This window comes from Watersipora subatra, chromosome 6, assembly GCF_963576615.1.
Source record: "Watersipora subatra chromosome 6, tzWatSuba1.1, whole genome shotgun sequence".
Classification (NCBI taxonomy): Eukaryota; Metazoa; Bryozoa; class Gymnolaemata; order Cheilostomatida; family Watersiporidae; genus Watersipora; species Watersipora subatra.
This window is the reverse complement of record NC_088713.1, coordinates 28,310,022-28,382,110: the sequence shown is the minus strand read 5'-3', so window position 1 is coordinate 28,382,110 and position 72,089 is coordinate 28,310,022. Positions and strand designations below refer to the sequence as shown.

Genomic DNA, 72,089 nt, shown 5'->3' with positions numbered 1-72,089 from the left:
GTTCTGTGTTGACTACAGCTGGCCGAACGCGATTACAGAGCAGAGCGCCTACCGCTTTTTCTGGATTGATGATAGCCTCAATGAGGCTATGGCCCATTCAAAAAAGGTGTCCCTTTCCAGCAGTAGGTGTTTCAGTATGCTATATCTGATCAGTGGTTACTGGCAAGTAAGTGTCTTTGGATTCCAATGCCCAGGAAACGTTATTTTTTCAATCCACTCTGATTTGTCGAGCTATAAAATCCTGATATTTGGACTTACTTTCATGCTAGCCACCTTCCAGAGGCTAATAGAGCTAGTGCTGCACGACCTGCAATGGCGAACACTGTTGTTCTAACATTGTGTCATCATACGTCAATCCACCAGATTTTGACAGCCAAAAGTCACAGACTAGATAATATTTTCCAGCAACTAAAGAGAGCTGAACTCAAGCTCAAGCCAGCCAAGTGCAAAATTTCACAGTCATATGTGTGCTACCTAAACCATGTGGTAAGCAAAAAAGAGTGGCTACTGACTTTGAGAAAACTGAGGCAGTCCAAAAGTGGCAGACCCCTAGACTGTTCAGGAAGTTGCTGGGCTTTCTGGACTTAGCAAGGTATTACTGTCAGTGCATCTCGAGCGTTGATGCCTTGGCATAGCCTTTGTACAGGTTGAGAAAAAAAGGCAAGAAGTAGACATGGGGAGAAGAGAATCAGGCTGCTTTTGAGGCTTTGAAGGAACGGCATCACTTCCGCACCCATCCTGGCATATCCTGATTCGAGTTGGTCGTATATCCTAGTACAGACGCTAGAAGATGTGGAGTGGTAACAGTACTGTTCCAAGTCCAAGACAGATTAGAGAAGGTGATTGCTTTTTTTAACCAAACCTAGTCCTCTGCTAAAATGAACTACTGCATCTCATGAAAAGGTTTGCTGGCAGTAGTCAAAGCCATCAAGAATTTTCAACCATAGTTGTATGGTCGGCAGTTCCTGCTTCAAAATTACTGTTATTTACTTGATTGGCTATGCAAGAAGAAGAAGAAGCCGTTCAACTAAGTGGCAAGATGGTTGAAGATCTCGGCAGCGTTACATATACACCGGAACAACAAACTGGAGCACACCATGAAAATGCCAAGGTGGTTAGACGACATTCCTGTGAGAAATGCCGGCAGAGTGAGCTCATCAAGCGGAGGGATGGATTAAAAGGAGCTCTACTTTAAAAGAGCTCACCATGACAGGCCAGTCCTTGTCAGAAGTGTCAGTGTCAGGGATCAATCACATGGGTCAATCCGCTTCCAGCGCAGTAGCTAGGGGGAGGTTGACGCAGAACTGGCCGAGGCCATCCTTGGGATTTTGTGGAACTGCTCGGGTGAAGACTCTAAATGGTGTTGGCAAGAGCTGACAAAGATGCAGGCCATGGGTTGTGACCCATTGTTGCTATGTACAGAGGACTTTTGGCTAAAGAAGAACTGACAAAGGAGTCATTAGAGCGGGGGGGGGGCAGGATCTCAAGTAATTTCAATTGTAACTATAGTTTTGATGATTCTAACAATCGATAGTACCATATTCTATTTACTATCATGGCATAGACAACAGTTAGTAGGCAATAGTGATGTTGGTAATACATCATTGCAGTAGCTAAAAGTAGTTTAAATATTCACATGCCTCCAATTATTAATAATTTTACAATTGAACCTTAGCAAGATGTTGCCGACATGCTAGGGTTGAGTAGCCCCATTTAAAAAGAATATATTTGCAAATGTGGTGAAACCAACTGTATCCTTAAAAAGCTTACACATATTTAAATTTTAGTTTTTATAGGTATCCCTTTGTAAGAGATTCTCTACTGATCATTTTTATGGTTGGTTCATAAAGATCAAACACGCAAATTTTGAGTTTGACAAAAATAGTGAACGCAAAGCACAGTCAATTTTTCTAGAAAAAGTTTATTTATAATAATGTGATCGCATCATTATTAATACCATTTGTAGAGAACTTTCTACTGCTATGTTTATATTTACAGCCCATAAAGACCAAATAACGATTTTTGATTTATGACCGAAATTATTTTGCACACATTCGAGAAACTCTAAAAATAAATTACATGTATATAAATCTCAAAATAGATTTTGAGATTTAAAATATTGTGCTTTACTTTTTTCCATAACACATAAATGATCTAAGATGGTGATAGTGAGAGTGAATGAGAAAACATAGTGAGAGTGATATGGTGTGACAAGTAGCATTTCCATACATGGTTCATACTAAAAACTCATCACATTGATGAAGTCAGCAAATGGAAAGATGCTATATTACATGCATGAGGGAATCAAATTAATTTACCTGCACATAGTCTCTCCAGGAGCCAGACTTTTCACCTTTAGATTTATAGTTTCTTGCTAGCCATTCTACATATGGAAACTCTGACATTATGTAGTCCACATATTAGATAGTTTTTAGCCTGCAATAGATATTTCACAACATGATGTAGTGGGACATCATCTATAGTTAACACTTGGAGTGCCAAAACTGATTGTCAAATAATACACCTCGGTGCGAATTATGTTCCAAATGCTTTGACAAGTGATTGATGATTATTTTCAAATAAATGTCAGAAGACCTTTTCACCTTTTAACATGTTAAGGAACAATGAGTCAGCATAACCACCGTAATAGGACAGCATATTTTTAGTGACCATGATATTCTTTTCATTTTTAATTACACCATGCTAAGTATGATTATATATCATTATCAATAAGTATATTATAACCCCAACTATTTTTTTTATGTATTCATGTAGTCAACACTCGTTTTTGTTTGTCTTTATAACCACTGTTATCAAATCTTTATAACTACTGTACAATAATTTATCTAGCCATCTTTTTCCGTGTTTTAATTGGGCTTCCTACTTGCTAGTTAATGTTCAGCAAGTGACTCATATTTTTGGAATCCTTAGTTTCTGCCAAATCAGTCAAATCAGTCGAATCAGTCATGTCGGCTGAGTCGGCCAAATCAGCCATATCAACTAAGTACCATCATATATCATCAGCAATAAATACTTTGTCATTCATGGTCTGCGTGCTTTATAGATACATGTAGGCAAGAACCAAATGATATAAATAAAATTACTCTACAATAGGATCATAAATATTTGGAAAAAAAGACGCTTTATAGAGTTTGAGTTAACCCTGTTCATCTGTTCGTCATAAACTTAGGTTACTTGGGCTAAGATGTGTGCCCTTTGACAGCGTGGTTTTAGTTACCCTCAAAGCAATATTTGTCTATCACTTGTCCCAATTCATGTTATTTTCTCTGTTATACAATAGTAAATAAGCTTATCACCATCCATGATCTGTATACTTACTATCTAGGTAAAAATAAATGATATAAATGGAATCGCACAACAAGAGAGCAAAAAAAAGCTAAAGTTAAGTTATTTTCCATAGTGAACCTTGTTTGTTTGCTTTTTACACATTTGGGCTGCTAAAGCAAAAAGTCGTGTTCTTTGACAGCACGATTTCAGAGCAATAGAGTTGTCTATCCTCGTCATTTTAAAGAAGGTTGGTTAAAAATGGCAGCTCTATACATGACTAGAATTTAATGCAAGTGAGTAGTTGCACTAGAGATAAAATGTGTACAAAAAATATACTCGTCTGCACATGTAAATCTCTTCCTATTTTAGCAAATGTCATTTTTTCAACATTTGCATCGCATAATAGTGTGTGGTACACACATACATGTAGTTCCAAAGTTTAGTATCAGGTGATTACTAGACAAAGGTTGATATTTGAGGTATTCAACCATAACATCTTGTTATCAGGTCTGAACTGTCGCTTGTTGAATGACTATTTCAAATTGAGCCGTCACCGATCAACTGACTGCTTACAAAAATTCAACTGCCACTGGCTGAAAAACTGTTCGAGGAAGATCCACAGCTATAATGAACTGTATGGATATATGGCACCACTTCAAAGTATAATGACTCATAAATTCTGTCAAATGTTCTGTTTTATATCAGTAGATTGTGTGATGAAGAGCTAACTGATGACAAGCACAAAGCTTACGATGTTTTTGCTATGTACATGAGGATCATGATTTGAAAAGAAGGCTATATAGCTTTGTGATACAGTCAGCATTATGAGTCAGTGATACAGGCTCTCAGTGATGAAAAAGGTTGTATAACTTTGTGATACAGGCCATACAGTCAGAACTGAAGAAGAAGACTCAAGGAAGAAGGAGAGCAAGTCTGTACCCTTCTTATAACCAAAAACATGCTGATGGTCCTAGTCTTATTTATGAATATCACGCCTACTAGGGCTATGATGATGAGTACGAGGAGCCAGAAGGTCAGGCCCCAACATCACAACACCATGTTGATAATGAAGTATGGCTAACTTACAAGGAGTCAGCAGATGGAGGCACAAAACTTTCTGAAGCAGTGGCACACAATGTTGATGTCTTGAGAGAGTAGATGATGCAGGGTTGGCTGGCTCCACCACATAACCTCATTGAGAGAACTGGTTTTTGATCAGAACTCTGGTGGGAGAGCCAGCTGAGCCTAAGCCCTGTGCTGCCAGGCCTATGGTCTAATTGATGAATTTCAGATCTCAGGGCTTCCTGTTCCATGCGAGAAACATGCTTTTCTACGACTAGATCCCTAAATACTTAGGCAGTATTAGCCCGGTCATCTGCATCTTGGGGTAGTTGCCGAGCTAGCTATTTTTGATGTTCTTTTAGAGACTGACTTGCCAGTCCGTGCCCCACCAGTTCAAGCAGTGATCGGGGCGCTGACCAGTTCTTGGGAAATGGCTGTGGAGTCGCTGTTATGTGGTGCGTTACCCTTTTTTCCTCTTTTTAAGCTAGGCTGGTAAATCTTTGGGACGAGTGGGTCTGCTTCCGGGCCAAGCTGATTGGCTGACTGGGCATTTTGGCTAGCTTTTTGGACCAGATTGGCTGATCAATAGTGCGAGCGTTCTTTCTACAGTCTGGATCGAGCTGGCTTGTTGCCCCGCTGGCACCTGAGCTGGCCTTCTTGGTCAGTGTGAGGTTGTACGGAACCATTTTCATTCGAGGGCCCTATCCTTGCTCGGCCCAAAAATGACTATATACTGTGGTCGGTTCACTAAGTCGACAAATGGTTCAGAGCTTTATTTTAAAACTTTTTTGATGCCACACTACATAATCATGTAAGACATGTTGCTATGTACACAGGCATTCAAAAATGGCTCCAAGTGCTGCAGCATGTGATGCCTGTTTCTTCTATTGCTGGTTGTGAACTGACAGATGCCATACTAGTCTTTACTACCTTTTAATGCAACCGCTTCTTCTTCTATAGTCTATGACGAAAAGTACCTGAATGTATGTACCATTTATTTTTTTGATCAACTTTGGACTTCTGGCAGAGTAGACAACTGCAGCATTTCTATCTTTAATGCCTTGGCCAGGGGCTTCCAAATCAGTGAAGGGGGATACGGTCTTTTGGCTGGCTCAGCTCTTATGACAGCTATTTGTCAAGCCACTGCAGACTGTCTTTTTTAGTAAGAGTAGATGTTTTACTTTTTTCCATGTGGGTGTTCAGTTGACTCAGCGAGTCTTTGAAGAAGAATTTATAAGAGCCTTAAAGAGCAATGGCGCGTGATCAGGAATCACATTCTCAAAATAACATTCTCGACAAGTCCCAATGTGGCTTATCACAAAGGTCTCCTCTGTCTTTCTGTCTTGTCATGTAGCCAGATGAGAAACTGGATTTCTCAAGGGTAGCCGCGTTCCATCCACCAAATATCAATGGCTGGCACTTTCTTCCAATTAGTCTTGCACAGTTCTCCGCAACGGGTCGAACATTTATTTACTCAACAAGTTTGTTGTACAGCCGGTGTCCAGCAAGAACAGAATGGGTTTGCCCTCCAACTTTGTAGGAAAAAGGTATCTTGTAGAGTGAGGTCAACTCAGGGCCTACGCTAATGTTGTGTCTCTATCACTGCACCTGGCAAAATTTGGTATATCCTTGTATTGTAGCACAGTCACGTCACCAACTGCTGGTGAACTCCTGGCCTTGTGAGCCTTTGAGGTCTGTGCTGGTTGACTTTCTTGGGTCGGGTGTGCGTCAGCTCTATTGTTTTCAAAGCAGGTTTCTGATTATTTTGTCGCCAAAAGGTGACGCTGTAGGAAAAATTGTTTAGTGAGTTATTGAATATTTTCATTGACATGTTGCTTCAGTGCAAGTTGGACAGGTTTCAATATGTGATACAGACCAGCCGCTTCCCTTCCATAGCATGATCTTGTAATAATGTCTTGTCACTCCATCTCAGCAAGCTGATTTAGTTATGGGCTGGTCTAAATGACAATCCGAACTGAGCTCACAGTGGTTCAAACACAGTTTTAGCGGTTTTCATTTGTGAGCAGTCTTTGGCCACATTTTTAGGCCTCTCTCAAATGTAGCACGGTGGCCTCTTTCATCTGGCATAGTGGGCTCTCATCTGCTACTTCCTGGAATTGGGTGATGAAATATTTGACATCCCCAATCCTAGTAATTCAGTAGATGATGTAACAAAATCATCCACTTCTAATGTGCCTGTTCTGCATTATGTTTTGTAGAGGCTATTTGCCTCTTTAATTTGCAATATTTGTCTAAATTGAACTGGCCCGGCCATTAATTAGGGTCAATAGTTCAACCATTTCTAAACTCCCCTTAAGGCAAGCAGAGCTCGTGTTCCAAGCTCCAGACAGGCGTTTCTCAGGCAGAACTTACTTATTTTGAGGCAGCCACTTTTAAGGAAGTGTTTTAAAAGAAACCACTGCATTCCTTCACTGCTCCACAACAAACCAAATTATTTAAGAACAAAGGCAATATATATATATTTCTCAAATATACAAGTACAGTTCACAGTATGCCACAAACAACAATCAACTGCATGGTATGAGACTACCAAGTGCTCTGATTCACTAGGCTCATTCACGTTCTTTATATATGTATTTCAGTGATATGATGCGCCTCTTGACTGTTGAGGCTGACTTGGTAGCAAGTTGGTTCTCTATGGCCGAGTTGGTGGCCAACCCGGTTTGACTCTCGAGTGTCACACTTCCGGGGCAGCCGCGGTCTGAATCAGTCATTCTTTCTCTCAGCCACAATATTTTCTTATTCACAGGGGCCACATCGGTGTCTTTGGCTTGACTTGGTAGCTTGGCTCTTTTTTTTAGTCATGGGCCCTCGCATCTGTCGGAGCTAGGAAGCAAAGCTCCTAAGGCTCGCAGCTAGCTCGGGCTGTGCAGCAAAGCTCGGAGTTTGCTGATGGTAGTATCCTACCATGCCTAGAAAACCCTTCTGCTTTCTGGGCTTTTAGGGGGTTAGCCATCTGAAACCTCCCCAGTCTTCTCAGCGTCTAGCCACTCCTCCTTCACCAACTACATGGTTCATGTAATGCACCTGTGATTGAAAAAGCTTGCAGTTGGCTAACTTGAGCTTGAGCCTGGCTCCCTTTTGTTGCTGGAACTCCTTTTTCAATCCATGCAGGTAAATATCAAAATCTGGTGCGATGAATATGATGTCATCCAAGTAGAGTAGTAGCGTCTGCTAACGCAGGCCTTGCAACACTTGCTTCATCAGCCTCTGAAAGGTGGCTGGAGCAGAGGTAAGTCCAATTGGCAAAACCTTTCACTTCAACAAACTGGAGTACATTGCAATGCTGACTTACCCTAGGCATCAGAATCTAAAGGCTTTTACCAGTAGCCAAAGGCCAGATCCAGTGTACTGAAGAGCTTGCTGCCACAAAAGGTATCGAAGCTAGCGTCAATCTAAAAAAGATGGTAGGCATCCGGAACTGAACAGAACCGAACAGAACTGACACTTCCTATCATTCTTTTGGCCCACATTATTGGAGAGCTTCAGACGCCTCCAGCAAGCACAATAAGCCTCTTACTAAAGAAATCAATCCTGCATCTGGCATCCTGTTTAGGCCTTCTTCTCTGACCTGAGCTGGTAGAAATTTTTTTGCATCGGTCATGTCCCCTCTTTCAAAGGAACAGAGTGTTTCTTCTTAAAGGTTCGGCCCGCATCTCTCTTGCCCATGATGAATAAGCTTTAGTAGCGCATTCGCAACCTTGCTAACCATTCAGCTTGTTTTGGCTCTATCATATTTCTTTTCACCCCCTTAAAACAGGTCCTACAGGTGAGTTGGCATCTCTGCCTCTAATGCTTTTGCACCCCGTGTTGTATGACCCGAGCCAGAGAGAGATGGTTCCTCATGTCTTTAGTAGTCCTCCACTTTCGTATATGTACTGACCGTGGTTCATCCTTGAAGCTTTAGAGCTACGTCTGTGAAGTTCAGGGAACGTGTGCCTAGAGGTGGAGGTACCATGCAGACAACATTTCCATTTGACCTAGGCTGGTTCAAGCTTGTAGCAAGCAAAGGTCCCTGAGCAACCCTCTATTAGTCCCACTAAACAGTAGTTTCAGGTGATGACTCGACATGGAACGACCATCTTGGACCTGGCCAGCTGAACTATGGCTTTACCACTTAAAATTTGCTAAGCCGTCACCCGTGTCTATCTGCTTGAGTTAACGGTCACCCGTTGACGGAAACCACAAGTTGCCGAAGCTGTGCTTTGATAGTGCTTTGATGGGCCACCTGGAATGGCACCTCTAAGATGGCCTCTTTACTGATGTGGCTCACTACAAAGACCTTAGTTTTGACATCCCAGACCCGTGTTAGCAAATGTATGACCCTGTAGAATGGCAGCCACTTTCCATCAGCCATGCCACTTTCCTCAAGCAAGTCTTTTGCACTCTTAGGGAGCCTGTTGAAAACTTGCTTGTTCAGCAGTTTTAAGGTGTACCCAGTGTCGATTTAGGAACTGTGTGGGCCACCCTTCTAGCTGCCCGAAAAAGACTTGAACACTCTTGAGTCTACCAGAACAGACTTCTGGTGCACTAGCTTAACTCGAAAAAAGAGCTTGGACCGAGTCAGCCCTGCCATCCTGAAGGCCGACTTCCGATTGTTTGCAGGTCTGCTTTTTAGCCCATTATTGAGCACACTCCTGGTGACACAGCCTGAAGTGACTTGCTCGGGCTCAGGTTGTGTTTCCATAACCAGGCCAGGTTTTAGGTATTCGACTTATAGATTTTCCAAGGCATCATAATAGCTTTGAGAAGCTATAGCAAAAGACTTCCATGTCACCTCTTCATTCCGAGTAGAAATGACAAGAAACATCTGCGTCACCTCTCCGTTATGGGTGACTATGACATAAGGTTGCCGCATCACCCCTCTATTTTAAGAGGATATAGCAAAAGGTCTTTGTGTCACTTCTCCATCATTCCTTGAAACCTTGCAGGCTGAACTCTTACTTGGCTCGGGTTCTCGGCTGTCTGGTGTGCGTTTTGCAAAAGCAAAGATGGTTGAGAGTCTTGTTGCAATTCGCAATCAGCACTACTGTTGTGGTCCTTTGCTATTTCCACAATTTGGTAGCTTCTTGTGTCTGAGGGACCCCTGTGAACATGTCCTTGTCACTCATACCCCAACATTGAAAAAGCTTGGCAGGTCGGGTTTCTCTAGGCCTGTGCCTCTCATTTTGCTTTCTGAACCTGTTTCATCAACCGCTTCACCAATAGTGTCAGCTGGTTGATGGTTTGTTCCTGCACAACTATGTTCTGTTCTGCCGGCTCTCTTTCTACAGATCAGACGATCGTCAACTGTTATTCTCCGAACTTAATCTGGAGATACTTCATGCTGACTTTGGCCGGGTAAATCAATATTAGTTTAGGAACCGCCAGCAGGTGTCTCTGCCATCCAAGGTTCTTCAGTGTACTGCAAAACATTTATTTGGCCATGTTGGCTTGGTGAGGGTTTAGTAAGTTGCCATTGGCCACTCGGACTAGCTGCTGTATCGGATGGCATGTTTTTAGTGGGTGGTAAGTAGACTGAGCCTGCTAAAGAGGTAGCTTAAACCGAGCTCGTAAAGCATCAAAGACAGCTTCTATGTGATTGGCTTGACCACAATTCTTTGCCTCCTCATTCAGGGACTCCCTGAAGGGTAGCAAACTAGTCGCTTTGATCAATACATTGGCCTTAGCTACATCCTTAAAACAGATGATAAAGTACACTATGTCTTCCGAGTTAGAGTATTGAGGTAACTTAAACTGGCGAACCTAAGACCAGGGGCACCACCATCATCTTCTCCAGTACCTCAGCAAAATGGTTCATACTCCTATCCAAGCTCCTAGCACGCCTGGTGGTCATCTTGGCGCCTACCCTTCCAAGAGGGATGCTTCTGATCATTGAAGGCAATCTGCCATGTTTAAGCAAGGCAGCTAGGCTTTCCCTAATCTGTAGGATATTTCGCCTTGAATTACTCGTTCTCCCTTGATTTCTCCCCCTTATTACATTGTACCACAAGGATAGCCTCAGCTAGTACATCTAGGAGTTTGCCGGTTTTCTTGGAGTCAGGGATTTGATCGATTCCACCATTGCCCCAGTGTAAAGAAAAGCTTTACTGCTTCACAAGTAACTGAACCACTTGAGTACAGAGGCATTATATATATTTATCAAATATATAAATGATACAGTTGAGAGCATGCAACAAGCAGTAATCAACTGCGTGATATGAGACTTTCAGTTGCTCATCAGCACTCTTTATATATGTATTCCAGCAATAGGCTCTGTCTCTCGACCACAGAGCCTGACTCGGTAGCGGGTTGGTCCTCTATGGACAATTTAGTAGCTAACCCGATTGACCTACAGATTGTAGCACTTCTGACCAAGCTGAGAGCCGTTTCGGTCCCTCCCCTCACGATCACAATATCTTCTTTTGCGCAAGGGCTAAAGCGGTCTCTTCGGCTTGGTAACTTGGCTTTTTTTCTCTTGGCTCTCGGCCAAGAAAGAAAGAAACCAGTTAATAACTGTTTTTGTTCAAAAAGAAGCAAACACTTAATAACTAAACAAACATAAATAAAAAAATTGCTAAAACATGGTAGAAGGATTGCAGCCATATTTATTTGCCAAGTTGATGATACAAACACCATGCTTATGCTTTGCTATAAGTTTTCTCTTAGCTTCCATCGATATCATTTTCTTAGGTTTTTTCTTGGCAACTTTTTTGTTTTTAGCCTCGGGACACAATTGATGACATAATGAGATATATACTTCAAAGTGAAACAAAACACTGCGATTAAGCAAGTACGTGTGCATGGAGCAGCGACAACAACTAAACAGGCTGAGCAAAGGCACTGTTCCTTAGCAGCACTCACGACAATCATTGACTTGTATCTCCAATTTTTCACTGTGTGCCAGAAGTTGTTAGAAATTTTCATGTAATATCTCAAATAATTTGTATATTGGGGCAATCGTATCTCAAGATAACCCTGTATATACATACACATGCAATGTACATACATATGTATGTAGGCTGCATACACACACACTTGCAGACATATGTAAATACTTGCATATACACATACATATTTACATACATACATATGTACATACAGACATATGCACATACAGACATATATGTGTACACGCAAGTATGCATATGTATGTACATACATGCTTACATTTAAATATACATGTATATATAGGCTATACATACCTATGTGCATATTTACATAATCCATATGCTCATAAGTACATGCATATATCTTTAAATTTGGTAAGAAACTTATTTAAATTTGACTAAGCATAAAAATTACTGAAAGTTTCATATTACACAAAAGGTGTGTAACACTCATCAGATAAAAGGCTTAGTGAGGACTAGTGAGGAATTGCAGCCAGGATTAGTTGTTTCTTGATTAATCAGTGATAGTAGCTTCTGATTGTGAGAGTTGATAGCCTGTTTCACATTGTTCATGCAGCTATAGCTTAATTTTATAATATTTCTGTTAAAGATTTTGTGTAGCTTGTGGTCAGTGGAAAATTCTTCATCGATTAATTTAAAGAAAGTTTTCCCGATGTTGTTGTGTACGGTGTTGCTGTAAGGGAGGTTATACCAGATTGTGTTTCTCTTTCTTTGTCTATTTCTTGCCTTTAGTGGTTGAGCTTTAAGTGAGGAGAATTCTAGCTTGTGTTGGTATCCGCTTTTTGCTAAGGCTTCCTGATAAATAGGGGCAGCTTTGCTGAAGGCATTTTCATCTGATGAAATTTCTAAGAGTATTTTGTTAACTGCCAGTGGCATATTTTAACGATGTTAGGCGGGTGGTTAGAATCTTTGTGAACATAGGTAATGGTGGTGTTTGGCTAAGCGTAGGGTTCATACTTTCTGTTTTCAAGGTTTAGGGTTACATCTAGGAAATTTACTATTTTCCTGTTGGCTTCTATAAATATTTTTAGATCATGTAAGCTGAAGATAGCGCGCAGGTCTTTCTTGATGCTGTCAACTTGGCGTGGTGTTGCGTTTAAAGCTCCCAGACCATCATCTCAATATAGTCCACATTTGGTCTGGTATTTTTTAGATATTTGGTATAATATGTATGCACCTACTAGCTCACATGTTATACTAGCTAGTACACCTACTAGCTCACAAGCAAGCTCTACTTTAGTATCGAACACTTTATGCTGACTTTTAGCCTATACTTTATTATACGTATATCTATATATATATTTCTCAAGGTTTATGTATTCATCCGTAGTTGTATATGTCCATCTATAGCTATTAAATAGAATCTTAGAATAAAGAATCCGTACCGGAAAAGATTTGATCTCGGTTCTTGATTCGAACCTTCCCGTCCCCCAGTCTGACGCCTTACCAGTTCAGCCACATGAGCTTGATAGGTTTGCTAGGCAATATATGTCGCTATATGGAAGTAAATATGCTGCTGCTTTCCGTTACGGCGTAATGTCATGGAGAGAGGTAGCTCTTATTAGTAAGCTTACTCAAATTACCCATTGGCAATGTACTAAGCTAATAGCAAGAGGCAAGCAACTCTCATTACCTCTCATCTATATATACATATTTCTCAAAGTTTGCGGGTGTATACATGTATTCGTCGTTGAGATTGTGAAGCTGTAGCTATTAGTATGCATACACTAATTATTTTAGCATTGCACCCACGCATTACGATGCCCCGGTTAAAAAATATTTTGGAACTAAGTATATGCAACACGAGGCTTCTTTGTCTTTTGTTTGTTAGGGTTAATTTGTTCCGCCCCGCAATATCAACAACAATTATCCCGAACTTAAAATTTGGCGATTTGTGTATTGATTATTTACGTTACTAAAATAATTATATGCGCTGCTTGCCATGGTGAGCTCAGCATTATCCGTTAGGGTAAAAACCGGTAGAACGGATAAATGATAAAATTTTAGCTAAAATTTTGAAGTTTATTAAAATGCATACTAAATCTTCCTTAAAGTATGTGTTTAGTAAACTAAATTCATTCTAGTTAGATTTAGCATTTATGTTACACATCTGCCTCGAAGGTAAAACTCTCCACATAGTACATTGTAATGTTATATTATCTTGGGCCTGCATATCATAACCCCTAAATTCACTTAAGTCATTGTATGTACCTATAGTTCCTAAGGTTAACATAGTATTTTGGCACTATTTTTAATGATGATGATTAGTACCTGTAGCCTAAAATATTGGCCTACATGCCAATTTTTGCTTTTTATTTTTTTTGCCAATTTTATGTTACACATCTGTCTCGAAGGTAAAAACCCTCTATGTAATACATTGCAATGTTATATTATCCTGCAGATCATAACCACAAAATGCCACAGTCATTGTAGGTACCTATGGTTACTAAAGTTAACAAATTGTTTCGTTACTATTTTTAATGATGGCGATTTTTACCAGGAGGTGATTGCATTAGATAATTGACATGACGCGATTCTCAGAGTAGCTCCACCCACTCGTCACGTGACCAAGAAACTAGTTGACCTCTGACATGCATAAACCAAATTGGCTACACTGAGTTTACATTGTTTACCGAGTGATTTTGGCGAAAGCTTTTTACCGTATATTCCAACTCTTAGGCAACGAATTAAAGGAAGAAAGTATGCAAATGAAAGTTTCTTTGCATCAGTGAATGTGTTTGTTGAAAAAAATGATGAAGAAAGAACTGTAAAGGCGACAACGTACCGGTCACAGCAAAATAATGAGAAGCCGCTGAAGGTCACTGATGCACACTGTTCTTGTAAATCGGGGTAAATTAACTCTTTAATTCTTACAAAAATAAGTGTATGTTTTAATAATATTCCCCATGACTGCCTCATTATCGTTCCATGAGTCCAATCTATACCAGGTACAGCACCTGTCAAGATTAGCCCAAATAATTTGTACGTTGACAGATTTTTTACAATTTTTGATATGGCAAAAGGGAGATTGGAAGAATTCTGTGCAACACGTCTATTGATATTATTTTAGGCACGTTACTGTCAAGATGTGCATTAATTGCTACATTCAATTTTTGTCTTATGGTGCGTTTACACTGGCCGACACCGACTCCAATACCCCCGACTCAGACAGGTACCTCCGACATTTCACGCATGGGTACCGACACCGACTCCCCCTTTACACAGCAACGATCGAACTATTTTTGTCGGTAGCAACAGCCAATCACAGCGCTTCGCCGTTCTGACCTTCACCCGACCCCTCGAAGACGAGTACGAATAAAAATCAACGCGCTTGATGTGAAAAATTATACACCAGTACTAGACTACTACTGCTGCTCCTACTACTACTACCGCTAGAAGCAACTACTGTATGCCGTATGGAGTCTTCCGATGACGATGAAATTTTGTTGATGGCAGGCTCGGCTGCAGCAGCTCTGACAGTCTGTATGATGGAGGAGGAAGAACAGGTTTGTTTGATATATTTATTTTGTTGTTGTTTGTTGGTAGTAGTAGTACTAGTTATTAGTTACTGTTTTGTGTGTGTACGCAAGTAGCTTTTTAGTGTACGTTTGCGTGTCACGACTGCTATCAACATACGTACCAGTCTAGTCTACTACTATTTATTTAAATAATATTATTACACTCACTACTATAATATAACTGCTAATGGAAAAGGCGATCCTCCTACTATATATGCAAGAACGTCTGTTTATCACAACAGCTTTTTACCAAAGACTGTTCGTGAATTTAAAAACTGTATATCACATCAACAATAAACAATTATTTGCTAATATGGCAATAAATAACAATATTGTCTAGTGTTAACAACTGCTCAACATATGAGGCGTGCCGCTTGCCGCAACCGGCTCTAGTACGTTCTATGAAGAAGATGTAAGATGTAATGGTTTTCAATAGCTTCACTGAGGTCAATTTTCGGTGATGGCTGGTACCAAAGTTGTTGGTCAGAGTGTGAGTATGTTTAATGATGATATTATTCCGTCATTTAGTGGTCTCAATCTTCTCATGTGTTTTATGCAGAACCATTCAGATAGGCGGAAGAACCGTACATGGACAGGCCCCATCACAAGCTCAAGGCAAAATAATGGTGCTTATTATGCCACTGTGCCTCTACTGATACATATGATGACGATAACGATGATGATGACAGTGGACTTCCATCAAATCGTGTTGGAACATTTAGAAATTATTTCCGAATGACACGGAAGCAATTTGATATGATATTAAAGAAGGTAGAACCCCTTATAGCCAAGGAGAACACTGCACTCCGAGTCAGCATAAGTGCTGATCAAAGACTGATGGTGACACTGAGGTATTTAGCGACTGGGACAAGTATGACACAACTCCATTATGATTGGTGTATATCTGTCGCCTCCCTGTCTGCAATCATACCTGAAACATGCCACGCCATTTACACATATTTGTGCGCTGATTATCTCAGGACACCTACCACAGAGCAAGAATGGATTGAGATTTCCAGGCAACTAGAGGACAATTGGAACTTTCCTAATGCACTGGGTGGGTTCTGTGAAAATTTCAAATTATTCAAGCCATGCGCACACATACACACATACAAACTGTGTCCTTTTGTTGCAGGCGCTCTTGATGGGAAGCATATCGTCATGACGAAGCCTTGGCATGCAGGGTCTGAATATCACAATTATAAAACACAGGAGTCAATAATACTCATGGCTATGTGTGATGCCAATTATTCGTGAGTGTAACTAACAATAAAACTAACTACTGCGTGTGTGCAATCCTTTGATACTTTTTCAAGCATGACAATCATGATTGGACCACCCATCCATCTTGAACTCACCAGAACCAAACATTGCATGTTGATAGTTTAATACTTCAAGAGTATGGTGAGCAATATTTCAAGTGGTTAAATTTATGCTTTCAGATTCACTTATGTTGATGTTGGAGCACAAGGTAGAGCTTCAGATGGTGGTGTATTTGGGAGATCCACCTTGCAGCTGGGAATTGAAGGCAACACCCTAAACTTTCCCGCTGATCGATGTCCCCCCAATTCCAATCAGGCACTACCACATGTCATCTTGGCGGATGAGGCATTCCAGCTACAAACCAATCTTATGCGACCTTATCCAAAACGCACTTTGAATCATGAGCGAAGGGTGTGTGTATGAATAGTCTTGTGATATATAATCACAATATATCTATTTGTAATATAATTATATATTTATTATATAATTAAATATATCTATTACAGATATTCAACTACAGACTCTCAAGACTGAGAAGATTGATCGAAAATTCTTTCGGTATTCTTTCAAATACTTGGCGAATTTTACTGCGCAGGATTGATCTGGAGCCAGAAAAGACAAAAACTTTAGTTTTGGCTTGTTGCATCTTGCACAACATCCTGAGGAAATCGAGAACATTACCACGAGGTGCACCACCTCAGACTCAAAATGATGAGACTCAAGATTATGGGGAACAGCTGCCAGGACTTGCCCCTATTGCTCTAAGGCCGACTGCAGCAGCAAGCCGAGTCCGTGATGAATATTGTCATTATTTTAACACTATAGGAGCTGTCTCTTGGCAGGAACGAATGGTGCCACAGCTTTAGGATTATGATATATTTGGCTTATATAGTACATGTAGTATAATGTTATAATAATATACACATAATAATAGTTATCATGTGTTCAAGGAACATGTTCATGTTTATTTTAATATCCACTAAGACATATATACACATATTCAGATTTCTTGATTTTGGGGTGATGGGGCTGGGCCATGATTGAATGGGGGTGATTGGATTTGGGTTGTTTGTGCTGGGCCAGGATTGAATAGGGGTGATTGGATTTGAGCTGCAGGTGATTGGGCTGGGTCGTGATTGAATGGGAGTGATTTGGTTTGAGTAGCATGTGATGGGGCTGGGCCAGGATTGAAAGGGGGTGATTGGATTTGGGTTGTTTGTGCTGGGCCAGGATTGAATAGGGGTGATTGGATTTGAGTTACATATGATTGGGCTGGGCCATGATTGAATTGGGATGATTGGGTTTGAGGTACATGTGATTGGGCTGAACCATAATTGAACTGGGTTGGAACAGGATTGTACTGGGATTGGTGCTGGGTGTAGGGTGATGGTTGAATATCTGCCATATTGAAAGCGATGTTGTGAAGGAGCTGTTGGATTTGTACCATGGCAGTTGACCTCTGAAATGGTGTTGGTAGTAAGTTGATCTGAGTCGCAACATTTGCTCCGAAATGTGAATAGTCATTAGTGGCCTTTTTCTTCTTTTCCTCCACCATCTCTCGGAATGTGGAGGTCATTTGTTCAGCAACAGCAGCGGTAGCAGAAGTAGGCTTGGATCTTTTCCGACCACTTCGTCCAGCTATAGTGGAAGCTGCAACAGATCCCACTGAGGTAGATGGTGGTGCTGAGGTACTTGCTGTACTAAGCATATCATCATTATCATCAGAGTCCTAAAAGGAAAAGACATTGATTTAGCAAAGCATGGATTCATTATCAGCGATTAATCACGCAAGAACCTTGACACACTGAAAGCTGAGCACATATATATTAATATTACAGGAACATACTAGACTTACCGGCAGGTTATCCTCCACTACAGGCTCTGGCTGTGGTGCAATGGAAGATACTGTTTCCTGTATATCTACAGTGCTACTCAAAAATAAGAGGCGCTCATAGTATGGCCACGAAGGCGTATATACTTGAGCTGCTCCCGCGCCAGAGCGGCTGCTCTGCTGCACCATTTTGTACTTCTTTACAAAATATGTCCTGATATTGGCATATTTTGCTTTCATTAGTTGTACTGTAAAATAAACAGAATGTAATATATAGTGACAGTGATAACAGTTGGTGAGTAGCCATGTAAAGCCTGACAGAACACATGGTGATATTGTTGCTATGTCCATGCCACATCTACACAACTTCATTATGAGGAAAGTGAATAAACAAATTTTATTAAATGCATAATCATTCAAGGAATGAATAAAATACCGAGCAATGAATGAATGAGGCAATGAAAGAATGATGAAAATCCGAACAAAGAACTGTACGTACAGTTCTTTCGTAATTATTAATTAATAATGAAGCAGATTGAATGGTGAATGTATATTAGTGGTAGTAGTGTGGTGGACACCGGGCCAATACTTTACACTTCTTGTAATTATATGCTTGCATATATTTTGTCTGTAAATATTTTATCACACGCAATTTATTTCTGTTTGAAATAATCTAGATCGTGCCAAGTGAAGACTGGCGAATTCCTTTACAGTAGTTCTATTAGTAGAAATAGTAGTAGTATTAGTAGTAGTCGTATAACAGGCTAATCACTTTTAATCAATTTAAATAAAAGTTACAGCAACTTACCAGTTGAATTCATTGATTGGGCCAGCGAAACATAGGATTCTTGAGCCTTCGTGTGGGCTTCTGGAAGCCGGTGGTTCCAAATAAACCGTCTCGATTCTAGTTGCTCAATAAACAAGTCTGTATCTATTTGTTTTATTAACGAACTCACTTGATTTTTTGGAACTCTCGCGTTCACATCGTTACTAGCCATGCTGGTTAACTATCGTAAAGAGCGCTAATAAACCTAGCCCTAGGCCTCTCATTAAAGCCTAGGCTCATTTAATCAGAGGCTCCTAGCTTCTGATTGGCTGATGAGCGACCGATTTGTCGGTGCAACCGGGCACTGCTGGGTTTCACCGACACCGACTTTCAGATCGGTGCCGACACCGACTTTCAGATCGGTGCCGACACCGATCTTTCTGTTCACACCTACCGACACCGACACCGACTCATCAAATTTGTCTGAGCACGACAAAATCGGTTACAAAATCGGCCAGTGTAAACGCACCATTACAGTATTCTAGCACTTAATGGTTTCTGTTTTGACATTTATTGCAAGATACACACCATTGAGGCCCATTATTTCATAAGACATTTAAATTTCAGAGCTGGAGGAGAATGTGTCCATGTCTTGGGACTAGTTCTCAAGTAGACGGACTGGCTGACCAGTGGCCTGCATAAAGTTTCAAGTGAACCAGCCTGCACATCAAAACCGCAGGAATGGGACAGGCCAAGGAGGAGAAAAATCATTGCAGAGCCAGTGTCCTCCATGATCATCAGTCGGCTGGTAAATGAAGACCGAAAGAAACGCCCACTGACTGCAGACATAACTGACAATAGTTATAAAATTGAAAAAAAGTCGTGAGTTTCAACACTTTATTGAAGACACTGTGTTTATAAATAAAACACATGTGTTTTAGTTATAATGCTATGAATAAATAGTCAACAATTCTTTAAGGATGAATTGAAAAAGCGTTCTTTATAATAATAAAACTAATGTTAAATCTCTAAAATATATACAAAGTGTGATAATACATTCTGTTTCACTTTATTTCAGAAAAGTTCAGCTGTTGGACAGGGGCATTGAGCTTCTCGCCACTATGAGGGGTACACCACTTGGGTACTTAGCATCCGAGCCATACAATACATTGGCCACCAGAAGTGGTGAACAGAATGCTGGCTCAACGCTAGAGCTAAATATATTGGATATATATATATAGCTGAAATATATTGGAAATATTGATTTCTCTTTAATGTACTTGTGTCCAATTATTTATATGTGTGTTTCAAGTGACCAGCTATTTTTCTCATTCGGATAAAAAAGTGACTGTTGGAATAATGATTAATTTTGCCCTTAGCATAATGTACATGTACGTATGTTAATTTTTGTTCTGTTTATTGTATGAAGTCGATATTTTGTAGAAATTATCTTTATTGAAATTCAAATAAATTCACAAAGTCAAAAATGATGTCAACTGAGTCACAAAGACCCCATCGACATTGTTTCACCATTTTAAATCGTCAAATAAACGGTAAAAATAGAAGCAAAATTAACGTTCAAACAACATTCACTATTGCTGCTTTGTCGGAGGTCATGGCGGATAGCAACATCGGTTGCTAAGCCTCGTCGTATCTGAACGCTGATTGGTCAATAGTTTGGTTTGATTGACAGGTCGTGTCATGTCAATTACTACGGGTTTCTATACCACTCTATGTACATCTATAGCCTATGATACCTTCACCAATGTTGGCATGCCAATTTTTGCATGCCAACAATGTTGGCATGCGATTTGGCATGCCACTTTTTGCATGCCAACACTGAAATGAATTGAAATCATGTAATTGTATACCTAAATAATTTTTCATTGTAATTGTAGCAAAACACACTATGTTTAGCTATTACTTGCTAATGCTCCACGTTTACATTATAACGCCTTTTCGTTTCTATTTTTCATCCTAATTTATTTCAAAGAAACAATTCTTTTAAGTTATGAAGTTTGAAAACCTTTACAGTTATTTTTATTTTTTCTCTAAATTTATTTCAACTACACAAAACATTTCCCTCATGATATGAAGTTTAAAAGTTAGAATAGTAAATGTTGTTATATGTTAAATACAAATCAATTTTCTGTCCAAAGTCTTTTTTATTACCAGAGCAAATCGGGTAGTCTAACTAGTATATATATACATACATATATATGAAGATCTGTACATCCATACAGTATATGCATGTACATACATGTATGTATGTACCTACACACATACACACATATGTACATACATATGTACATACATATGTACATACATATGTACATACATGTGTTCATATATACATACATATTTACATATATACATATGTACGTACATGCATGCATACATACATATGTACATAACCGTACTAGTCAGATGCTGTAGTGGTAGAAAATGAGACCAAAGTAATAGATATATCAGTGTATAACAGTAGTCAATAACTATAATATAGCAGTGTATAGCAGTAGTCAATAACTATAATATAGAAGTGTATAGTGGTAGTCAATAACTACAATATAGAAGTGTATAGCAGTAGTCAATAACTATAATATAGCCAGTACAGAAAATGTTGAGTGGTCAGCATATACCTGCTTTGCCCACACAAACATGTGGATTTGTTGTCATACGCAAATGTAGAGTCCTTCACATGCACATACGTGGGTTCATCCAAATATGCGTGGGTTGATTAACACAAACTCATGTGAGTTTTCCACATACTGGTTGTTTTATTGGCATGTGCACATGTCAGTTCCAGTTAACGGGTGAATAAAATTAACATCAGCCCAGATCAAAGCAATGACTTCTTTCGAGATAAACCGCAACGAGAGCATTACACAATAAAGTAATTCTTATGGCTAGTTACATCTAGGGATATCTAGTTAGTTTGTACATTTGATGCTATCGCAGCAAGCTGTTGATGCTTACACATCTTAGGAAGAGTTGTGCTCTCTTTGAATGAGTGGTAATAACTCCGAAATCGTTAGGAAACAAGCTAGGTTCACTTTGTGTTCACATAAGTTTCAGAAAGGTAGCCAACATCATAGCAAGTGTTTCTACAAACTGTGAGTACAAAATTATAGTTTTTAAATTTAACTTAAATAAGTGCATGCAATAAGTAGCCGGTTAACTCAAAACAAGAGAACTTAACTCCTTGTGATAAGTTCTTAAAAATACCAACTCTAACTGATAGAAGGCTGTACATACCTACTGGCACTAGTACAGTAAATCTTCAAAAGATTGTCATATTCCTATTTAAAATTCTTGGACATACAACAAAAGGTTTGAGAAAATATTTGTCTCTATTTATGATCTAATATCTAATCAGTTCTGGAGAACATCAAGTTCTCTAAGCAATGATGTTTTGTAAATCAGTATTTTTGTACATACAGTAACTCTTTTTTACATTGTATATCACATCGTTGTATTTTATTTTAATATGATCTCAGGAAAAATAGTGCAAGAGGTGGTCATGTAAAAATGAGATAAGGTTTTTTAAACTTGAAGCGACAAATAATAGAAAAAGTACAAGCAAAAATTTTTGTTATACATGTAACAATCCATTAAAGCACATCAATTACATAAGTGCTGTTTCAGCTTATTCAGGTTCTTCAATATCTTGACTTTTAAATGAGTCGTTGTTTAACATGGAGAGACAGACGTTGGTTGGTGTTTATAGGAATTCCCAAAATTCTACCGCAGAAATGTTCAATGTTATAGGCTCGGAAATTATGACGTCACAATTTTCATATTTGGTGTTGTCTGCTCTTACCGCTTATAGATCAACTACGATAATGATGCTAGTTGCAGGCAAAGGTAGGATAACTCCAGAGAACCCATTAAGATGACAAAAGAATCAGTGTCATTAGCTCTATATGTACAGATTATTTTTATGATAAGTAGCTCAGATTCCAAGCAGCATACTACATTTTCTCGATGATATTATGCACTAGCTCTTTCTTTTTATTGTGATGTTGAGGGGCATGACTGAGACTAATTAATTTCAAGCATTGTGTGATCTCGCGAAGGAGCAATTTACATATAGGACTAGGGCCACGTTACTGCAGATCACAACTTAATCAATGTGATTTCATTAACTTTATCAACGACAGTATATTTATTGAAGCATAATCATATTTAGAAAGCATTTAGAATCATATATATGAAACGATGTGACAATAATTACTATAAATGTTTAAAATGAACGAAGGAATGAAAAAACAAAATCTAACAATCACCCGAAATCTATTAACCCAGAACATGTGTTTGTATTGGTCGGGCGTTAGCACGATCTCGGGTCATTGCTGATTATTTAGAATCCTAGTTTATTATTTGCGCTCACTGGGTATAAGAGCACAGATTTTCACAGAAAAGCGCAGCTTCCATGGCAGCAAATTGATGACCTAAGGTTAAATGATAATTATGACATCACATTGTGGGAACCGTAACCAAGTGTTTTTATGTTGCAGGACATACTTTTGACACTCTGTTTTTCATAGTTTAATTATTCTTTGTGTATTGAATATATGTAGGCTCATACGAAAGCCAAGTCTCTGATGTACCGAATTATATGATAAAGGTACTGATATAATTGATGTGCTTTACATATTGTGTGAAAAAGTAAAAACGATGGCACAAAAACCAACTAGAAAATGATGAGAGAAAGGAAACTGGCCAGAAGATGTATTGAAATGACTTGAGACAAAAGAGAGTAATGTAATAGTAAATTAAGTTAATTCAAGTCATATTAGATTCATACCTCTATTGCAATACAAAGATAAACTCAAATAAACTTCTATCCTACAGTCTTCAATCCAAATTCCTAGTTGAAACAAAAGCAAGCGGAAAGTCGAGAGTTTCAACCACGGCCACTTATTCAAGTCACAAACATAATCAATTATTATGATGTAAATATTCACTTTTTTATGAGTCTTGTCACCAGAAATAACTGCTCAGTCAATTCTGAAGTGTACTTTTTGCTATTACAAACAATCAAAGTCAACAAGTAAAGCATTTTGTGGTAGAGATTGGTGGGAACCTTAAAAGAAACTTGAATATTTGTTGCATATTCATTGTTTCATTCCATCAACTCATCAACACTCCCCGAACTATTCCATCAACACATCAACACTCCCTGAACTATTCCATCAACACATCGCCAATCCTTGAACTGTTCCATCAACTGATCAACACTCCCTGAACTGTTTTATCAACTCATCAACACTCCCTGAACTGTTCCATCAACTCATCAACACTCCCTGAACTATTCCATCAACTCATCAACACTCCCTGAACTGCTCCATCAACTCATCAACACTCCCTGAACTGTTCCATCAACTGATCAACACTCTTGGAACTGTTCCATCAACTCATCAACACTCTTGGAACTGTTCCATCAACTCATCAACACTTCCTGAACTAGTCCATTAACTCATCAACACTACCTGAACTGTTCTATCAACTGATCAACACTCCCTGAACTGTTCCATCAACTGATCAACACTTCCTGAACTATTCCATTAACTCATCAACACTCCCTGAACTGTTCCATCAACTGATCAACACTCTTTGAAATGTTCTATCAACTCATCAATACTTGCTGAACTGTTCCACCAGCTCATCAACACTCTCTGTACTGCAACTGCATATTAGTGTAAAGTAGATATTGTGGATCACCTGACACTGCTGGCTTACCAAGTGTCAGTACTGCATTGTACAGACACTTGTACAAGAGTGTCAGATACCAATGTCAGATTGAACCATTTCTAAGAAAATGGCAACGGGGTAGCCGTATTATTTGGAAGTTGTAACATATATTCATTTAAATCATATACAATGTTAAAGTTCTCACTGCATTTAAAATTGCAAAATGCACACGAGCAACACTCTCATTGCATCCAACATTGCACACTGTACAGTAGCCAATATTTTCACTGCGCTAATACTGCTTACTGTGCATTAGAAATAGTCGTACTGCATGTATAATTTGCACTGCACAGTAGTAAAAGTACCTAATGCAATTATAATGCATACTGCATGGCTGTGACATGCTTACTACTGTTGCTGCCCTGCTAATGTAACTAGATAGATATCCAGGCAATAATTTATTTTAACTGCAATGCCTTCTACATCTTGGCTTCAGTGAGTTCTGAATAATGCACAGTTATGGTTGTTTCAAAATAGTCACCGCCCTATCAGGGGAAGAACATCTCACACTCCTTTACTTTTGTAAACATTAACTAAAGGCCCATGCACACTATCACTCAAATCATTTTTTAGTTGTGTGATGGAGTGATGGAGCAACGAGTAGCTGTTTTGACGTCATACCAACAATTACATGTAGGTGTACACACTACCAACATAACCAAAGAAAACAAATGTTAAATGTTGACTAGCAACAAAATTCACATTACAGTTATTTGATATCAAAATATTCACCATGTCTTACTCTGTTGTGTTGTAGGTGCCACCTATGTGGAAATGTGATTACAAGCCCGTAAAAGCTAAAAACGAATAGTTAATCGCAGCCACGCAAGACCGCTGTTGTTTGAATTCTCTTTCCAATACGGCTCAAATGTGACGTAGTTGTGGGAGATGGTTTCTGTTTACACTTTCATGCAACCTTATTCGTTGAAATATTTTCACAAATGTACTTCACGCATTCAATAAAACTATGTCTATTATAGTTCTTAGGCATCTATTTTATCGTCATTGTTATGCTGTCACTTTTAGCAGTGATATCTTATAACTTACCATAAAAATTCATTTAATTTTTTAACCTTAGCTCAAAGGATTTACATATCATTGTCTGATAATCATGACGAGCCTGTTGGTCACCTGTGATAATCGAAAAGTGCTGCAAAAATTATTTGCGAAGTATTGGGTCACATGATCAGATTACGACTTGCCTATTAGACCAGGCCAAAACAAAACTGTAAAGTAGCGAGCATTTACATTTGATACGGGGTCTTCGGTAAAACCCGAAGTGTTTGTCATAAACTAGTACTACGGTAAGTTTTATATTGAGTTTTTTATTGGCCTTTCAATTCACGTGAGAACATCACGTGACAAGACGATAACCAAATTTCATGACTACGTCATCGAAATAAAGAGATTCCAATCTACTGCGGCTTTTCGTTTATGAGCTTTTAAGAGCTTGCAATCACATTTCCATATACTTGGCACTTACAACACAACAGAGTAAGACATGGTGAATCTTTTGATACCAAATAACTGTAATGTTAATTTTGTCGCAAGTCAACCTTTAAACATAGTAGCCACAATTGTTAAAGTTCCACAATACAGCAAAACCGAGAAGTGGGGGGGGGGTAGTCAAAGCCACAAACTAGAAGCGATTACTATATATAGGTTACTGATATCACTATAAAATGCAATCAAACTAATTACTTTGGTATCTTGTATCTTTGAGTATAAAGCAAATATGTTTTAGCAAATAAATACTTTGTGTATTCAGTACATACATTGAGATGTGTAGTTGCTGATGCGGGTGCACAGTGGACTTTGAGATCTGGTTACATGTACATATAGACTGTTCACCACCTGCAAGCAAAGGAATGTTGAATAAACAGTGCTTGTCCCTATTTCATAATTAGTTTATGAAATGCCTTATTAGTGTCAGATGTGGTTGGTAATAAAGAGAGAAGGTAACTCCCTCTGTGCAAGGAAGTATCTAACCTGTTATTAAACTGAGCTGATAAAAGTTCCTGTAAATCAAAACAGTGAAATACAATAAAATTACCTCTTTTTGTTCATGCTTCATCGACTGATTCTTTAGCACGAAGGCAACTGCTAGATACATCTATGTAAATGTCTTTACTAAGTGAATGCCTGGTGTTGCACCAGTATTAAAAACAGCTTATAAACATTACCTTACTTGCATTACTTTACTGCATTACCTTTACACTAAATTTCCTGCAACTGTTTTTAAGCTGTTTTTATTACCCGTGGTAATCGTAGCGGGTGATGCAACATCATTATGTATATTTAAATTGATGTAATGAATACCTTTGCTATTATTATTCTCCTTGCTTAGTTAAATGCGTTGTTTAGTGGTTAAGCTTGACAGCTCCAAAACTGGAGGTTTTATGATCAAATCCACTATGAGATGGATTTTTCATTCCCAAAACTTTATCACTATAACTGGACATACGAATTACAGATGACAGACAGACAAACGCTGAGGTTTAATTATATATAGAATATATATATTATAACTTCAAACTCAAACCGTATACCACCATTAGGTGGTATATGGTTTGAGTAAGGGGTAAGTAGTAGGTATAGGTTGTCAAACACAGATGGTTGATTGGAGTTCAGAAATTATCAAAAAGTATCTTGTAGGCTTTTGTGAGAGAAGTTTGTTATAGTCTCCTTTAGTTTTTATTTTATATTTATGATATATTTTGTTATATAATTCTATATTGAAATAATAACTATTGCTGTTAATTATATTTGGATAAATATCAGTTCAGCTAAATCATTTAGTTCAAGACATTGTTGAACCCAAAGAGTCTCTTAAAATATTGTGGATTTTTAAGAGAGGTACTGAAGGCCTGAGGATTGTGAAAAACACTTGAATGCCAACGCATCAAGACTTATCACCGTTACTATGTACTTAGTAACTAGCTATCAAATTGTCAACAAAGGCTCAAGTATTATAGCCTTCATCTCAACTGATATGGCATAAGCTGTTGAGGGTTTACTTCAATGTGCTGCCTTATCTTTGATCGAGATCAAACTAAATCCATTAGCTCATCAACTTCCTCTAACCCTTCTCTGACTAAAATGTTTGACCCTACTACACAGCAGTTATTCAAACGATCAGGCAAGCCTTTAAAATAGATGAAAGGGAACGCAACTCTTGTAAATTGGGTGATCCCTAAAAAGGTGAACGAATGATACAGGATATCTGAAGGAGGCATAATCTATACCGGTATATATATATACCATTATTATCTTTATCTATATATTTCCCAAAGTTCGTCTGTTGGAAATCCGTCTGTTGGAAATCCGGCTATAGCTATTATTAGAACAGCTGAGCTGAACAACAATACAGACTCAAAGTCATGGCTTACTGTCATTGGAAGCCTAACCTTATTAACTAGCTTAGTGGAGTTTTCCATTGGCAATATGCCAGGCTACTAGCTTGAAAGGTACTGTTGCTTGACAAAGTTTTAAAAACCTTAACAGTTCTTTTTATTTTTCTCTGAATTTATTTCAACTACACGACACACCTCTCTCATGATATGTACTTTGAAAGTTATAATGGCAAATGTTGTTACATGTTAAATACAAATCAATTTTCTGTTCAAAGACTCTTCTATTACACGGGCAATGCCGGGTGGCACAGCTAGTACTAGTTATAAAAACAGCATTCTTTTTTATAAACATTTTGTATAAAAAATTCTGTGTAGGCAAGAAATATCTGACAAATAACTAATGTACAAATAAATGAAGCAACTAACAAATCAAAATCAGCTCTTTGCTATTTTAACTTATCTTTAAAAGTCCTTAAACTGACCAATCCGTCATCTCTAGGACTATATAGAGTGTAGAAAAGACCCTAATTAGCATTGCGGAATAAAGGTAATGTACCCTCCACCTCATTGCTGTCGAAAGGAACTGTAGGTGTCATGGAGAATAGTTCAACTAATGAGTTGGTCCATACTTTTGTATAAACCAAACTGTTAATCAAAGTTAGAAGCTGTCGATCTTTCTAATGTGAGTACATCTAACTAGTAGGCAAAGTTATATTACAGAAAGTGCGAAATCAGGTAGCTCATGTACTGCTAAAAATGAAATTGCTCTAAGTTAAAAACTGCCAGAAAATGCTTTTACTATATGGCAGTTATTATAGTAGATGGTGCATATGTACATTTGAATAGGAGACTGTTGTTTAAACCAAAAAAACTTCTATCATTCAGTGTACGAGATTACTAATAAATGATTAACAATAAGTAGTATTACTATGGCATAAAACTAGTTCCTCATCTGCTAGTTTATATAACTTGAAGGACACCAGGTGTATCTACTGATAAATACAGTATTTTCCTTACCATATAGTTCATCATATCACAGGGCGCAGTCTCAATTCCATGGTACTATTATGAGTACTATTATCCCTGGTCCCTATTATAAGATGCATTTTAAAAAACTAAAATTCCCCAGTCATACAGCCTGCGACCTGATAATGGAATAAGTGATAATGGAAAACAGTAAGAGTAGTGCTGGTTGTTGAAAAAGTAGCTGTCAGCAGGAATTGACAGAGACTACCAGGCCTGTATTCACTGGTTGCAAGTTGGGGTGGCTAATGTTAGGCGACAAGTTATGAACACCTGGGGGTGTGAAGGGGGCGGTGAAGCCCCTAACCGGTTTCTCTTATATAGGGCCTCAGCCGGGCCTCTCATGTAGATTTTTTATAAATTTTATCGGAAAGTATCAACATTTTTCTATATTTTGAGACTTGTTTTGTTTTTGGTAATGTGACTGACGAGACGTTTTTAAATTAAAATAGGCAAAACTTGACTGCAGTTAAAACGCTCAGAAAAAAGACATCTTTTTCTTTTGAGCGTTTTAACAAAGACCAATTTTGCAGATTTTATTTTAAGTTCATTTGGAGGTTTCCACGCTTTCGATGGGACATGGCCAAGCTGATGTTTGGTAAAACTTGATATTTTCAAACCTTTATAAAAGTAGTTAACAAGAATATTTTGCCACTGATGATGATAATAATTACGTCTAAGAACTACTAAAAGTTGATGTTTGTCTCTATGGCTTAGAATAAAGTGATATTCTACAGTGATAAAAACCGTCTCTGTAGTCGTTGGGCAAATAACTTTTCGAATAAATGATGTTGCAGTCGAGTTATCTGAAGCAATTTATTATTGTGTGCGAACGGACCAAACAAATCCGTTCGAGTTAACCTTGTGTTTGAGATGAAATGCTACATTTTATCTGAGGGCGAGTTATCAGAGTTTGACTGTACTTAGCCGCGAAAAGTTCCTAAAAAGTTGGGTCAGCTCAGTCGGCCAGCTGCCCCAGGGAATACGGGCTTGGAGACTACTATCCTATCCTATACCTATGTTTTACAACAATAAAATAAATATTAATTAAAGCTGTAGGCCTAACCCACCGTAATGTATGTAATTTAACAACAGCAATAAGGAAATATGTTTATTATATCTCTGAAAGGTAATAATAGAAGCAATTCCCTCAAAAACATCAAAACAATATGATGTACAACAGTCAAGTAAATACCTTGAAGTGAGTCCTATTTCATGCCAAAACAGAGTGGTTGACGTAGAAAGAGAACATCAGGCAGCTGTAGAGAAATGGTCTACCAAATGTAAGCAATTGAAGTGAGCATAAACAAGTGCCTGTCAATTTAGGTAGATACAAATCAGTTAGGGAGTGCGCTATCTCTTTCTGATTGGACGTCACGCTTGACCCAGTAGAGCATTAGTTTATTCCTATGACAGCATCATCACGTATCCAGTATAGAATTGGCAGTGGCATACGAAGACAATCTCCATATTGAAGCAATACTCACAACTGATGAAGACAGCCAGATGACTGTTAATTTCAATTTAGAACATCAGATGATAATAATTTCAAATGCCCAGTGATTGTGACATCAACACCTGCACATGCAAACTTCAATATTGATCTACTTCCTGACATTGTTCCATGTTCAGACTGAGTAGTTACTAAATGAGACCTATAAGAGTTACTGCCACACTTACATTCAATGAAGTTTAGTCAATTGCTGTATTTGAACAAAGTGTTCATAACTTGTGTATCTCTCAAAGCTCGTGTACTGATCAGTATTACTATTATAGTAGGTGATATGTATCAGACGTGACTGACACTCTCTGTATGCTCTGTACAATGTGGCTGTATAATGGTAACTGTATACTATATGTTCATATTAGAATTCTCATGTGGCAACCTTATACCTACCTTTATATGATCCTGTCTGTCATATAGCAAAAGGTCGGTAGATATAACCAACCAACCTAAACTACGAACACAGACCTCAGGCTACAGTTATATTCGTGTATCAAAAGGCAGGCACTCATCTAATCCTGTCTATTAGTAGAGTGTTAGTAGCAAATCAGGTGATACCCGGAGATGCCGAGCGATAGCCCACAGATGGACGTCGACGAGGCTGGTTTTCAAGATGCAGATTGATTTTACAAACCAAGTATTTTGGGTAGTCTGGTAGAAGACAAGCAGCATATCTATAGAAGGTTTGGATCAAGTCGGCCAAAAACTGCAGAAATTTAGATGGTTTACAAAGACTAACAGATGCGCGTACATACACACATGCACATACACACATGCGCACATACACAAATGTGAATGGTGATGAAGTGGGATTTATTAATTTAACATTATAGATTTGTTATTCTGATAATAACTATCTCACAGAGTTGCTGGACATCGTTATGTTAGTATTGTAATAGAACTTCATTGAAAACTTCATAAAAGCTCGTAGCATATTATACCGACAATCTTTACTATAATAAAGCTGTTTCTGTAACAGAACTGTATTTGGTAACAGTATCGCAGATAAAGGTGCCTCTCATGGGGCTTGAACTCAGAAACCTTGTTTTACAGACCAGCGAGCTATCCATTAGACCACTCAATTACCTTGTAATTACACAGCCGCCAGATAATTACATGCTGATACATGTATAAGGATAATACTGTTTACTCATGACAATCTCTCATGGTGCACGGGACTGGAAAGGGTATTAGTAATGTCATAGTAAGGGTACTAGTAAGGTCATAGTAAGGTCATGGTGTAACTACTCATTATTCCAGTGTCATTCTCATAATGTTCTCAACTGAATAAAGTCAGTTCGTAGGTCCATTATGATATAGCCAACATAATCGAAAGTGTTGTTTCTCATAATGGCCAAGAACTGTCTGCAGTATTTTCACACAGCAAAGTAACCCTGCTTCACACCCACTGTGCATTTTTGGAAAGTGTAGTCAGCTGGCATTGCAAAATTTGAACAATTCGTACCCTAACTGCTGTTATCTACGGCAGTATTAAAAGTATAGGCTACCATTTAATCACCACACTAATGTAAGCAGTTCATATGCATCAATAGTGGTATGATCTACTGATTATGAAAGAGCAGGGTTCACAATAGTGGCACTGCTTTATCTTTAGTAGAAAGTCCACTGCAGCTCATCAACTAGCTAAGCATGTATCTGCGCTGAGTCAGTGATTCATAGAAGCCAATTATGATTTACCTCCTAGTAAGACTCTAGACTGCTACTAAACTATCAACTGTGAGCAGCAACAGAAGTTCACAATGAAGGAGCTGTCATAGAGCTGTCATGGTTGAGATTGTCATGGATGGTTGTTCTATGTAATGACCAGTATAATATTGGGGTCTTTCCCTAGAGATATCATAGGAATAATTCTCCAATGGTTTTATTACTATACTTGTATCTACACATGTACTTATCTATTTGGGTATTTGTCTATTTATCTATCCATCCATATCTGTACCTACCCAAACCTACCTGTACTTACCTGTGCCCACCTGTATTTTCCTGTACCTACCCGAACCTAGCTGTACTTAAATGTATCTACCTGTACCTACCAGCACATAGCTGCACCTACCTGTACCTACCAGCACATATCTGCACTTACCTGTGCCCAGATATGTTTTTAAAGCTTTAAAAATGACTCAATTGAAATCAACTCTCTTCAAGAAATTGACATTTTAATTCTTAATTATTTTGTATGATATAAAATGTTAGAATTGATTCAATTGAGTATTTAAGTGCAATACTCCGAAATTCATTTCTTAATTTTATAGCTAACCTTACTTACATAAATCGGTTCAAGTCCCTCAAAAATACAAAATCAACTCTTTTTCAATACGGAAAGAAAATTGATTTATAGTAATCTATAAAAATAACAATAAACCACAACCACTAACTTAACTACATGCATTAGCTAAGCTAGATAATCCTCTTGACTGTTTGTATATCAAGTATTAACTCTTTTACTACAGATCCTTTTGCTCATTTAGGCATAATTAAATCGTCGCAAACATTTGGCATTTTTGTTGTAAATGTAAATGTTAGAGTTTCGGTCATATAGTTTTAATTTAAAGTTTTTGAGTTCGACAGAAAATTTTGAACAAGAATCAATAAATTGAACAATTGAATAGATGCATTAAAAACCTTTCATTGTACAGGATGAAAATATTCGTTGGTTATAAAAATTCGCGATTTCGCGAACAGGCATTTTTTAATCACACTATTTTTTAAACAGACTATTTTTAATCACAAGGGAGAATAACTACTGCATCAAATTAAAAACTAGCTGCTAGGCTAGTTTTCAATATAAATACTAAACGTAGTTGAATTTCAAAACATTTTTAAAATCATTGCTTGGGCTTTGAGCTAACACCATTGCCAATGCATCACATTTCTTTACAAAATTATTCAAGGTTGTCACAACATATGCAGAATGGCGTCATAGCAAAAATAGCCACTAGGCAGAAGTACTAAACGTAGCCGAGTTCCAAAACTTGTTTAAAATCATTGCCGGGCTTCGAGATTTATTGCCATTGCATCAAATTTTACAAAATTATTCAAGGTTTTCACAAGTTATTCGGCATGGCTTCGTCATCGCAAAACATCTCTCCTAGTCTTTTTACATTGAAATCAACTCCATCAATCTCTAATACCGAAGTTGAGGACGATCGTGATCTAGACATTATGGTATGTATTTGCTTTGCAGATACGTTTTTCCATAATTAACTGCATTAGTTAATTCTTTTGTTTAAAAGCTGATCGCTTTCATTAAATACTTCAGCTATTGTTTTTGTACTTCCATAACACTTATGAATATTTTTCTTTTTTGGTTTTACTGCAGATTGACAATGAAACAACCTACTCCGATTACGAAAACTAGAGACAAGTAGTAATATTCACCGTGGCAGAAATATTGGCAGAGAAGCAACCAGTCAACCTAGACCCCTTCATCGAACACAACTTCTTAATATCGCTGCAGCAAACATGATTAAATTATATATTTTATTTCATATATAGATATATTATAATTTATTACAAACTTGAGTGTAGCAATAAAATGTTTCAAATACAAATACAATTTCAAAATGATGAATGGAGTAAATATAAACAGTTTAGTCTATATGGCGGTTGTCTAGAGCAATAAAATTAAACTGATACTCCTGATAAGTGAATACTAGCGTGTAATGGTGCTCTCTGACTAGTTATTTTGGTAATAGAGCTCTATATCGCTGTCAGTGTCTTGGGTAGATGTTAAAGGCAATTCTCTCCCTACTACATGGCTGGTAAGTCAGTTATCATCAGAAATCTCCTCGTGGCTTACTATTGCAACGTTCTGCTGGTTGGCCAAAAGTTTGTGATCGTAAAGGCGTTCTTGTTCCTATTTTAAAACAGATATATTCTCCTCGTTAGCAGCTGCGGTCACTTCAATTTCAAGACATCCCTGAATGATTGGTGATCGTCTAGGAATAAAATCCACCACCCTTGCAGTCATTGTACCTCCGGATATGATGAAAAAGCTGCTTACTATACTTATTTCTTGGAGTAGGTGAGCAACCGTTGCGCAGTCTGCGTTTATTAGCTTTACTGCCATTGGTTCGTGTAGATTATTGGGCTCTTTCTCACACTAAAACGAATAACAAAGCGGTAGGAATGGAAAAAATAAATATTGCGTGTTACTAAATTAAAATTCAATTATTAATTTAGTAAATGGTTTTAAAAAAACTTATTACTTACCACAAGTTGTTGGCTTATCAAAGGCCTCCAAAGCGATGAATATTCGTGAAAACCTCTGGACGCAGCAAAAATTGTTTATCGTAGCTTGGCGTGATGGTCTCCAGTTGTAAGCTAAATATAAACCGGAACACGCGGTGTGCGCATGCGTAGGAATAACTCTATTACTAGCCACAATAGAGTTAACTTTTCCTAGAGAGTGGCAGTTTAAATTCATCCGCGAATATGCATGAAAAGACAATTTTCGCGAATTATAACTCCGCGAATAAATTCATCCTGTACGGTATAGTCTGGAAACCTGGAAACCTGCAAAAGAAAAACGTTATAATTTTTATAGTAGGACTAGAATGCAGGTTCAAATTTTTCAATATAAAAATATATCTGACAGAAATATTGTAGGCCCAATGTTGAAGAAGCTCATTAGCAGAAATACACTTAGTTACGTTTACAGTATACAATTTTACTCTTCATTCATCGTAAACCAAAAATAAACCAGTTCGGAAAGCGCAAAGTTATGCTGGGACTTTTAAGTAGAAAAAACACCTACTGGCTTGTTTTTTGGCAAAACGATAACTATTTAAATTAACAATAACATTTTAATTTTGTTTGGACAAAAATTAAGTAGATCTGTTAACTCTGTGATATGTGATCAATATTTTGTACAAGTACTAAGGCAAGCCGCTGTAAAGGCTTTCTGGGGAAATGAAACACATGTATACATGAAGTGGCCAGCGATTACCATTGTGTGGGACAATTACTACTTGACTTAGTTATCGTAGATAAATGGAGTGTAGAGTTCTGAAATAACCACATGACCAAAATAATCAGTTTGTTTCTTCTTCCACTGAACATTACTAATCTCCAAGTTAAAGGATAGCAATGAAGCTCCAGAGCAACGAGGTGATCACTTGTGCAGCCACGGCGTACGAATCATTACATGGAGAGCAGATATAAAAGCTTTCCTAGAGTTCAGGCAGGTATATAAATATAAGCATGACATTGCAAGCATAAAAATAAATGCATCTTTTTGGATGATTAGCTCATATAGGCTAACGAAATAACATTTAGTTGAACTGCAATAAAAACAGAACAACTAAGCTTATTGTCAGTGCACATGTGTTCCATAGAATGATATTATATTGGTATGTAATACATATTATCGACTAATAAAATATACGCCTTGATACTGAAGTCTTGTGGAAACAAATGTGGCTGGTGAGATTGGATGGCACTTACAGCTTAGCTTCTGCGTGCATCCAATAACAGATTAGTTTGCTTAGGATTTAACTGCTCATGATGCATTGTTTTGATGCAGCAATAATAATAGATATAGTAATGATAAAGTGAAGCATTAATGCATGTTGAGTCGTTTTGCTTACTAAAAGTAAAGAATGAATAATTTCAATTTGTCTAGGATGACAGTAAATAGCCGATTCTATTCAATTTTTACTGGTAAGATATGCCGAGTCAATCAATTCTAAAATCAGTAAAAGGGACTAAAAATCTATTCAGTTTAGTTTGTTTATGAGTTGAACTGATAGGCTCGCTTGAGTAAGCATGTTAATTCAAGTGCTCATCTCTGCCTGTACCTATCCGTCTATCTATCTTTCGGATATTCAGATCGCCATTTTTAAAAAAACCTAATAAAAAGGATACTGCAATTAGGTTTCCACTATTATCTGCTATACAACGTAGTCTTTCTTGCCTCTTAAATTTTTCTTACACGTATTTTACAAATGACGAAAAAAATACATAATAAAAAAATTACTAGTACACATCAACTTACAGATAGCAAGGGCATCTAAACTGAATAACCAGTTGATATCAGAGAATTCAGATGATAGTTGCTGTCTGTGTATAGGAGCAGACATAGACACCTGAGGTGCAAAACTGACAACCAGTGTGCGGAGCATGTTGGTGGAAGTGTTGCTTCTGTTTTTGTAGAAGAACTACATCTTCTGGTAGAGCTCACTACACCGCTTGGCTGTTTTTGATTTGTTTATCTTTTAAACCCTTGCAAAAGTGTTAACACTTGTCTTCTGTTCGAGGTAAGTTACCATAGCCCACTATTCCTCAATGAATCCTTAAGAGGCTTTATATATGAACCCGGTATATAATCAGCTGTTGCTATGTCAATACAGACTGACAATAAAAACGTTATATTTCAGGTGCTTATAATCGCCCCTGAAAACTTTTCAATTCCTTGAGAAGTGTCAGAACTGTGGTAGTTTTTTTGCATCTTTGATGTTGTGGAGCTTCTCTTTACTTGGATGCCTTGCATCATGTAGTTAAGTTTTAGGCATAATGGGAAGTGTTTAAACTGTCGACAGAAAACAATATTGCTATTCTTGACTTGGTCTCACCGACAGCAGAGTTGCTGCTGACCGTGGTGGAATAGCGCTGCTGAATAAGGCATCAGGCATTAGCTGAGCCATATCGTTGGGCAGTGTTTGTTGCCCATCTGGCCTACCATAGACCATGTAAGGAATACTCGGCGGGTCACTGTTAAACTGACACTCCTTTAGAGCAAACTTGAAGGCAAAACTGAGAATCATAAACTTAGAGACATAATCAAGATCTGATGGTAAAAATTTGATATGCATCTCTTTGTCTGTTGCACAGTCTGAATGTTTGTAAGTGTATTCAGCAAACCTGTAACCATTTGGGTAAATAACGTCGTTCGTCCAACAACCACGAGCAGCGTCATAGTCATTATTGTTAGACTTTTCACTTTTCATGGCCAAAGTTGAATCAGAAAAATACAAGAAATCATTAAAGATAAGTCCTTCCAGTAGACGTCCAGATACTGAAGATCTATGCCTACATTGTAAGGTGAGTATATTGTAACTTACTGTGTTGCCAAAAAGACCGAAAAGAGGATTACCTGAGCGCTGTTTCGCAATGACGCGACCTTCATTTACGTCTGTCTTACACAGCTTGAGTAACAGCAGGTCATATTCACGGAGCACACCCATTTTTGCTGGCTCCTTCACATACGTGTGAACTGCGTAAAACTCGTCGTCATGGCAGTTGAAAGCTTTGTATGTGTACAGCAGTTGATAGCTATGTATGTATACAGCAGATGATAGCTGTGTCTGTGTACAGCGGTTGAGATCTGTGTATGTATACAGCAGTTGAAAGCTTTGTATGTGTACAACAGATGATAGCTGTGTCTGTGTACAGCAGTTGATAGCTGTGTATGTATACAGCAGTTGGTAGCTGTGTATGTGTACAGCAGTTGATAGCTGTGTATGTGTACAGCAGTTGATAGCTGTGTATGTATACAGCAGTTGATAGCTGTGTATGTCTACAACAGTTGACAGCTGTGTATGTGTACAGCAGTTGTTAGCTGTGTATGTATACAGCAGTTGATAGCTGTGTATGTGTACATCAGTTGATAGCTGTGTATATGTGTACATCGGTTGATAGCTGTGTATGTATACAGCAGTTGGTAGCTGTGTATGTGTACAGCAGTTGTTAGCTGTGTATATATACAGCAGTTGATAGCTGTGTATGTGTACAGCAGTTGATAACTGTGTGTATTTATACAGCAGTTGATAGCTGTGTATGTGTACTGCAGTTGATAGCTGTGTATGTGTGCAGCAGTTGATAGTTGTGTATGTGTACAGCAGTTGATAGCTGTGTATGTGTACATCAGTTTATAGATGTGTATGTATACAACAGTTGATAGCTGTGTATGTGTACAGCAGTTGGTAGCTGTGTATGTGTACAGCAGTTGATAGCTGTGTATGTGTACATCAGTTGATAGCTGTGTATATGTGTACATCGGTTGATAGCTGTGTATGTGTACAGCAGTTGATAGCTGTGTATGTGTACAGCAGTTGATAGCTGTGTATGTATACATCAGTTGATAGCTGTGTATGTATACAGCAGTTGATAGCTGTGTATATGTGTACAGCAGTTGATAGCTGGGTATGTATACAGCATTTTATAGCTATGTATGTGTACAACAGTTGGTAGCTGTGTATGTTTACAGCAGTTTATAGCTGTGTATGTGTACAGCAGTTGATAGCTGTGTATGTGTACAGTAGTTGATAGCTGTGTATATGTACAGCATTTTATAGCTATGTATGTGTACAGCAGTTGATAGCTGTGTATGTATACAGCAGTTGATAGCTGTGTATGCGTACACCAGTTGATAGCTGTGTATGTGTACAGCAGTTGATAGCTGTGTATGTGTACAGCAGTTGATAGCTGTGTATGTATACATTAGTTGATAGCTGTGTATGCGTACACCAGTTGATAGCTGTGTATGTGTACAACAGTTGATAGATGGTTGAAAATGCCTTACATACATGTATGGCGTCGCCAAAAAATAAATAAATAGAAAGAAAACTATTGCAATATGGAATAATTTATTATATATAGTATTACATATTATATATCACATAGTAATATATACTATACAGTATAATGTAATCTAACACGCATTTGTAACCATGCCGTATTTTATGAAATGTTTAAAATATGATGTAATTTATACGTTTAACATTCTCAGTGTCAAGCCTTTTATCTTCTTCTTATCACATTTATTATTTATTTATTATATGTGCCAGTATTGTACAATGCAATGTTTGTTAGTATATAAATATTATAGCATGTAGTTATTTTCTCTCACGTTATACCTTGTTAGTATCTAATCCAAAACCTTTTATGAAGGTGTCAGCAATGCTGCCGATTTTGTTAATAACAGATTTCAGTTACTTATTTTATGTCAGATAATAGTAGGTACTTACTGTGGTACACCTATAATGAACTTCCTGTAGGTAAGTGCCAATAGTCATGACTCACAAAGGCAGGTTGGTTTAGCTCTATTCTTGACTATAGGGTTATGCTTTGCTGTCATAGATCAGTTTGTCAGCAAACAGAGATTACAGATAAAACATCTTTAGATTGCAGCTAGATTTTAGTTGATTAACTTGCTAAAATACATTTATATGTTGAGAACATGCTTATAAGGACAGATGAAACGTTAGAGGTTCTGGAACGTTCCAAACTTACGCGGGTGAATGAATTACCTACATCTATTGCTACAAAATCTAGTTATACTAGATATAGCCGTTTTAAATTTATTAATTATAACAAAAAAATTTGCATTTGTTAAAATTTTTTCAAAAAGTAAATGATGAAGGAAACTCCTACAGGAAATCAGAGATAACAACTGTTGGGTTATAACTCCAACAAGAATCACATTAGTGATAGATAAGCTTTTGAGCACTTCTCAGCACCAAAATATTTAACAAATAGAAAATGCTTGCAGGTACATGTGTAACATCCACAAATGAAGACCAGTTTACTAGCTGCAATCTACTAAATAATTCCGATGTGAGGCTGTCTATGTTTAACCTTTTGCTGTTTTTTTAATATAAGTAATTGCGCAATTCGTCAACAAGCCATAGCAAATCGTCAGGATGCCATAGCAATTCTTCAACATTTCATAGCAATTTCTCAACATGGCATGAAGATTTCTCACTATATCATTACAAGTTATCAACATGCCATAGCAATTCATCAACATGCCATAACAATTTGTCAACATGCCATATGTTAATTTGTCAACATACCATTGCAATTCTTCAACATGTCATAGCAACTGTTCAACACGCCATTAATATTTCTTAACATGCCATAGCAATTCACCAACACGCCATTAATCTTTCTTAACATGCCATAGCAATTCATCAACATGCCATAGCAATTCATCAACATGCCATAGCAATTCATCAACATGCCATAACAATTTGTCAACATGCCATATGTTAATTTGTCAACATACCATTGCAATTCTTTAACATGTCATAGCAACTGTTCAACACGCCATTAATATTTCTTAACATGCCATAGCAATTCACCAACACGCCATTAATCTTTCTTAACATGCCATAGCAATTCATCAACATGCCATAGCAATTCATCAACATGCCATAGCAATTCATCAACATGCCATAACAATTTGTCAACATGCCATATGTTAATTTGTCAACATACCATTGCAATTCTTCAACATGTCATAGCAATTGTTTAACACGCCATTAATCTTTCTTCACATGCCACAGCAATTCATCAACATACCATAGCAATTCATCAACATACCATAGCAATTCATCAACATGTCATAGCAACCCGTCGATATGATGTAACAACTTCTAGCTGGCACTGAATTTTTTACAATGCTGTGTTTGACAAACCAGGTCAAACTTTTTTGGAGTTACCAACAGTATTATATTGGTGTTATAAAGGAGACCCCAGACACAACTCCCTCGAATACATTGGATAATATGCTTGTGTAATGGTGTGTAATGGATGATCGGACCAAGAGGCGAGTGAGTACCCACTGCATGGCTAGCCGACCGAGCAGCTGATAGGAGACTGGTCCGGCACAGCTGAGCAGGACTCGGGCCAGCCCTACCGAGATGCCATTGAGCCGGCAAGGAGTATGAGCAGCCAGTTGCCAGACAATAAGAAAATGACCAGCTGACGCGAAAGACCGAACAGCTGCAAGGCTGGCAGAAGATGGCTATCCGGCCCCGAATAAAGGGAGGCAAAGCCTAGGAAACGCAGAGCAGTATATAAGAAGCAAGTCAAGCGGTGGGAAGGCAGAGCCAAGGAAAGCCTCATCATATGCAGTTGGCTGTACTCAAAAACTTTAGTTGTATCTCACATATATTTATTATATATTAATATTTATTCTGTTATACTTAAAAAATGCAGTTGGTTTTATGTGGGAGAGTAAAGGGTTCGCAGTGAATCCTTCACAGGTGTATGATGTTGAAATTTGAATTTCAAAACCTTTACGATTAGCTAAGGAATATGGTAGTTTTTTCAAGACCGGTGGTCGGGCAGCATTGAGTGGAAGCTGATGCATTAGGTGAGGCAAATGATGGGATGCTAGCGTTCGAGTGATAGACAGTGGGTATGTCAAAGATACCTCTGTGTTGAATCATTGTCAATGTGAGGTGACATTGTCATCAGTATGTCATATTTAAAGGTGAAGATAAACAATTACTTGCAATATAACAAATAAGTTCAGCAAGTGCCAGACATGTTACCTGATCTGCCACCATCTAATTCTGTGTAGATATACAGGCTCCAAGAATGAGTTGTACGTATGTCGGGGCAGTATAAATCTAGTTGGTTAGACAGTTTATATAGTGGAATTAGTAAGTAAATACTATGTTGGTAATTGCTTATCCTTGTCTCAATAATGTATAAGTGCGGACTGTCACTATGGCGACAATGGGCAAAAATTAGCCATAAGCATGGTCTCTTCTACAATAATTAAATTCGTTTGTTTTACCTTGGTTCCCTCACCAAAAGCTTTATTTTATGTATAGTACATGAAATAGTCTCTAGTAAGGCTGAACTATTACAGTTGATCAGTACATGAAATAGTCTCTAGTAAGGCTGAACTATTACAGTAGATCAGTACATGAAATAGTCTCTAGTAAGGCTGAACTATTACAGTAGATCAGTACATGAAATAGTCTCTAGTAAGGCTGAACTATTACAGTGGATCAGTACATGAAATAGTCTCTAGTAAGACTGAACTATTACAGTGGATCAGTACATAAAATAGTCTCTAGTAAGACTGAACTATTACAGTAGATCAGTACATGAAATAGTCTCTAGTAAGGCTGAACTATCACAGTGGATCAGTACATGAAATAGTCTCTAGTAAGACTGAACTATTACAGTGGATCAGTACATAAAATAGTCTCTAGTAAGACTGAACTATTACAGTAGATCAGTACATAAAATAGTCTCTAGTAAGGCTGAACTATTACAGTGGATCAGTACATGAAATAGTCTCTAGTAAGGCTGAACTATTACAGTGGATCAGTACATGAAATAGTCTCTAGTACGACTGAACTATTACAGTGGATCAGTACATGAAATAGTCTCTAGTAAGGCTGAACTATTACAGTAGATCAGTACATGAAATAGTCTCTAGTAAGGCTGAACTATTACAGTAGATCAGTACATGAAATAGTCTCTAGTAAGGCTGAACTATTACAGTGGATCAGTACATGAAATAGTCTCTAGTAAGACTGAACTATTACAGTGGATCAGTACATAAAATAGTCTCTAGTAAGACTGAACTATTACAGTAGATCAGTACATGAAATAGTCTCTAGTAAGGCTGAACTATCACAGTGGATCAGTACATGAAATAGTCTCTAGTAAGACTGAACTATTACAGTGGATCAGTACATAAAATAGTCTCTAGTAAGACTGAACTATTACAGTAGATCAGTACATAAAATAGTCTCTAGTAAGGCTGAACTATTACAGTGGATCAGTACATGAAATAGTCTCTAGTAAGGCTGAACTATTACAGTGGATCAGTACATGAAATAGTCTCTAGTACGACTGAACTATTACAGTGGATCAGTACATGAAATAGTCTCTAGTAAGACTGAACTATTACAGTAGATCAGTACATTAAATAGTCTCTAGTAAGGCTGAACTATTACAGTGGATCAGTACATGTAATAGTCTCTAGTAAGGCTGAACTATTACAGTAAATCAGTACATGAAATAGTCTCTAGTAAGACTGAACTATTACAGTAGATCAGTACATGAAATAGTCTCTAGTAAGGCTGAACTATTACAGTGGATCAGTACATGAAATAGTCTCTAGTAAGGCTGAACTATTACAGTGGATCAGTACACGAAATAGTCTCTAGTAAGGCTGAACTATTACAGTAAATCAGTACATGAAATAGTCTCTAGTAAGACTGAACTATTACAGTGGATCAGTACATGAAATAGTCTCTAGTAAGGCTGAACTATTACAGTAGATCAGTTCATGAAATAGTCTCTAGTAAGGCTGAACTATTACAGTAGATCAGTACATGAAATAGTCTCTAGTAAGGCTGAACTATTACAGTTGATCAGTACATGAAATAGTCTCTAGTAAGGCTGAACTATTACAGTGGATCAGTACATGAAATAGTCTCTAGTAAGGCTGAACTATTACAGTGGATCAGTACATGAAATAGTCTCTAGTAAGGCTGAACTATTACAATGGATCAGTACATGAAATAGTCTCTAGTAAGGCTGAACTATTACAGTGGATCAGTACATGAAATAGTCTCTAGTGAGGCTATTCTGCTGAATGCATATTTAACTACCATTGGAAATAAAGGAACCAGAGGTTGATATTATTCACCTTCTTATTTTATAACTTAATACGAATCAAAAAACAAATAATATATAACTATAAATGTGAATTGCATTTTCACTCTGTTATATAAAGCGACCAAAACTTTATAGATCAAGATCCAAGTCCTGAAACCAAGCAGAGCATTGAAGTTAAAAATTATACAGAAATTTAGTAAATATATTAAAACAACTTCAGTATAGATATAATCATGGATAAATATTAAAGTTCACGTAACCCACAACCATGTTAGAATCAATATTCCTTCCAATTGGCTGGAAAGTTAAAAACCATATTTTTCTTTCTTTTTATGTTTAATTTTCTTTTTTCTTGTTGCACCATGATTATATAAAACATATTTTCTATAAAATATGTTTTATAGAAACATGAAAATGATTGTAAACTGCCCAATAAAAAACATTATATATAATAAAATACATATGTATATTTTATATACATGTATGTAATTTTATATATAAAATTATATTATTATTTTATTGTATTTTATATATATGTATATGGCATGTATATATATAATACGTGGAGTGAAATGTTGTTCCCTGCAATTCATAGCAATGAAAAATTAAAAATACATTATAAATCTGAAAAAGCTGACACATGAATATAGCATGAAGTGTTTCAATATCAAATAATTTGAATCATACATCAAAAGATGATCGAAAAAACAGTTTTTCCAGTTCCCTGAATAGCAGATACAGAAGTGTTAGTAATTATTTGCTAATTTTAATTTGTTAATATTAATGCTTTATAAAATAAGGAATAATTAGATGTACCAGCTTTACCATTAAACTGACTGTCAATAATAAAAACAATATATTTTGATAATTTGGTTGCATTAAGAAGGTTGTTTTAAGCCTTGCATATGTTTAATAAAAAACAGTATTTTTATATTTCAGCTGGCAAGAATACAACTCCTATGAACCCGTATTGCAACTTTAAAAAAATAGATCACAATTCACAAAGGATAATTTATAATAAAAATGACTACAGCGACGGTTTATTATCAAAAATAATTTGTTAATCTTTAGATAGAAATTTGGCGCTTTCAAAACCTGAGAGAACAACTCCAAATATGCATACTTTTTTCAAGTGCTCAGCACTCGATAGTCTCAAGGCGATTTGATGCCTGAGCAGCGCTAGAGAACATGGATGGAGTCAGCTCAGAGCACATGAAACTGTCCTCAGATGATGAGACAGAGTGGAGGTCATTGCTGCCGTGTCTGCACTCAGGGTCAGCATCCGCAGAGTCACCAGTGAGTACTGTTAAATATTAAAGATTTGATGAACAATCTTAAAATAAACAGAGACTGTGAAAAGACTCATCTAAACCAACTCCTCATAACAGATCATTTTACAAAAAAATAAAATAGATTTTGTAATGAAATGGTCCTGCAACAGAATAGAAAACAAGTGTATGTTTTAAGCTTGACCATCTTTAGTTATAAACTTGGTACATGATTCACTAAAAGATATTATTATGATATATGAACGAGAGAGCTGCCCTTACCGCTATTCGAGTTTGCTTCATTTATGACCACAAGATGAGCTGGCGGAGCAGATGGCATCCCGACACTCCTGAAATATGACAAACTCCTAGAGTACTTGATGACAAGCTTCAACAATATGTTACAGGAGTGAGAAGTTGAACAGAAACTTATCTGTTTAGTAACTAACTGATCAAATTTATAATATGATATAATATAATAATATGAAAGCTGCCATATTTTAGGTTCTAATTATAACCCAAATCATCTCTTGATGCAATTTTAATAGATTTCAGTATCTAGAAAAAGGCTTGTAGAACGGAAAACATTCAATATATTATATTATTATTGTATTGTATGTAATAAATATATATATAACTAATAATAAATATTTAAGAAATATCTATAAAATATTTATATATAATATAACTTATTGCATATTAATATAATTAAAATCTATTACATGTATATTAGATTATTATATATGATCAATAGATAAAAATATATTGTAAATAAAATATAATATTATTATTCATTTTATGTATTTTAAATTATTATGTGTTAAATAATATATTATTTCAAAAGCATCTATTTTTCTTGTTTTGTTACCATAACTAAAGATAGTAAGTAAAGATCATAAAACCAGGGCTCATTTGTCTTGTAAAACAGTAGTTTATAACAAAAGTAGACATGAAATTAATTCAGCGACAGTAAGTCTGCAACACTTTATTTCTATGATGTTGTTAATTCAGCAACAGTAAGTCTGCAGCACTTTATTTCTATGATGTTGTTAATTCAGCGACAGTAAGTCTGCAGCACTTTATTTCTATGATGTTGTTAATTCAGCGACAGTCAGTCTGCAACACTTGGTTTCTATGATGTTGTTTTTCCCCAAAATCAAAATCCTGCAAGTCAAGCAAGTTTTGTTACTCGCTTGACTTGCAGGTTTCATTATTGTGAAAGGTGGAACCGGCACTTGCGAATGATGGGGACGAAAATGCCACGCAAGCCATTCCTTTTTAAACATTTTCCACACTTAACTCATTTTTATTATGATTTGAGCGTGTGTTACTAAGCGAGCCAGAAGTGTGACATTATGACCTCTGCCCAAGAATTCCTTAATTTTCACAAAACTCCTGCATTAATGCATAATGGAAAACAGTGTATGCAAGACAGATTTCTAGAATATTTATGCACACAAGTACACCGCTAATAAATTTACGGAAATGCACTGATTGTCTATCGCCACCATGGGTCTCACAGACACTGTTATGTAAGGTATGGAATTAACACAAACAGCAAATATAAGGCACTTACAAATATTCATGAACTGGTTGGGATGCAGTCTGGGAGGGTTGAGAGGAATCCTGGTGATCCTGGATATGTTGCTGCTCAAAAACCATAGAGGTAGTAGAGTTTGACACTGAAGCTGGGACATCCAGCTCCGCAGCCATCTCTGAATGACAAATTAGAAGCTTTGTGGCAGTGGAGCTAATGAAGGTTTCACAACTACTGTACCCCATGGAATTTCTGTAGCTAGTATAGTTACAAAATACTAATGGCTATTGAGTTATTGATAATAAATATTTTTAAATAAGCAAGACCAACACTAATAAAGCCTAACTATCTTTTTCAAGTGATGCAACGGCTACCTCAACGGCTTAAAAGGTAGTTTGCTAAAAGTGCTACCTCAACAGCTGAAAAGGTAATTTGCTACAAGTGCTACCTCAACAGCTGAAAAGGTAGTTTGCTAAAAGCAAACTGAGGCATCTTTATCATAGACTAGCTGAATACCCGGAGTTCCACGATAATATAATAATTACCTAATGAAGATGAGTAATGTAAGCTAGTAACTTAAGCTAGTCTAGATACTTACTATAAAGTCATGACTGACGTCAGCTTAATCATAGTTTTTGTTACTCATAATGATCTCTAACACAATCATGATGTTCAAGCGTACTATCAACAACCAATAGTATTTTTCTAAGCGCTTTAAGCTTGTGTTGTGTAACTGATGTAATTAGGATGACAATTATTCCATTGTATAGCAATGTACCCGCTTGGCCTAATGGTTTAGCATGTATAGAACAGATTGGCAAGCAAATGAGCGGCTATTATTTCGTGGCTGTCTCACTAAGTTGCTGTATTCATTCATCTTTGCTCATGTTGCTCAAGTTCAAGGCCAACACTTTGATGATACGATAGAGAGATGGCTACACGGTGTGAAGGAGCCCAGACACAAATATCGAGAAAACTCGGCATGAAAACTTAAGAAATCATGAGCATACTAGTGAATTAGCAGCAAACCCATCAGAAATAGGTACAGACCAGCCTCAATATACAACATCAATCCATTCCGCTCTTTGCTTCATGTGTGAAACCCTCACATGTAGACGGAAATATTATTGTAAAATTTCAAATAAATAATATAAGATATTTGTTATATCATATTATATATTAGATTAAATTTTGTAGAACTCATTCCAGAGTTCAAACAAAAACAGTATGACAGAACTAAATGAAAAACTTCATTAACGCAGTAACAACTAGTGAAGAGAGGTTTTTAGTTGCTATGGAGACAAATAAATAGAGGTGCAGGTTCAAAAATGCAGTTTCAGAAAATAAGTGAGGATGGGTGACTTGTTTCAACTCACACTAGATACAGTCCAAGTTGCATGTACTTATTCCAATACTTGTTACTATTTTTATGTCTGATTTGAGATTTATACCAGATTTGTCCCTTTTATAACCAGAACTGTTGTTGTAGGCAATCAAAAAAATATTTGTCAAAACATTAAGCATATATAGTTCCATCTATAGTTTCACATTCTAAATATAGTACATATTACTCTCAACATTTACTTTGAGAGTAATATGAATTGATATTACAATCATGAAAACTAAAAATATAACATGAACTAATAAAAGTAAAATAGAACTACTAACAGAAAGAATAGTGAGAACAAACTAAATACATGATCTAACCGTATATTCACAAGCACCTAAACGCATCACATAACAACTAGAAAACTCACCAATCCGGTCATCTTGTTGGTCAACAGTTCTAATAGTACGGACATCTTCTTGGACTTCTAAAACAATAACTTAAATCATAACTCAATGAATGATAAGTAAATAAGAGCAGGACTCCTAGATGACAACTCCATGCATGCAAACTCGTAAATATGCCAGACTAGTCTATCAATAACCATTCAATGAATTACAGTTCTACTAATCCTTTGTGGTTGATAGATCTATGAATGATAAATCTATGGGAAATAAATCTATAGACGATGAATCTATGAATGATACCTCTATGAAAAAAACTATGAATGACACATCCATGAATTATATCTCTATGAATGATACATCTGTGAATAATAACTATGAATGATAACTCTATGAGTGACCAGTAACAGTTGAGCACAAAAGTTTACAAAAACTATGATATAGAGATTTTTTCTGCCTAGAATCCTAGTGTAGACTAAAGGCAATTACCTCCTCCTAGTCCAGAGTCAGTGATGGAAGTAACTTTAGACATGGCATCCATGAGAGGCGTCTTCTGCAAGAATAGACAACTGTTAAAAGGATGCTTAACTGGCCTCCAAACATTATTACACAAAATAGAGAAATGCAGATGTTTATGTCTATGAAGGTTAGTAGTATCCTTGAATATATTAAGATGCCTATGTCTATGAGAGCTAGCATCCTTGGATATGTTCAGATGCTTATGTCTATGAGAGCTGACAGCCATAGAAGGGTTCAAATGAGTGCTAGCTAAGTTGTACTTACCAAAGGTCCTCCCTCAAAGTAGGTCATAGATTGCTTCAATGTGAGGTTACTTCCCTTACGGTACAACTCAGCTAGCTACAAAGAGAGTGTAACTCCCATAAATCATAAACATTTAAAATTTAGAGACGTGAGTAAACCCAGAACTTTATGGATTACCATAGAGCAACCCTACAATACACTGGAATATTAAACGAATTATGGATGTCTATACAGACAACTGGAATAAAAAATACATGAGCTGTATATAATATATCAAATAAAACAAATAATAATACATAATAGTGTATAAAAAATAAATTAATCATGTAAATAAGTATGATAAATAACATAATAATATAATAAAATAATATACATAGTAAACATATATAATATACAGTATATATTATATAAATGTTGAAGTAAATAATAATTGTCTAAAGCATAATGACTCAAATAAAACTAATAATAAGTTCTGAATATGAAGTATAAAACTAAAGCTATAATTAGGTCAAAGAATAATTAGGTCGAAGAATAATTAGGTCAAATAATAACTTGTACTTGACACAGTTTCAAGTCTCCTTGATCTGAATGTAGCTGACAGCCAAGTACATGATATTCTTTAAACTATCCATAGGTTATATATAAATATGTCTCTATGTATGAGTTTAATAACTTACAAATCGTCGAAGGTCATTCGGAAATCTAAAAATAGCAAGACTAGAGTTTTTGCTGACCAAATCATTGACATTCCTGAGTGCGATGTTCTCGAACGCAACCTGAAGAATAAACGTAATGTTCGTATTTACTACGATGAAACCACTCAAGCGTGTTTTTGTAAACATAGAGAAAACTTGTTTGATTGAGAGATGAAAATGTGGTATGGTGTTAGTGAGCACTCTCTGCTATTACAAGCCAGACTGCATATCTTATCCACCAGAATTAGCTGAAGATGAACTTACCAAAATGTGTAGTAAATTAGTAAATTTTATCAGAAAATATCGGTATTTTGCTATCATTTGTGATTGCTTTTAATGTTTGAGGTCATCTGACTGTCAGGATGTTTCAAGTTTAAAATCGATAAAACTACATATCGATTAAAATAATCAGATCAATCGAAAGTGCGATCAACCGACAGAATATACATGTAGATGCACAATGTTTCAACTTGAACACAATAGCAGATACCAACTATCACAACCATAACAACTAGTGATGTCATTTCTCACTTTTTTCTTCTGAGCATTTTAATCGTGATCAAGTTTTATGAACTTTAATCTGAAACATTCTAGTAGTCAGATCACATCAAACATCACAAACAATCACAAATGATAGAAAATACCGATGCTTTTGGAGGAAATAAACTAAAAAAATTGTGTAAGTTTATCTTTAACAAAAATAGAAACAAAGCAGAAGCCAAATGAAGTAATTATCAGTTTCTAGTTTATTGACAAGGTCATGTGTGAGACAATATCGTTTCATTGAATTTTAAAACATGGAGAGTGAATATGGCCAAGAGAGAATGACTCCTAGGAGGGAGAGAATGAATGGATACAGAGAAAGTTTTGGTTCCATGGTTACCTAACAAGAGACCTAAATGAACAGGTTTTCCCTCGTTGACTCATCAATTATCTGTATAGCCTTGGAACTTTCCAATTGTTAGATTGAAAGCAAATGTCGAAAAAAGGACAGAAGAAAAACTGATCAAGCAATCACTTTAAGGTGAATATGTTTAAAACAAAAAATTTCTTACAACTGAATATTCAGCGCATAGAAAGGGATGTACTCTAAAAGGAAAAAGAGTCTGAAAGGAAGGGGTCGAGTCTAAAAGGAAGGGGTGGGTGTAAGAAACCTACAATGAATACAGCTCACAAATAAAACAACTAGAGCTGAGGCTAGCTGAGAAGTAGGTACAAAGACAATAACTCACAAACAATACAGCTGGAGTGGAAGATGGCTGAGGAGTAAGCAAGAGGTCAAGGACAGCTTTGTCTCTCATCTGTTCCATTGGAACTTCTTCTGGATTCCGTAGAAAGAGACAATATGTGATGAGAAGATTGGGAGAGTAGAGCACCACCACATAGTCACAGTTCTTGTATGTTTCCCTACAAGATTAAGCAACCAAGTACAGTTTGTAATCTCCGACATGATTGGCTAGGTATAAGCGGCTTTGGTCAGCTGATTGATGATGCAATGCTTACCATATTTTCTGAACTATATGTGGTGACTTCTTATAGTTCGGCCAGGAGTGCATCTTATACTTCTGAGTGAGTTATGTAAGAAACTATTGACAGATTACTACCAGTTTTAAGCAAGTTATTTATGCTATATCTAACAGAATAATCCCTAACATGCTATATTACCATGTAGTGTATGCATATTATTTTAACATGCTCAGTTGTGTCATGTAGTGTATGCATATTATATTAACATGCTCAGTTGTGTCATGTAGTGTCTGCAAACTGTTCAGCCTGTTGTTGGCTCCATTATAATTGTGAGTAACTTTTTTAACATTTGTTGTTGGTGTTGGCTTTTAGGAAATAAAGCTGTCTAAAGTGGCCACTTATACTCCACTGTGACTTATATTACTTCATGAGAGTGCATTTCATGGCTATTACTACTTACATTCTGGACTGACTTATACAGTGCACCAAATACAGTATGTCTAAGTGTGAGCAATCCAACTTGAAGAACGACAGCTACTGGGCATGACATGACTTGTCTGGACATGTCTGAGTCCAGTGCACAACTGGAAACATGCCCAGTAGCTCCACCTGTCATTCCTGTCACAAGGTATGGGAATTGAACCTGTTGTTTACAGATGAGGCATGCTAGACTACTAGGCTATGACTGCTCTCTGCTTACATCGACTGGCATCACTGAACTCTGTGATACTCACTCATCAGACAGATCTCCTGTATATAGAATAACCTCTGCATTGAAGTATTGTTCAAGTACAGAACAGAGAACCGAGTCGAAGTTACGATACTCTGACGGCAGATCTGCGGTATGGGCGATGCAAATAGTTACTTTATCTCCTCCCACCATATCTACAAAAAACAACTACTAACAGAATAATAATAACAACAACTACTGAGGTTAGATGATAAAAATATCTCACAACTTCAATAAACCAATAAAATAAATACATAAGAACAAATGTTATTATAAAATACTAGAAATTTTAAAGAAATAGGAACGGCTTATCTACCTGTAGTAAATCTTTTTTTCGAAAGTTTAACATCCATTAAATGCCAGGCATTCAGCTATTACAATCATATTTATGTTAAAAATAATAAAATACTAGAAATTTTAAAGAAATAAGAACATTTTAACATGTTTATGTTAAAATAAACATCCAAATATTTAATTCAGCAAACGTATATAACTACAAATAACTACATTTAATTCGTTAGCTATGGAATATGACACCGACACAAACGTTACAAGACAAAGGAACAATGATTTCAATGACAAGAAAATTAGAGGTCATAAATAAATAGGAAGAAGGCCCTGTATTGTTAATATTGCCAAGAAATATGGTTGCAATCAATTACCAATTGCGATTATTGATATTAAAAACAAGAAATTCGTTAAAGCAAACACAAGGAGGAGCTGAGGACTGACGACTCCAAAGAGTTCGAGGCCATGCACGAGATCAGCATTCAAGTGGGACAACCATTTAGTAGCGGCAAGGAAGTAGAAGGGACTGAAAAACCTACATTGGCAAAAAAATTCAAGTGTTTAGTTTACTGGTGTGGACTGGTATATAGAACAATACTGTACAATGTATGTGTAATGTATATCATTAATTTATTTAATTAATTTGTTTTTCATGTTTTATTCATTTCATGTTTTATTTATATATACACTGATCTACCATACATAAATACACTGGTCTACCATATATAGATACACTGGTCTACCATATATAGATACACTGGTCTACCGTATATAGATACACTGGTCTACCATATATAGATACACTGGTCTATCATATATAGATACACTGGTCTACCATATATAGATACACTGATCTACCATATATAGATACACTGGTCTACCATATATAGATACACTGGTCTACCATATGTAGATACACTGGTCTACCATATATAGATACACTGGTCTATCATATATAGATACACTGGTCTACCATATATAGATACACTGGTCTATCATATATAGATACACTGGTCTACCATATATAGATACACTGGTCTATCATATATAGATACACTGGTCTACCATATATAGATACACTGGTCTATCATATATAGATACACTGGTCTACCATATATAGATACACTGGTCTACCATATATAGATACACTGGTCTACCATATATAGAGACACTGGTCTACCATATATAGATACACTGGTCTATCATATATAGATACACTGGTCTACCATATATAGATACACTGGTCTACCATATATAGATACACTGGTCTATCATATATAGATACACTGGTCTACCATATATAAATACACTGGTCTACCATATATAGATACACTGGTCTATCATATATAGATACACTGGTCTATCATATATAGATACACTGGTCTATCATATATAGATACACAGGTCTATCATATATAGATACACTGGTCTACCATATATAGATACACTGATCTACCATATATAGATACACTGGTCTACCATATATAGATACACTGGTCTACCATATGTAGATACACTGGTCTGCCATATATAGATACACTGGTCTACCATATATAGATACACTGGTCTACCATATATAGATACACTGGTCTACCATATATAGATACACTGGTCTACCATATATAGATACACTGGTCTATCATATATAGATACACTGGTCTACCATATATAAATACACTGGTCGACCATATATAGATACACTGGTCTATCATATATAGATACACTGGTCTATCATATATAGATACACTGGTCTATCATATATAGATACACTGGTCTACCATATTCAGATACACTGGTCAACCATATATAGAGACACTGGTCTACCATATATAGATACACTGGTCTACCATATATAGAGACACTGGTCTACCATATATAGATACACTGGTCTATCATATATAGATACACTGGTCTACCATATATAGATACACTGGTCTACCATATATAGATACACTGGTCTATCATATATAGATACACTGGTCTACCATATATAAATACACTGGTCTACCATATATAGATACACTGGTCTATCATATATAGATACACTGGTCTATCATATATAGATACACTGGTCTATCATATATAGATACACTGGTCTACCATATATAGATACACTGGTCTACCATATATAGATACACTGGTCTATCATATATAGAAACACTGGTCTATCATATATAGATACACTGGTCTACCATATATAGATACACTGGTCTACCATATATAGATACACTGGTCTACCATATATAAATACACTGCTCTACCATATATAGATACACTGGTCTACCATATATAGATACACTGGTCTACCACATATAGATACACTGGTCTACCATATATAGATACACTGGTCTACCATATATAGATACACTGGTCTATCATATATAGATACACTGGTCTACCATATATAGATACACTGGTCTACCATATATAAATACACTGCTCTACCATATATAGATACACTGGTCTACCATATATAGATACACTGGTCTACCATATATAGATACACTGGTCTACCATATATAGATACACTGGTCTATCATATATAGATACACTGGTCTATCATATATAGATACACTGGTCTACCATATATAGATACACTGATCTAACATATATAAATACACTGATCTACCATATATAGATACACTGGTCTACCATATATAAATACACTGGTCTACCATATATAGATACACTGGTCTACCACATATAGATACACTGATCTAACATATATAAATACACTGATCTACCATATATAGATACACTGATCTACCATATATAGATACACTGGTCTACCACATATAGATACACTGATCTAACATATATAAATACACTGATCTACCATATATAGATACACTGATCTACCATATATAGATACACTGGTCTACCACATATAGAAACACTGATCTAACATATATAAATACACTGGTCTATCATATATAGATACACTGGTCTACCATATATAGATACACTGATCTAACATATATAAATACACTGATCTACCATATATAGATACACTGGTCTACCATATATAAATACACTGGTCTACCATATATAGATACACTGGTCTACCACATATAGATACACTGATCTAACATATATAAATACACTGATCTACCATATATAGATACACTGATCTACCATATATAGATACACTGGTCTACCACATATAGATACACTGATCTAACATATATAAATACACTGATCTACCATATATAGATACACTGATCTACCATATATAGATACACTGGTCTACCACATATAGATACACTGATCTAACATATATAAATACACTGATCTACCATATATAGATACACTGATCTACCATATATAGATACACTGGTCTACCACATATAGATACACTGATCTAACATATATAAATACACTGATCTACCATATATAGATACACTGGTCTACCATATATAGATACACTGGTCTACCATATTTAGATACACTGGTCTATCATATATAGATACACTGGTCTACCATATATAGATACACTGGTCTATCATATATAGATACACTGGTCTACCATATATAGATACACTGGTCTACCATATATAGATACACTAGTCTACCATATATAGATACACTGCTCTACCATATATAGATACACTGGTCTACCATATATAGATACACTGGTCTACCATATATAGATACACTGGTCTACCATATATAGATACACTGGTCTAACACATATAGATACACTGGTCTATCATATATAGATACACTGGTCTACCATATATAGATACACTGGTCTACCATATATAGATACACTGGTCTAACACATATAGATACACTGGTCTACCATATATAGATACACTGGTCTACCATATATAGATACACTGGTCTACCGTATATAGATACACTGGTCTACCATATATAGATACACTGGTCTATCATATATAGATACACTGGTCTACCATATATAGATACACTGATCTACCGTATATAGATACACTGGTCTACCATATATAGATACACTGGTCTATCATATATAGATACACTGGTCTACCATATATAGATACACTGATCTACCATATATAGATACACTGGTCTACCATATATAGATACACTGGTCTACCATATGTAGATACACTGGTCTACCATATATAGATACACTGGTCTATCATATATAGATACACTGGTCTACCATATATAGATACACTGGTCTATCATATATAGATACACTGGTCTACCATATATAGATACACTGGTCTATCATATATAGATACACTGGTCTACCATATATAGATACACTGATCTACCATATATAGATACACTGGTCTACCATATATAGATACACTGGTCTACCATATGTAGATACACTGGTCTGCCATATATAGATACACTGGTCTACCATATGTAGATACACTGGTCTACCATATATAGATACACTGGTCTACCATATACAGATACACTGGTCAACCATATATAGAGACACTGGTCTACCATATATAGATACACTGGTCTACCATATATAGAGACACTGGTCTACCATATATAGATACACTGGTCTATCATATATAGATACACTGGTCTACCATATATAGATACACTGGTCTACCATATATAGATACACTGGTCTATCATATATAGATACACTGGTCTACCATATATAAATACACTGGTCTACCATATATAGATACACTGGTCTATCATATATAGATACACTGGTCTATCATATATAGATACACTGGTCTATCATATATAGATACACTGGTCTACCATATATAGATACACTGGTCTACCATATATAGATACACTGGTCTATCATATATAGATACACTGGTCTACCATATATAGATACACTGGTCTACCATATATAGATACACTGGTCTATCATATATAGATACACTGGTCTACCATATATAGATACACTGGTCTACCATATATAGATACACTGGTCTATCATATATAGATACACTGGTCTACCATATATAAATACACTGGTCTACCATATATAGATACACTGGTCTATCATATATAGATACACTGGTCTATCATATATAGATACACTGGTCTATCATATATAGATACACTGGTCTACCATATATAGATACACTGGTCTATCATATATAGATACACTGGTCTACCATATATAGATACACTGGTCTACCATATATAAATACACTGCTCTACCATATATAGATACACTGGTCTACCATATATAGATACACTGGTCTACCATATATAGATACACTGGTCTACCATATATAGATACACTGGTCTACCATATATAGATACACTGGTCTATCATATATAGATACACTGGTCTACCATATATAGATACACTGGTCTACCATATATAAATACACTGCTCTACCATATATAGATACACTGGTCTACCATATATAGATACACTGGTCTACCATATATAGATACACTGGTCTACCATATATAGATACACTGGTCTATCATATATAGATACACTGGTCTATCATATATAGATACACTGGTCTACCATATATAGATACACTGATCTAACATATATAAATACACTGATCTACCATATATAGATACACTGGTCTACCATATATAAATACACTGGTCTACCATATATAGATACACTGGTCTACCACATATAGATACACTGATCTAACATATATAAATACACTGATCTACCATATATAGATACACTGATCTACCATATATAGATACACTGGTCTACCACATATAGATACACTGATCTAACATATATAAATACACTGATCTACCATATATAGATACACTGATCTACCATATATAGATACACTGGTCTACCACATATAGATACACTGATCTAACATATATAAATACACTGATCTACCATATATAGATACACTGATCTACCATATATAGATACACTGGTCTACCACATATAGATACACTGATCTAACATATATAAATACACTGATCTACCATATATAGATACACTGGTCTACCATATATAGATACACTGGTCTACCATATATAGATACACTGGTCTACCATATATAGATACACTGGTCTATCATATATAGATACACTGGTCTACCATATATAGATACACTGGTCTATCATATATAGATACACTGGTCTACCATATATAGATACACTGGTCTACCATATATAGATACACTAGTCTACCATATATAGATACACTGCTCTACCATATATAGATACACTGGTCTACCATATATAGATACACTGGTCTACCATATATAGATACACTGGTCTACCATATATTTATACACTGGTCTAACACATATAGATACACTGGTCTATCATATATAGATACACTGGTCTACCATATATAGATACACTGGTCTACCATATATAGATACACTGGTCTAACACATATAGATACACTGGTCTATCATATATAGATACACTGGTCTACCATATATAGATACACTGGTCTACCATATATAGATACACTGGTCTACCATATATAGATACACTGGTCTACCATATATAGATACACTGGTCTATCATATATAGATACACTGGTCTACCATATATAGATACACTGATCTAACATATATAAATACACTGATCTACCATATATAGATACACTGGTCTACCATATATAAATACACTGGTCTACCATATATAGATACACTGGTCTACCACATATAGATACACTGATCTAACATATATAAATACACTGATCTACCATATATAGATACACTGATCTACCATATATAGATACACTGGTCTACCACATATAGATACACTGATCTAACATATATAAATACACTGATCTACCATATATAGATACACTGATCTACCATATATAGATACACTGGTCTACCACATATAGATACACTGATCTAACATATATAAATACACTGATCTACCATATATAGATACACTGGTCTACCATATATAAATACACTGGTCTACCACATATAGATACACTGATCTAACATATATAAATACACTGATCTACCATATATAGATACACTGGTCTACCATATATAAATACACTGGTCTACCATATATAGATACACTGGTCTACCACATATAGATACACTGATCTAACATATATAAATACACTGATCTACCATATATAGATACACTGGTCTACCATATATAGATACACTGGTCTAACATATATAGATACACTGGTATAACATATATAGATACACTGGTCTATCATATATAGATACACTGGTCTACCATATATAGATACACTGGTCTACCATATATAGATACACTGGTCTACCATATATAGATACACTGGTCTATCATATATAGATACACTGGTCTACCATATATAGATACACTGGTCTACCATATATAGATACACTAGTCTACCATATATAGATACACTGCTCTACCATATATAGATACACTGGTCTACCATATATAGATACACTGGTCTACCATATATAGATACACTGGTCTTCTATATATAGATACACTGGTCTAACACATATAGATACACTGGTCTATCATATATAGATACACTGGTCTACCATATATAGATACACTGGTCTACCATATATAGATACACTGGTCTAACACATATAGATACACTGGTCTATCATATATAGATACACTGGTCTACCATATATAGATACACTGGTCTACCATATATAGATACACTGGTCTACCATATATAGATACACTGGTCTACCATATATAGATACACTGGTCTATCATATATAGATACACTGGTCTACCATATATAGATACACTGATCTAACATATATAAATACACTGATCTACCATATATAGATACACTGGTCTACCATATATAAATACACTGGTCTACCATATATAGATACACTGGTCTACCACATATAGATACACTGATCTAACATATATAAATACACTGATCTACCATATATAGATACACTGATCTACCATATATAGATACACTGGTCTACCACATATAGATACACTGATCTAACATATATAAATACACTGATCTACCATATATAGATACACTGATCTACCATATATAGATACACTGGTCTACCACATATAGATACACTGATCTAACATATATAAATACACTGATCTACCATATATAGATACACTGGTCTACCATATATAAATACACTGGTCTACCACATATAGATACACTGATCTAACATATATAAATACACTGATCTACCATATATAGATACACTGGTCTACCATATATAAATACACTGGTCTACCATATATAGATACACTGGTCTACCACATATAGATACACTGATCTAACATATATAAATACACTGATCTACCATATATAGATACACTGGTCTACCATATATAGATACACTGGTCTACCATATATAGATACACTGGTCTACCATATATAGATACACTGGTCTAACACATATAGATACACTGGTCTATCATATATAGATACACTGGTCTACCATATATAGATACACTGGTCTACCATATATAGATACACTGGTCTACCATATATAGATACACTGGTCTATCATATATAGATACACTGGTCTACCATATATAGATACACTGATCTAACATATATAAATACACTGATCTACCATATATAGATACACTGGTCTACCATATATAAATACACTGGTCTACCATATATAGATACACTGGTCTACCACATATAGATACACTGATCTAACATATATAAATACACTGATCTACCATATATAGATACACTGATCTAACATATATAAATACACTGATCTACCATATATAGATACACTGGTCTACCATATATAAATACACTGGTCTACCACATATAGATACACTGATCTAACATATATAAATACACTGATCTACCATATATAGATACACTGGTCTACCATATATAAATACACTTGTCTACCATATATAGATACACTGGTCTACCACATATAGATACACTGATCTAACATATATAAATACACTGATCTACCATATATAGATACACTGGTCTATCATATATAGATACACTGGTCTACCATATATAGATACACTGGTCTACCATATATAGATACACAGGTCTACCATATATAGATACATTGGTCTACCATATATAGATACACTGGTCTACCATATATAGATACACTGGTCTACCATATATAGATACACTGGTCTAACACATATAGATACACTGGTCTATCATATATAGATACACTGGTCTACCATATATAGATACACTGGTCTACCATATATAGATACACTGGTCTACCATATATAGATACACTGGTCTATCATATATAGATACACTGGTCTACCATATATAGATACACTGATCTAACATATATAAATACACTGATCTACCATATATAGATACACTGGTCTACCATATATAAATACACTGGTCTACCATATATAGATACACTGGTCTACCACATATAGATACACTGATCTAACATATATAAATACACTGATCTACCATATATAGATACACTGATCTACCATATATAGATACACTGGTCTACCACATATAGATACACTGATCTAACATATATAAATACACTGATCTACCATATATAGATACACTGGTCTACCATATATAAATACACTGGTCTACCACATATAGATACACTGATCTAACATATATAAATACACTGATCTACCATATATAGATACACTGGTCTACCATATATAAATACACTGGTCTACCATATATAGATACACTGGTCTACCACATATAGATACACTGATCTAACATATATAAATACACTGATCTACCATATATAGATACACTGGTCTACCATATATAAATACACTGGTCTACCATATATAGATACACTGGTCTACCACATATAGATACACTGATCTAACATAAATAAAAACACTGATCTACCATATATAGATACACTGGTCTACCACATATAGATACACTGATCTAACATATATAAATACACTGATCTACCATATATAGATACACTGATCTACCATATATAGATACACTGATCTACCATATATAGATACACTGGTCTACCATATATAGATACACTGGTCTACCATATGTAGATACACTGGTCTGCCATATATAGATACACTGGTCTACCATATATAGATACACTGGTCTACCATATATAGATACACTGGTCTACCATATACAGATACACTGGTCAACCATATATAGAGACACTGGTCTACCATATATAGATACACTGGTCTACCATATATAGAGACACTGGTCTACCATATATAGATACACTGGTCTACCATATATAGATACACTGGTCTACCACATATAGATACACTGATCTAACATATATAAATACACTGATCTACCATATATAGATACACTGGTCTACCATATATAAATACACTGGTCTACCATATATAGATACACTGGTCTACCACATATAGATACACTGATATAACATATATAAATACACTGATCTACCATATATAGATACACTGATCTACCATATATAGATACACTTGTCTACCATATATAGATACACTGGTCTACCATATATAAATACACTAGTCTACCATATATAGATACACTGGTCTACCACATATAGATACACTGATCTAACATATATAAATACACTGATCTACCATATATAGATACACTGATCTACCATATATAGATACACTGGTCTACCATATATAGATACACTGGTCTACCATATACAGATACACTGGTCAACCACATATAGATACACTGATCTAACATATATAAATACACTGATCTACCATATATAGATACACTGATCTACCATATATAGATACACTGGTCTACCATATATAGATACACTGGTCTACCATATACAGATACACTGGTCTACCACATATATACACACTGGTCTAACATATATAGGTAGATACACTGGTCTACCATATATAGATACACTTGTCTACCATATATAGAGACACTGGTCTACCATATATAGATACACTGGTCTACCATATATAGATACACTGGTCTACCATATATAGATACACTGGTCTACCATATATAGATACACTGGTCTACCATATATAGATGCACTGATCTAACATATATAGATACACTGGTATACCACATATAGATACACTGGTCTACCATATATAGATACACTGGTCTACCATATATAGATACACTGGTCTACCATATATAGATACACTGGTCTACCATATATAGATACACTGGTCTACCACATATAGATACACTGATCTAACATATACAGATACACTGGTCAACCATATATAGAGACACTGGTCTACCATATATAGATACACTGGTCTACCATATATAGAGACACTGGTCTACCATATATAGATACACTGGTCTACCATATATAGATACACTGGTCTACCACATATAGATACACTGATCTAACATATATAAATACACTGATCTACCATATATAGATACACTGGTCTACCATATATAAATACACTGGTCTACCATATATAGATACACTGGTCTACCACATATAGATACACTGATCTAACATATATAAATACACTGATCTACCATATATAGATACACTGGTCTACCATATATAAATACACTGGTCTACCATATATAGATACACTGGTCTACCACATATAGATACACTGATCTAACATATATAAATACACTGATCTACCATATATAGATACACTGATCTACCATATATAGATACACTGGTCTACCATATATAGATACACTGGTCTACCATATATAGAGACACTGGTCTACCATATATAGATACACTGGTCTACCATATGTAGATACACTGGTCTGCCATATATAGATACACTGGTCTACCATATATAGATACACTGGTCTACCATATATAGATACACTGGTCTACCATATACAGATACACTGGTCAACCATATATAGAGACACTGGTCTACCATATATAGATACACTGGTCTACCATATATAGATACACTGGTCTACCATATGTAGATACACTGGTCTGCCATATATAGATACACTGGTCTACCATATATAAATACACTGGTCTACCATATATAGATACACTGTTCTACCATATACAGACACACTGGTCAACCATATATAGATACACTGGTCTACCATATACAGATACACTGGTCTACCATATATAGATACACTGGTCTACCATATATAAATACACTGGTCTACCATATATAGATACACTAGTCTACCATATATAGATACACTGGTCTACCATGTGTAGATACACTGGTCTACCATATATAGATACACTGGTCTACCATATATAGATACACTGGTCTACCATATATAGATACACTGGTCTACCATATATAGATACACTGGTCTACCACATATAGATACACTGATCTAACATATATAAATACACTGATCTACCATATATAGATACACTGATCTACCATATATAGATACACTGGTCTACCATATATAGATACACTGGTCTACCATATACAGATACACTGGTCAACCATATATAGAGACACTGGTCTACCATATATAGATACACTGGTCTACCATATATAGAGACACTGGTCTACCATATATAGATACACTGGTCTACCATATATAGATACACTGGTCTACCATATATAGATACACTGATCTACCATATATAAATACACTGGTCTATCATATATAAAAACACTGGTATAACATATATAGATACACTGGTCTATCATATATAGATACACTGGTCTACCATATATAGAGACACTGGTCTACCATATATAGATACACTGGTCTACCATATATAGATACACTGGTCTACCATATATAGATACACTGATCTACCATATATAAATACACTGGTCTATCATATATAAAAACACTGGTATAACATATATAGATACACTGGTCTATCATATATAGATACACTGGTCTACCATATATAGACACACTAGTCTAACATATATAGATACACTGATCTACCATATATAGATACACTGGTCAACCATATATAGATACACTGGTCTACCATATACAGATACACTGGTCTACCATATATAGATACACTGGTCTACCATATATAAATACACTGGTCTACCATATATAGATACACTAGTCTACCATATATAGATACACTGGTCTACCATGTGTAGATACACTGGTCTACCATATATAGATACACTGGTCTACCATATATAGATACACTGGTCTACCATATTTAGATACACTGTTCTACCATATATAGATACACTGGTCTACCACATATAGATACACTGATCTAACATATATAAATACACTGATCTACCATATATAGATACACTGATCTACCATATATAGATACACTGGTCTACCATATATAGATACACTGGTCTACCATATACAGATACACTGGTCAACCATATATAGAGACACTGGTCTACCATATATAGATACACTGGTCTACCATATATAGAGACACTGGTCTACCATATGTACATACACTGGTCTACCATATATAGATACACTGGTCTACCATATATAGATACACTGATCTACCATATATAAATACACTGGTCTATCATATATAAAAACACTGGTATAACATATATAGATACACTGGTCTATCATATATAGATACACTGGTCTACCATATATAGACACACTAGTCTAACATATATAGATACACTGATCTACCATATATAGATACACTGATCTACCATATATAGATACACTGGTCTACCATATATAGATACACTGGTCTACCATATGTAGATACACTGGTCTGCCATATATAGATACACTGGTCTACCATATATAAATACACTGGTCTACCATATATAGATACACTGTTCTACCATATACAGATACACTGGTCAACCATATATAGATACACTGGTCTACCATATGTAGATACACTGGTCTGCCATATATAGATACACTGGTCTACCATATATAAATACACTGGTCTACCATATATAGATACACTGGTCTACCATATATAGATACACTGGTCTACCACATATAGATACACTGATCTAACATATATAAATACACTGATCTACCATATATAGATACACTGGTCTACCATATATAAATACACTGGTCTACCATATATAGATACACTGGTCTACCACATATAGATACACTGATCTAACATATATAAATACACTGATCTACCATATATAGATACACTGATCTACCATATATAGATACACTGGTCTACCATATATAGATACACTGGTCTACCATATATAGATACACTGGTCTACCATATGTAGATACACTGGTCTGCCATATATAGATACACTGGTCTACCATATATAGATACACTGGTCTACCATATATAGATACACTGGTCTACCATATACAGATACACTGGTCAACCATATATAGAGACACTGGTCTACCATATATAGATACACTGGTCTACCATATATAGAGACACTGGTCTACCATATATAGATACACTGGTCTACCATATATAGATACACTGGTCTACCATATATAGATACACTGGTCTACCATATGTAGATACACTGGTCTGCCATATATAGATACACTGGTCTACCATATATAAATACACTGGTCTACCATATATAGATACACTGTTCTACCATATACAGATACACTGGTCAACCATATATAGATACACTGGTCTACCATATACAGATACACTGGTCTACCATATATAGATACACTGGTCTACCATATATAAATACACTGGTCTACCATATATAGATACACTAGTCTACCATATATAGATACACTGGTCTACCATGTGTAGATACACTGGTCTACCATATATAGATACACTGGTCTACCATATATAGATACACTGGTCTACCATATATAGATACACTGGTCTACCATATATAGATACACTGGTCTACCACATATAGATACACTGATCTAACATATATAAATACACTGATCTACCATATATAGATACACTGATCTACCATATATAGATACACTGGTCTACCATATATAGATACACTGGTCTACCATATACAGATACACTGGTCTACCATATATAGAGACACTGGTCTACCATATATAGATACACTGGTCTACCATATATAGATTCACTGGTCTACCATATATAGATACACTGATCTACCATATATAAATACACTGGTCTATCATATATAAAAACACTGGTATAACATATATAGATACACTGGTCTATCATATATAGATACACTGGTCTACCATATATAGACACACTAGTCTAACATATATAGATACACTGATCTACCATATATAGATACACTGATCTACCATATATAGATACACTGGTCTACCATATATAGATACACTGGTCTACCATATGTAGATACACTGGTCTGCCATATATAGATACACTGGTCTACCATATATAAATACACTGGTCTACCATATATAGATACACTGTTCTACCATATACAGATACACTGGTCAACCATATATAGATACACTGGTCTACCATATACAGATACACTGGTCTACCATATATAGATACACTGGTCTACCATATATAAATACACTGGTCTACCATATATAGATACACTAGTCTACCATATATAGATACACTGGTCTACCATGTGTAGATACACTGGTCTACCATATATAGATACGCTGGTCTACCATATATAGATACACTGGTCTACCATATATAGATACACTGGTCTACCATATATAGATACACTGGTCTACCACATATAGATACACTGATCTACCATATATAGATGCACTGGTCTACCATATATAGATACACTGGTCTACCATATATAGATACACTGGTCTACCATATATAGATACACTGGTCTACCATATATAGATACACTGGTCTACCATATATAGATACACTGGTCTACCACATATAGATACACTGATCTACCATATATAAATACACTGATCTACCATATATAGATACACTGATCTACCATATATAGATACACTGGTCTACCATATACAAATACACTGGTCAACCATATATAGATACACTGGTCTACCATATATAGATACACTGATCTACCATATATAGATACACTGGTCTGCCATATATATATACACTGATCTACCATATATAGATACACTGGTCTACCATATATAGATACACTGGTCTACCATATATAGATACACTGGTCTACCATATATAGATACACTGATCTACCATATATAAATACACTGGTCTATCATATATAAAAACACTGGTATAACATATATAGATACACTGGTCTATCATATATAGATACACTGGTCTACCATATATAGACACACTAGTCTAACATATATAGATACACTGGTCTACCATATATAGATACACTAGTCTACCATATATATACACACTGGTCTAACATATATAGGTAGATACACTGGTCTACCATATATAGATACACTTGTCTACCATATATAGAGACACTGGTCTACCATATATAGATACACTGGTCTACCATATATAGATACACTGGTCTACCATATATAGATACACTGGTCTACCATATATAGATACACTGGTCTACCATATATAGATGCACTGATCTAACATATATAGATACACTGGTATACCACATATAGATACACTGGTCTACCATATATAGATACACTGGTCTACCATATATAGATACACTGGTCTACCATATATAGATACACTGGTCTACCATATATAGATACACTGGTCTACCATATATAGATACACTGATCTAACATATACAAATACAATGGTCAACCATATATAGATACACTGGTCTGCCATATATAGATACACTGATCTACCATATATAGATACAATGGTCTGCCATATATAGATACACTGATCTACCATAAATAGATACACTGGTCTACCATATATAGATACACTGGTCTACCATATATAGATACACTGGTCTACCATATATAGATACACTGATCTACCATATATAAATACACTGGTCTATCATATATAAAAACACTGGTATGACATATATAGATACACTGGTCTATCATATATAGATACACTGGTCTACCATATATAGACACACTAGTCTAACATATATAGTTACACTGGTCTACCATATATAGATACACTAGTCTACCATATATATACACACTGGTCTAACATATATAGGTAGATACACTGGTCTACCATATATAGATACACTGGTCTACCATATATAGAAACACTGGTCTACGATATATAGATACACTGGTCTACCATATATAGATACACTGGTCTACCATATATAGATACACTGGTCTACCATATATAGATACACTGGTCTACCATATATAGATACACTGATCTAGCATATATAGATACACTGGTATATCACATATAGATACACTGGTCTACCATATATAGATACACTAGTCTAACATATATAGATACACTAGTCTAACATATATAGATACACTGGTCTACCATATATAAATACACTGGTCTACCATATATAGATACACTGGTCTACCACATATAGATACACTGGTCTACCATATATAGATACACTAGTCTAACATATATAGATACACTGGTCTACCATATATAGATACACTAGTCTAACATATATAGATACACTAGTCTAACATATATAGATACACTAGTCTATCATATATAGATACACTGGTCTAACATATATAGATACACTGGTCTAACATATATAGATACGCTGGTCTAACATATATAGATACACTGGTCTATCATATATAAAAACACTGGTATGACATATATAGATACACTGGTCTATCATATATAGATACACTGGTCTACCATATATAGATACACTGGTCTACCATATATAGATACACTGGTCTACCATATATAGATACACTGGTCTACCACATATAGATACACTGATCTACCATATATAAATACACTGATCTACCATATATAGATACACTGATCTACCATATATAGATACACTGGTCTACCATATATAGATACACTGGTCTACCACATATAGATACACTGATCTAACATATATAAATACACTGATCTACCATATATAGATACACTGGTCTATCATATATAGATACACTGGTCTACCATATATAGATACACTGATCTACCATATATAGATACACTGATCTACCATATATAGATACACTGGTCTACCATATATAGATACACTGGTCTACCATATGTAGATACACTGGTCTGCCATATATAGATACACTGGTCTACCATATATAAATACACTGGTCTACCATATATAGATACACTGTTCTACCATATACAGATACACTGGTCAACCATATATAGATACACTGGTCTACCATATGTAGATACACTGGTCTGCCATATATAGATACACTGGTCTACCATATATAAATACACTGGTCTACCATATATAGATACACTGGTCTACCATATATAGATACACTGGTCTACCACATATAGATACACTGATCTAACATATATAAATACACTGATCTACCATATATAGATACACTGGTCTACCATATATAAATACACTGGTCTACCATATATAGATACACTGGTCTACCACATATAGATACACTGATCTAACATATATAAATACACTGATCTACCATATATAGATACACTGATCTACCATATATAGATACACTGATCTACCATATATAGATACACTGGTCTACCATATATAGATACACTGGTCTACCATATGTAGATACACTGGTCTGCCATATATAGATACACTGGTCTACCATATATAGATACACTGGTCTACCATATATAGATACACTGGTCTACCATATACAGATACACTGGTCAACCATATATAGAGACACTGGTCTACCATATATAGATACACTGGTCTACCATATATAGAGACACTGGTCTACCATATATAGATACACTAGTCTACCATATATAGATACACTGGTCTACCATATATAGATACACTGGTCTACCATATGTAGATACACTGGTCTGCCATATATAGATACACTGGTCTACCATATATAAATACACTGGTCTACCATATATAGATACACTGTTCTACCATATACAGATACACTGGTCAACCATATATAGATACACTGGTCTACCATATACAGATACACTGGTCTACCATATATAGATACACTGGTCTACCATATATAAATACACTGGTCTACCATATATAGATACACTAGTCTACCATATATAGATACACTGGTCTACCATGTGTAGATACACTGGTCTACCATATATAGATACACTGGTCTACCATATATAGATACACTGGTCTACCATATATAGATACACTGGTCTACCATATATAGATACACTGGTCTACCACATATAGATACACTGATCTAACATATATAAATACACTGATCTACCATATATAGATACACTGATCTACCATATATAGATACACTGGTCTACCATATATAGATACACTGGTCTACCATATACAGATACACTGGTCAACCATATATAGAGACACTGGTCTACCATATATAGATACACTGGTCTACCATATATAGAGACACTGGTCTACCATATATAGATACACTGGTCTATCATATATAGATACACTGGTCTACCATATATAGATACACTGATCTACCATATATAAATACACTGGTCTATCATATATAAAAACACTGGTATAACATATATAGATACACTGGTCTATCATATATAGATACACTGGTCTACCATATATAGACACACTAGTCTAACATATATAGATACACTGATCTACCATATATAGATACACTGATCTACCATATATAGATACACTGGTCTACCATATATAGATACACTGGTCTACCATATGTAGATACACTGGTCTGCCATATATAGATACACTGGTCTACCATATATAAATACACTGGTCTACCATATATAGATACACTGTTCTACCATATACAGATACACTGGTCAACCATATATAGATACACTGGTCTACCATATACAGATACACTGGTCTACCATATATAGATACACTGGTCTACCATATATAAATACACTGGTCTACCATATATAGATACACTAGTCTACCATATATAGATACACTGGTCTACCATGTGTAGATACACTGGTCTACCATATATAGATACGCTGGTCTACCATATATAGATACACTGGTCTACCATATATAGATACACTGGTCTACCATATATAGATACACTGGTCTACCACATATAGATACACTGATCTACCATATATAGATGCACTGGTCTACCATATATAGATACACTGGTCTACCATATATAGATACACTGGTCTACCATATATAGATACACTGGTCTACCATATATAGATACACTGGTCTACCATATATAG

The 72,089-nt window shown here is 35.9% G+C and overlaps 2 protein-coding genes and 1 long non-coding RNA gene across 3 annotated transcripts; 1 reads left to right on the top strand and 2 right to left on the bottom strand.

Moving 5' to 3' along the window:
• The first annotated feature begins 15,514 nt into the window (after positions 1 to 15,514).
• Positions 15,515 to 16,908, top strand: LOC137398184 (putative nuclease HARBI1). The gene is made up of 4 exons (XM_068084291.1): positions 15,515 to 15,836; positions 15,915 to 16,032; positions 16,222 to 16,453; positions 16,549 to 16,908. Exons 1-4 carry the CDS (start codon positions 15,515 to 15,517, stop codon positions 16,906 to 16,908), a joined length of 1,032 nt encoding a protein of 343 aa, XP_067940392.1.
• A 27,886-nt stretch (positions 16,909 to 44,794) lies between these two features.
• LOC137398895 (uncharacterized) lies at positions 44,795 to 46,619 on the bottom strand. Its single transcript, XM_068085058.1, has 3 exons — positions 46,510 to 46,619; positions 45,216 to 45,283; positions 44,795 to 44,968 (listed from the first exon to the last, which is right to left on the bottom strand). Exons 1-3 carry the CDS (start codon positions 46,593 to 46,595, stop codon positions 44,802 to 44,804), a joined length of 321 nt encoding a protein of 106 aa, XP_067941159.1. The 5' UTR covers positions 46,596 to 46,619; the 3' UTR covers positions 44,795 to 44,801.
• Positions 46,620 to 48,227: 1,608 nt separating this feature from the next.
• Positions 48,228 to 49,739, bottom strand: LOC137398897 (uncharacterized). The gene is made up of 4 exons (XR_010979045.1): positions 49,641 to 49,739; positions 48,985 to 49,059; positions 48,691 to 48,754; positions 48,228 to 48,284 (listed from the first exon to the last, which is right to left on the bottom strand). It is a non-coding gene; the product is annotated as an uncharacterized lncRNA (long non-coding RNA).
• Between the last annotated feature and the right edge of the window lie 22,350 nt (positions 49,740 to 72,089).

Excerpts from the sequence above, each read along its gene's own strand:
- LOC137398184 (XM_068084291.1), top strand. The coding sequence starts at position 15,515 with ATGACACGGAAGCAATTTGATATGATATTAAAGAAGGTAGAACCCCTT. Across the intron at positions 16,033-16,221 it reads ATGTGTGATGCCAATTATTC|ATTCACTTATGTTGATGTTG; the intron begins GTGAGTGTAACT and ends TTATGCTTTCAG. Across the intron at positions 16,454-16,548 it reads CTTTGAATCATGAGCGAAGG|ATATTCAACTACAGACTCTC; the intron begins GTGTGTGTATGA and ends TATCTATTACAG.
- LOC137398895 (XM_068085058.1), bottom strand. The coding sequence starts at position 46,595 with ATGGTTTTTGAGCAGCAACATATCCAGGATCACCAGGATTCCTCTCAA. Across the intron at positions 45,284-46,509 it reads CAACCAGTTCATGAATATTT|GAGTGTCGGGATGCCATCTG; the intron begins GTAAGTGCCTTA and ends GTCATATTTCAG. Across the intron at positions 44,969-45,215 it reads TGAAGCAAACTCGAATAGCG|TACTCACTGGTGACTCTGCG; the intron begins GTAAGGGCAGCT and ends AATATTTAACAG.